The following is a 71,499-nucleotide window of genomic DNA, read 5'->3' as shown; positions in this document are numbered from 1 at the left end:
CATTACATGCAATGTTTTTGTCTGTCTTTCTTCTCATTAGGGAGCCTCTGACTGTTTCTTTGAAATGTGCCTCCGAATTGCAAAGGTCGCCTCTGACTATTTCAAATTAACTTTATAGACTTCACAGCCCCAGTGAAGAGAAGAAACACAGAGAATGAGAAAAGCGGTGAATAAAGAGAAAGAGAGGGGGAGGGAGAGGGGGAGGGTTGTGTCAAGGGATTTTAATTGACAGCTGTACAAATCCCCTAGATAGACAGCTTTCCCCTCAGATTAGGAATTAAGAGGAGCGACAGGAGGAAATCATAGCCAGAGCATTCCTGCACGCTGATGTCCTTTCCTGTCTTTCTCTTCCTGAGCATGTAAAAAGAGTGTGTGTTTTCTCCAGATAACACAGTCAGATCATTGCATTTCAATCTACTGGGATTTGCAGAGATGCCCTCATTGCACATGCAGCCATCTAAATTATGAGCAAATACTGCTGTATGCTAGATGAATTCTGACATGAACATGGGCAAACATTTAAACATACCATATACTGCAAACAATCATATTCTTAATGGGTATCTTTGTCTTTTCCAGTAAAAAGAGAATATTGTAGATTTTAACTCAAAAACAAAACAAAAATACTGTTTTGTTTTGTTTTTTCTTTTAGAAAAATCATATGCTTTAGTGAGTTACAAAAACTCACAATATGACTTTTACTATGTGTCACAGACAGTAAATAACACGATTGTACCAAATTGTGTTTGATAATAAAATTGGGCTTTGGTTGGTGGCAGATGTCGGACCCCTATGAGACTGACGGAAAGAGTGACGTGAGAGCCCTAGAGACGGGCCATGGGGATTTGGGACAGAACTCAAGAGGACGCCCCGCTCTGAGGACTCTCTTCTGTTTATAGAGATTGAGAATGATACAGCACAATGTCCCAGAACACACATATTTGTCTGTCAAGACAGTCATTTTCATGTCTTTATGAAAAATATTTAATTTATTAATAATAATTTAATGTTTATTAAAATTAATCATTTAAAAACAAAGGACGCTTTACATACAAAAGAACCCTTAATGTTGTCTAAAAAAGCTAGCATTTACACTAGAAAGCAGACTTGGGTCAACAATTAAAAATTATGAATAGACCTACATATTCTTTTTTTATTATTATTATTATTATTTTTTTTTTTATACAAAATACACATTTAAAAAATGAAATAAGCACATTTATATATATAAACACACTTATGGGGAATTATAGCAGTATATTATAGTAAAGCAGTAGCTTTTATACATTCGCTCCTTCCTGAAACATCATTTAAATGTTGGTAACAGCTCATATGTGCAGCGTGGGAGAGGCACGAAACATCTAGCCCATCTTCTGACGCTCCATTTGGCCATGCTTGTGTTCCATATCCAGAAATGCCATCCTGGAACACTGTAAACAAACAGGCGGAAAGAGCGCAAATCACTACCAGAATGAATGACAAATACAACATACTGCGATGTTGTTGATGAATACTGACTTTCAGTGCGTGTTGCAAGTCAGTGAGTCATCATTGTCCCAATATATAGTGGATTAAGGCCCTTGTTACTGTCCAAATTAGTGTTCATGATACATTATTCAAATCATGTAAGAGAAATGATGGTTTAGCTGGTTAGCATAGACAGTTAGCCTCTGTATGCTAACTGTATACTTATGTGGGAAACAATCTTTCTGTCAGAAAAAAACAGCCACTAAGCAGTTGTGATATGTTAAAGTAAATTGAAAGCATGAAATTGAATTTTTCTGTCTGCTATCTTCACAGCTCATTATAGCACTTCCAAAGCTGTATGAGCAATCCGTGAAAATGTTCTTGAGATGAATGGGAATGTTACAGTGAAAGTAAGAATCACATTCAAAACAAGAAAATGTACACAAATACTGAGTGACCCCTACTGGTCATTAATGAAAAATTAACAACAAGTTCATTGTCCGTCACTGGAGGTTGCCTAAATCTTCTTGAAAGAATAATAACAAAAGCACTAGGCCTGTTGTACTTCACTTCACATACATATCACTTCATATGCTGTTAAGAAAGTGAAAACTACACTTGTCTTTCCATTGGTCATGTTCATTAATTAAAAAATAAATAAATAAATAAATCCCATGGTGATGAATTAGAAAATTCACACTTTGTTTCTTGTCTTTTTCATTTCAGATTTTGTTAACTGCATCATGTGGATCAGATCTTCTCTGATCAGCTTTGGCACAAGATGGCGTCATTGCACATGAGTATGGGCAGATTACAGTGCATGTGAATTGGAAAGAATAACACAGACCAAGAACCCTGTGTCAACAAGTACTACTGAAATGCACAATGACACAGACATCTAACCTCTAATGTAGCCCACATCAAAGTGCGGGTGCTACAGTCTGATTCTGCACCAGGGTACTCAGCACAAACAGTCAATACAAATTCAAACTCTGCCCTCTAATGGCGTCATGTGGTACTAAGAATTATTACACTCATTATTATAGAATTTAAACCCATCAACCCATAAATAAAACAATTTTACATTTTAACTATCCATGGTGTCAAAAAAGTCGAAGTCTATTAAAGTTAGAGTCATTCTTCAGAAAATATACAAACTCTTAAAATTAATAGATCTGAAATTTCCATATTTTAAAATAAAAATGACTGCTTGTCTTTTTTCCACTAAATTACCCTTTTCTCTATAACTTTTGTTTAATGGCTTTTGATCAACTGGTGTTTTGATGATTTTACTTGAGTAGGAAGAAGAATGCATTGCTCTTTATTTAAAATATGTTTAATAGGCTATCCAGTAAAATGGAAACTTAAAGGGATAGTTCACCCAAAAAGTGTTTATCTGCTTACCCCCCGGGGCATCCAAGATGTAGGTGAATTTGTTCCTTCAGTAGAACACAAATGATGATTTTTAACTCCAACAGTTGCAGTCTGTCGGTCGTATAATGCATGGCAATGGTAACAAAATCTATGAGAGTAAAAAAAAAAAAAACATGCACAGACAAATCCAAATGAAACCCTGCAGCTCGCGACGACACATTGATGTCCTAAGACACGAAACGATCGGTTTGTGCGTGAAACTGAACAGAAGTGATCTCTCACGCGTATACATCACAGTTTGAACAATCAGTCTCTCTAAACCCCTCCTTTGCGTGAGCCTACACTGCTCTGATTGGTCAGATGGCCCAATCCTTTGTGATTGGTCTACTGTGCACACTGCGCACCCAATGCCATAACTGAATAACAGATATTAATTCGCAAGACTTTGTATATAATGTATGGACAGAAAAGATGGCATCGATTTTACTGTATCAGTTCGAGCCGAAGTCCGACGATGAAACGTCTGAAGTAGTCGATCAACCAGAAACTTATTCGCAATCATGGCTGGAGCAGGACGGTTCTCTATGGTAAGTGTCACCTTATTTTGAGTTATTTATAAGACTTGATATCAGCGTCACTGTTACACTTTATGTAGGTGCACCTGTGGGAACTGTATCAGAATGCCAAGCGAAGCTGAAAACCTCTAACATAACATAAATATTTAGGCCAGATGTGTACAGACTTTTTCGTCATAACTATTAACAAAGAAAAATGGCTATATCATTGTTTGACATTACAATGGGTGTACTTCAACTAGTTTGTGCGGACTATCGTGGACAGTGCGTGCATCTTAACATCCCTTTTACAATACCAACATGTCCTCCAATCAATACGCCTATATAGGTCGTTTATCACTTCCCTGAAATATGACCCATTGGAGCGTTTACTAAAGTTGCGCCCCTATCAACAACAGGGCATAACCTGATATTGCTGAGTTCAACATGTTCCTGGGTCAACATTTTTGTTGATCCTGGAACAACATTCAAATCAACCAATCAGATTTGAGGGACTTTTACAGATTATGTCAAGTTTAGGCTTAAAATCATGAATTGGTGCTTCTACTGTACATCAGTGTTATTCATCTATCATTTCCCTCTGATTTTTGGGATAACTTTTGGGTAGGGTTAGGTTTAGGGGTAGGAATAGGGTTAAGATTAAATTTTCAGACTAGAATGTTGTTCCAGGATCAACAAAATATGTTGACCCAGGAACGCACCTAACTCAGCAATATCAGGACGTGCCAACAACAGGACACTGTCATTTTAATGCATTGTTCCCTTTTATCTCCATCATATTTCAGGTTTCGCGTAGCTCAACTGGCAGAACATTGCAATATATAACAATATGCAATCATGTGATCATGCGATTGTGGGTTCGATGCATGTGCTCATAAAGTGTATATGCACTATAAATCACTAAGGGTAGGTTTAGGGTATGGGGTAGGTGTAGTTGTTAATAAAAAAAAAAATGAGTTGCTCACAGCAGGCACAATGATATTACGCAGCACCTCTCACAAATGTCTCCATGGTTGCAAGGCACGCTCCCTGTGCAAACAGGGGGTCACAGGCGCTGCGTAATATCATTGCGCCTGCTGCACCCATGGTACGGCAGCAAAGTTCCTAGATTATTACGCCAGAATGAGAGTATAGTTCCTAGCCATATCAGCCTACATAATCGCAACTTTTCATTTTCTGTCGGTCTTAGTACACGATGTAACTACAGAAGAGTCAAGTTTTAAATAGGAAAAATATTGAAACTCTTTGGTTATTTTTGAGCGAGATGCTAACGGTCTAATCAGATTCAATGAACTATGCTAAGCTATGCTAAAAGTTGTACAGCCAGACCCGGAGATCGGCTGAATGGATTCGAAAATGGTAAAACTCAACTGTTTAACTCTAGGGGAGTTGGAAAATGAGCCTATTTTCAAAAAAAGTGGAGTGTTCCTTTAAACTGTTGAAAAGTAGAGGGACACCACTTGCCACCACAAATGAAGAATGACTCTACTAGTATAAAGACTATAAATATTTGTAAAATAAGAGAGACACTGTTTAATCTGCACTTATTTATTCTTACATTTTTGTTCATAAATTGCAAAAACCGTTTATCCCAAACTAAACCAATAAACTATATGTCTAACCTGATTTACTCAAGTAGGAAATATTCCTGAATTAGTGGGGGGTTTTGAATCATCCCTGTGACTCAATTATTTTGAATCCAGAGAACAAATTCATTAACTGATACGTCCAGTGACCCTTTGTAATCAATTGTTGACAAGATTGTTGCTCCAGGATCAACAAAGCAATGATCCAGAAACATGTCTTACGTCAGTAAATCATGTTGCAAAGACTTTGTGGGACTTCGGGGAATGCCTTAAGAAAATCAGCTGACAATGTGTTGGCATTTTGCATCTACCAAGTGCTATATGTCTGTTGCTATATTAGTCATTATTCTTCACTTATGTAAGTATATATATAAGTCACCCACAGCACAGTGGGCTATACTTGTCAATTCTGCACGTAGCATGCCTTCCTTTTCAATTGGTCTAAACAAGAACACGTGAGAGATATAACTGCAGTTAAGATGAGATCCTAAATTAATAAGTTCTGTCAAAAAGAAACAATTCACACAAAAATCTTCATGTTTCCACACCAGTGTGCAGGCAAAGGAAGAATGTTTTTCTTGACCATGTGGTGCTATTTTTACCCGTCATGTTTTGTCTCTCCGTTCTGTCTTTAGCTGAGATATATCTCATTAATGAGGTGATGACAAAGAAGTGTCATGCATAGCTAAACTCAACGTTTGCTCATATGACAGGTCTTTACACTCCCAATCACAAGGCCTCACAGTCCAATCTGAGATAGGAACATGCAGTCTCAGCTCTTCTAGAGTAACAGGGTCAGGGGCGGTTCTAGACTGTTTTTAGGGGGGCTGTTGTCTCTAAAACTTTAATAACCTCTCTCAAAGATAGGGCCAGTATTGCCTCAAGAAAGTTCATAATTTTCATGTGTCTTTAAGTCTTATCAGTTTAGACATTTAAATGATTTTAAGCCATTCAAGCGCAAGACACATGAAAGTAACTTTATTCGGTGCTCACACGTTGTGTGGTAGATTGTTTCTGTGCGCGCACACAGAAAGCCGCCTCTCAGCAAGCACACGAATACATCAAAATGCCTGTCTTGATGAGTATTCACGTAAACACAGTCGGTTGTGTCTTAAAGGGGTGGTTCAATGTTTTTTTTTTCTAGGCTTGATTGTGTTTTTGGGGCGCAGTTTAACATGTCATAATGCTTTGTTTTTTTGAAAACGCTGTATTTTTCATATATTTTAGCTTTATTCTACACCTCTGTTTCCACTGTCATATGAACGGCTCGTTTGACTTCCTGCTTCTATGAAGCCACTCCCTCCGAAATACGCAATGTGCTCAGATTGGTTAGCGGGCCCAGTGTAATCCAGAGCCATGAAGTGTAATCTTCAGTGTAATCCAATCGCTGAAGCGTCCGGAAATACCACGCCCCTTACCATTTGTTACCGGTTACGTGGGCTTCGATTATATTGCTGTATCAAATTGAGCCCGAATCAGACCCAGATGAACAGCAATCGCAGCTTTTAAAGGACGTTTAAGAATGGTATTTCATTTTGTATTTGTGTCAAAGTGTTTAGATATGCTGTCACTGCTGTTTGTTAGCTTTTAGTATACAGTTTTATTCTGATTAAAGCTTTACTGTAGCCGAATACATGACTGAGTAGTGGCATTTTTGTAAAGGTAGCGTTTAATTTACGGCATGAACAACTGTTTGTCTATGAACATAGAAGTTTGTTGGTGTTTGTTGGAGAAGTATGCACTATAATACAGCTAACTGGCTAGCGAAGCAAAAACGAGTTGCTCTTTGTATATGTCCTTGATGCATCCAAAAAATAGCAACAGAACTATACGTTTAAAAGAAATGTACAAACAATAAAACGTACTTACAGTTTGAAGCCAATAAACAGCAGCTTCTGCTTTTAAAGTGGGAACTGCTCCATCTTTCAGTAAAAGCCTAGCTTTGTGCAAATCCAGCATTGAACTCGTTTAGATTCTGGAAGCTGTCTTCAGCATCGCATCCTGTGTAGAAAATATTAAAGATTAGGCTACAATGGGTTCTATTATCTTTTGACGCGCCGTGCCGCTCGCGTCCGGTGTACACAACTCTTCTGCTTTCATTATGCTGCATGACATGGCCTCGCCCACTTTGTTGCGTGTTCCCGGGGGCGTGTTTTGCAGGGTTTATAATGTCACCAACCCGGGAAGAAACTTGTTGTAGTCCAAACTGGTCGTTTTTGTAGGCAATAAACTGCCATAACTTTAAAAGACAATATCTCCGTTTGCATTGAACTTTCAGCACTGTAACTTTGCAGATACTGTTTATGCTCAAGCAGCAACATTACACACTAACTAAAGTTAAAAAAGTGAAATCGCATTGAATGACCCCTTTAAGTGAACAAAAACAGTTAGGTCTTAAAGTGAAAGCAGCCTTATACCTTCTTTTTTTCTATGTTAATAATGTTAATCAAACAACAACAAAAAAAGAGAGACTCACTCACTGTACTTAACTAAATAACTTATGTATCTGTATTCATAAAACAATTAGTTCCTGTCCTTAATTCTGATTGGTCAATAGCTGTATTTTATTCACGATAAAATATGGCTATGACCGCTTCACCCAACGGTTCTGTGTATCACTACACAACACCTTTACCAACCACTCTTAGCAATGTAAACTGTATGTTCTCAATTGATATTGTTCATTAAAGCTTACTGTATTATGTAGAAGAGTATTGTGAGAAAGAGATCGAGTGAGCAAGTTTATTACCTGCATTCAGATTTAGCATTTTCCTTCAGGTCAGTCCTATGTTCATAAAAAAAAATCAGTTTAAGTGTCTGATGTATTATCCTGTCCTTTTAACATTTAAGGGGTTTTCCCGTGACTGACAGCGCTAGTCAAAGCGTCTTGTTCCGTGTTCACAACAATTCAGTCTTTTCAACATAAAATTCTTTGCTGCTGACTGACACACTCATAAAGACAATATTTTCTGCCATCTAATGGTGTGAAAATGTAACTTCTGTTGCTGTTCATGGTCAGGGACTATTTTTAGTGGCTTTTAGTGAAAGTTTACTTCATGAAAGTTGCATTGATACATATTTCTGGCTTTAATATTTGTATTGTGTGGTAACCGTTTATAAAAGTACTCGAAGCTAGTGCTGTATCGTGAATAACTTCACGTTGTGCCTAACAACGCCCTTCAGCCGTGACTTATTCATGATACAGCACAGCCTCTTGTACCTTATTGCTTACATATTTACTTAATATAGTAATAGAGTTTTCACAAACACTGTAAAGTACTGTTTACTTAATTGGTATCTTTGTTCTCTTGTATTAATTTGTGCTATTGCTTGTAATTTGTTTATTTGTTATTATTTTATTATTGACTTTAATGTTTGAACTTTATATTAGTTAGGCTAGTTTTTGCTGTGGACTGACAAGACCAAAAGAAAAAATCTTAAGTGTTGAGCCCATTGAGTGTTGAGTCCATTTTTTTTTTAGCTAGTTAACAGTAATACTTGTTAATAATAATAATTATAATATGATAATAATTTGTTTGTTTGTCAGACACCTACCAATTTGAACTGTACTGCAGAAAGACTGGTATCATTATGTAATTTATAAAGTTTTTTTATTGAGTTGGTACCAATTTAAGTACCAGTAGGATACTTTTGATTTACTATAGTTGTGCCATTTTACAAAGAGGCACCACTTAGGTAATGGTCTCTTGCTACACATTCTCACTAAGGGCTAAGCTTCTCTTAAGGTCGAATCCTAGAACCGCCCCTGAACAGGGTTAATATCAGTCATGGACAGTTGCAGTCATAAAGGGATAGTCATTTACTCAAATCATTTACTCAACAGATGATATTTTGAAGACTGTTTGAATGAACTCAACTTGAATGTCCATGCAATGAGGACCAGGGTCAGAAATTAACGTGACAAAAAAGCTACTAAAATGAACTAAATGCCCCCCAAATTCAAGATAAGGGGCAAAACAAAGTTGTACTCTTGTACTCCAGTTATATCAGATCAGATGCACATGATTATCTTTTGCTTGAAATGTTATGAACAGCAGCTATGCTAATTATTCTCCATTTACTTTTCTGTTTCTAATACATTACAGTATTACATTATTTACAAACCAGTTATTTAGGAGTTGTCAGTGGTTCATAAGATCATTTAGAAAGTGTAAGTAAATGATTAATAAACTATTTAAATGTACATTTACACATCTTATTATTTAGACATATAGTAATAGTTACTCAGTGTGTTAATAAATGCTTTATTAACTTATGATCTTATAAACCACTGACAACTCCTAATTAACTGGTTTGTAAATAATGTAATAATTTAGAAATGATAAATTGATCATTAGGTAAAGTATAAAAATAAAATAATTAAACACATTATAGACATGCTAATAAATCAAGAATGAAGCATTTACAGCTGTATTTATAAACTGCTTACTAATGTCTATTAATGCTTTATAAATGATGAATTAACTAATTTACAAATGCTTAACTAATGATTAATAGCGTGAGTTATTATAGTGTTACCAACTATAAGTATGATGTTATGTTCATTTTAAGAAAATTTACAAGTATACTCCGCACTGAGGAGTCGTGCCAATTCACAACCCATGTAAAGATGATAATTCCATAAATAACTGCAATTGCAGTTTCAAACAGAGATGGTGACAAAGAGACAAAACTTACAGACTACAGCTTTAATTAAATAAATACAAGTATTAGACATAAAGACAACACAGATACATTTAATAAGATAATTACAAAAATTGTCTTTACAAAGGTTTAAACATGCCCCTGCAATCAATTCCAGGGGGCAAATGTTGCCCCTTAATGAAAAAGTAAATGTTTGACCCTGATGGAGACCAACAACATTGGACCTCACTGACTTTATTTGTATGGACAAAAACACCATTTTCTTCAAAATATCTTATTTTTTGTTCTGCAGAAGAAAGCAATTCATATAGGTTTTGGCACAACAAGATAGTGAAAAGGATAATAAATGATGACTGAATTTTCATTTTGCTGTCAACTAATCTTTCACATTCAACTAAGACCATTACACTTTACAGCGCAAGTGGAAGAATTGTAAAGAACTGGAAGAGAACATGAAATGAGACATGATGGCAAGAGAGAGAAGGGAATACTGTGACTCATGATGGTGGCCTGCGGTTGTCGCACTCTCTGGAGGATTTTCTCTGCTAAGCTGTGGTGAGATGCTAATATACAGAAAAGCCATTCTGAATACCTGAGCTCTCTCAAACTCACTGCTGTTACAAGCCAATGTTATCCATTCACCCAAATTTTATTTGCATGTTTGCTGGTCTTAGCTGGTCTCCAGAACAACTATTAAAACACCAAAACAGAAAAGCCTAACCTACTTGGGAAGGCTGGGAAACCAGCTAACAACAGCTAAACTATCTCATCTCAGTAATATTATAATATTATTAATTATTTTTTGTTAAATTTCAATAGATTTGAACTTAACGTTGAACTGTGATCTCACAACAAGGATATTTTTCATAAATGAACAGCAGGGGCAAGCTGGTTTTGAATGTTAATCAGTTTTTAAAATGTTTACATTTATACAGTTTATTAATTACAACATTTTTGGGCCAAATTGTTAGATATTTTGAATGTTACCTTATATATTTTTACTGCTACATGAACGGTTTTGTGTTTTACAGTGTACATTTTGCTAAAACTCTATAATAGGCTGTTAAATGGCAGGTTCTGTTGTGACAACTAGCTCCATATGCATACAATTATGCATCTTGGTTACTTCCACAATTGACCCTTCGCCAGGAGTTTGATTGACAGGTGATCTAACCAATCATAATGCCGAATCCGCCATTTTGTCCTTGAAAAATGGTGTGTATTAACATCTTTCCGTGATTGAAACAACATTCCTTATGATGTTCATTCATGTTTATTTGATGCTATAAATGAACTAGAAAGAAGAGATGATCGGTTCACGAGCCGCTCGAACTGAGACACTACAGCAATCTGTCACGACACATTAAACAGCCACAAAACTGTATTTATTGTTTAAATTTCTTTAAAAATGACAAAATTTGAAATTTGAGACATTGTTTCATATCAAAAGTATCTGTCTTGTCTGTCAACGTGTTGTCAGTGTCCTCTTTGCAATGTATTTTTCATTGCGTGAGAACATGAAGTGTGGCGAGAGATTGGCATGGCTTGTCGGACATAGCAACAGTAACTAAAGGGGGCGGGTCTTTGCGAACAGTCAATTTGAATTGAGGAATTAAAAAAGTAATTTTCAAATCAGTTCTGAATTGTGCACAACCTTACTATACACACTATCCCATCGTCATAGTTTATTTCTCAAACACACACAACCTTCACCCCATGTGACATGGTGTTTCCTGCCCTGCTCCAACCTGACAGCAGTGATGTCTGACAGCTTTCTGCCAGCAGCGCTCATCCATCTTTGACTCACACTGATAACTTTAGCATTCCAGATCCTTCTTCTACACACACACACACACACTTTAAAAATTAAACAGCATTTTTCCATTTAGAGGTGTTAGTGTGTGAATGAGACCTCGGGCAGTTTGCCCGCTTCTAGCTTAAAAGCTCAGTTTTGATGCTATGTGTGAATAAAGCTGCATGTGAACAAAGTCTTCTAATTTGGCTAGCAACACTATGTAAAAATTAAATTAAGTTAAATTAAATTTAAAAATAAGGAAAGAGTCCAGGGCTGCCAAACTCTAAAAAATAGCAAAAAAAAAAAAAAAATAAAATAAAATAAAAATTATTTACTGAATGGCATCTTACAGTAAGTCATACAAACAGACCAAAATTTGTCATTAATCATTAAAAATCTTCTCCTGAGCTGTTAACTTAATTTAGTAAGAGAGTTCAACTCGATAACTGAATTTTGTTCTTTTAAATAAACCTGGTGAACCGTTCACAAATTGTTGATCCAAAATCCAGTCACAAAGATTCTCAAATTAACAGCTCACTGGAGATTATTAGTGAATACCCTCTTAAATTTCTGTCCCTTAATCAAAGTTATGATATGATTTCAAACCAAGCGTGCCTCACAAGTCCTGAAAAGTCAGGCCAAAGCATCTCGATCACCCCCAGGTGGCTGGATGCAGTATAGGTCATAAACCCCGCTCTCTCCATGAAATGTAAAGGCAGGACACACCAAGCCGACGCCGGCGAACTAGTGGCGACGAAAGCAGACTGTGGGGTTGGCTCACGTCGGCAGCATCTGGGTCCAAATTTGCCCTGACACACCAAACCGACGCTCGACACCCGACGGCCAAGTAGCACGTCGGTTCTGCGCCCGCATAAGATGAAATGCCTTTCCGTACCAGCAGGTGGCACTAGCCGAACAGCCAATCAGAATGATCAGATGGCCCGATGAGCTCTGACGCCGATTCAACATGTCAAATCAGCCGAAAAAAGCCGCCAAAGACCAACTTCAGCCGAGGGTGCGGAACACACTGAGAAAACTCGTCTGCTGACGAACAAAAACTGCCCGCCGGCCGACTGTCGGCTTGGTGTGTTCCTGCCTTAATGGAGCAGGAGACAAACTAAACAGTCAAATTACACGTCAAATCATTGTTTTCTAAATAATTTTTTATCACACTGATATTACTTAAAGTGTTCGTTCTTGAAATAAGTTTGTTTTTAGTTATTTGATGCTATAAAAATGCGGGTTTGACGTCATGATTGACAGCTGAGATTGACAGCTTCTCTGAGTGAAGTAGTCACTGAAGCACCAACAGACTTTTTTCTGGATCTTCAGGAGGAGATTGGAGCTTTAACTTTAATTTCTACATTTCCAGAACTGTGTATTTCACGCCGACATAATGTGTTGTTCTGCTTTATTAACTGATTCTGCTTGAGTGTGGGCGGGACCTTGATATCGCGGCTCCACTTCGCGCTCACTACTGGGCTCCAAGTTCACTATGCGCAGACTCGAGACTCAAGATGTCAACGCCATAATGGCACACTGGCGGCTTCACTTACTACAATGGGAGAGAGTGAAGGTTCGTTGTCCATCTTTTTTTCCAGTCTATGTTTCGAACACAACTGTAGATGCTTTTTGTTGTTTTTTGTTGTTGTTGTTTTTTTGACAGCTCTAAAGTGTTGTTGTTTTTTGACAGCTCAAATTAACCATCTTTGTATGGAAAATATTTAATTATATGTGATTAAAAAAGAACAGTATTTAAAATTTTTGGGTGAACTATCCCTTTAAAGCAATATAACTGGAAAGAGGCATCCATACAACTAAACCACTTGTTTATAAGTGCTTTATTTGTAATTTGTGAATGTATATTAAACACCCTCTATTTCATATACCATCCTTCCATGTATTGTTGATGTACTGTATTGAATCACCATAGCATGGAGTCTTCCTCTGTCATTGTGTGTGAGAAGCATCTGTAGGCACTTGAGGGCAAACACAGTTTTAGCTCCATCCATCTACACTCACTCATTATGTAATGTGCTTTCAATATAGGTCAGGTCTGAAGCAGAGGAATGCAGAGCTGCTAGCTATAGTTTTAGCACTTTTTGTAATTGTTCACTGTTGCCCATGCAGTTTGAGAGTGTTGTTTAACTGTTTGTAACATGCAACTTTTTATGCAGTTTATAGTATGAATTGTATATTGTGCACAGTGTACAAATTTCCAAGAGGTCAAGGTTTGATTGGTTAGCATGAGCCAGTTAGCTTCTGCTACATGTCAGAATTACACCATTGTGATGAAAAAAGATTAATGAGATTCAAATTATATTTTCATGAGACCAAAGATATTTCATGTTTAACCACTACAGAGACATCAGAGCCAGCGGCAAACGTCAGAAGGACTAGCCGAGATATGGCTGTTCTCGGCGGGGTACATGAGCGCTGATTGCCTAGATCTCACAACTCCGAAAACGTTTGATAAAATTTTCACATAGGCGCTATCTTTATCAATAAACCACAGATTTGAGCTTTAAACCACACTGTAAAACTCAAAAAGTTCAGAATACTCAAAACATTTGAGGAAACTTATTACCTCGAAACATTTAAGTTAACTAACTTATTTTTTTTAAGTTAGTAGTAACTTAGTAGTAACTTAATTTTTTTGTGACAAGTGGGGCGGGGCCGAGAGCCATGGAAGTGGAGCAAGGCCAGTGTGGTGCACAGGTGTCTCTCATTAACAATCACATCACTGGCATTCCTTCGCTCCCACAGTTCTCAGCCTCACCCCACTCAAGTACATATAGTTAATTTACATAAACATCACATTCAGATCTTGGTTAAATGTTAGTTAGCAAAAAACACATGCTATTATAACTATCAAAGAGACTGTCAATATATACTTGCATGTATGTAATCAAACAACATACAGTATATGTGGTCTTAAAAGTTTTGCAGCCCATCCTCAACCTAACCACACGGTCTACTCTTCACCAGAATGGTAACCCTACAAAACTAACATAACAGAACCCCCTGTCAATCCCAACATAACACAACATTAAACACTACCTTATGTCTCCCTATGTTAATCTTATGCAAAAACACACAAAATAACACTTCATTTCAACATTTATACAGTCTGATGCAAAGCATGCTGGCAATTAGAAATCTGCTGCAACTCAACTCAATCATATTAAGTTCACCTTGCTACAATGAAATTTTGAGTTCACACAACTTTTTTTCTGTTAAGTACAATGAACTTTTATTATTATTTGAGTGAAACAAACTAATTTCATTTTAATTAATTTCACTGTTCAGTTTTACAGTGCACTTGTCACCATGACCAACTCTTCTAAATTAGCAAAACATTAATCACTACTAAATCTCCCTTACCATTAATCTTGCACAAAAAACATTATATAACACTTGATTTTAGCATTTACTTTTCCTTTCGAGTGCCATGGGCAAAGCATGGGCAAAACAGTTTAGTTTACTTGAAATATGTCAGTGCTGTGAACTCAAAAGTAAAAGAAAGTTTTAAATACTCATAACAGTTAATTTAACTGAACTAATTCGTTTAATTTAAGTTCGTCCTACTCAAACGAATTAAGTATTTTGAGTGTTAGGGTTTACAGTGCAGTACATTCTCGCCTGAAAAACTTTTTGTCCTTTACTATTGATGCTTGCTGGTTAGTGCAAGATGCATTATGGGATACCTGGCTGTCTCAAATCTGCACACCCTTGATGCGCACTTTTGCTGAGCAAGCTCCACAGCAGACTTCTTCCCGACAGTCAAAGTGCCATTATGTCATGAAAGTGCGGACTCGTAGGAAGGCTGCGAGTATTTAGGCTGCCATTTGGGACGAGGCCATTTATTTCATTCCTGAATCAATCAGCAGTTTGATTTAATCGAATGATGAATGACTCAATGACTTATTCATTTAGACATTTTCCATAACCTACTGGCAGTTTTAGTTTCTTTCAGTATGTTGAATACATTTACTTTTACATTTATTTCCTTTTATTATTTCCTTTTATGTTGCGATGGCCTCCATCATCCGTAAATAAAAGAAGTTTGGAACCACCAGGACTCTTCCTAGAGCGGGCCGCCTGGCCAAACTGAGTGATTGGGGGAGAAAGGGCCTTAGTCAGGGAGGTGACCAAGAACCTGATGGTCACTCTGACAGAGCTCCAGTGTTTATCTGTGGATAGAGGAGAACCTTCCAGAAGAATAACCATCTCTGCAGCACTCCACCAATCAGGCCTGTATGGTAGAGTGGCCAGACGGAAGCCACTTGACAGCCCACCTGGAGTTTGCCAAAAGGCACCTCAGACCATGAGAAACAAAATTCTCTGGTCTTATGAAACAAAGATTGAATTCTTTGGCCTGAATAGCAAACGTCATGTCTGGAGGAAAACAGGCACCCTCATCATCTGGCCAATACCACCCCTACAGTGAAGCATGGTGGTGGCAGCATCATGCTGTGGGGATGTTTTTCAGTGGCAGGAACTGGGAGACTAGTCAGTATGGAGGGAAAGATGAATGCAGCAATGTACAGAGACATCCTTGATGAAAACCTGCTCCAGAGCTCTCTGGACCTCAGACTGGGGTGAAGGTTCATCTTCCAACAGGACAACGACCCTAAGCACAGAGCCAAGATAACATATGAGTGGCTATGGGACAACTCTGTGAGTGTCCTTGAGTGGCCCAGCCAGAGCCCAGACTTGAACCCGATTGAACATCTCTGGAGAGATCTGAAAATGGCTGTGCACTGACACTCCACATCCAGCCTGATGGAGCTTGAGAGGTCCTGCAAAGAAAAATGGGAGAAACTGCCCAAAAATAGGTGTGCCAAGCTTGTAGCATCTTACTCAAAAAGACTTGAGGCTGTAATTGGTGCCAAAGGTGCTTCAACAAAATATTGAGCAAAGGCTGTGAATACTAATGTACATGTGATTTTTTTCATTTTTTATTTTTAATAAATTTGCAAAGACTTCAAGCAAACTTCTTTGGCACTGTCATTATGGGGTATTGTTTGTAGAATTTTGAGGAAAATAATGAGTTTAATCCATTTTGGAATAAGGCAGCAACATAACAAAATGTGGAAAAAGTGAAGCGCTATGAAAACTTTCCGGATATACTGTATTTAGCTGTAAAAAAAAATAATTTTCATCCACCATTTTATGTCATGAAGACATTCAAACAGATTAGACAGAACATAAAGCTGAGTGTCTTCTGAATAGAAATTATATGATAAGTTGTGTTTATAAGTATAATGTCATAGGGGAAGCATATATAAAGCAAAAAGAAGAGGACCCAAAATGGAACCCTGTGGAACACCCTAAGAGATTTGAGAACGAGATGAGAAACATTTCCCTAATACACTTCAGCACAGGTCCCTGAAACCCAGCTACATGATCAAGTCTTTGTAAAAGGATCTACTGTGTCAAATGCTGCTAGTTAGTCATTCATTTATGTGTAAGAATAATTTGCATTCAACTCAGAGATGCTGAAAAGTGACTGCTCAAATAAAAAATGCTTTCCTATTATCTCAATAGATGTATATGATGACGTTTTATAGCAGGTTTTAAACAAGCGAACTAAGCTGATGATCAGCTTGATGGTTAAAGTTACCCCAAAGCATACCTACAGTATAAAGTCTCATGTGTACAGCTTCCTTTGTGAGCACTGGCTCATGTGAGGTCATTTGTGTTGTTGGCCTCTATCTAAACACTTTCATCTGGCCTTCCCACCAGGCTAAAGTTACATCAGTAATTAGTCTCATCTCCTCTACCTGCCTTCAACAAACAGCTCAGTTTCACTTCCAGCAGGTCACGCACAAGTTTGACCTCTGTGTATGAGAGTACAAGGGCCGCATGCCACTGATCAAAAAGATACTAGTCCCTGTTCACTCTCCCTTTAGGTTTCAATTAAAGACATTGGAAGCCATTTGAACATGTAATGAAAGTATAGGTTTGAGAGAGAAAGGGCCTAAGTTTGTGTAAACTGTGATCAAGACAAAGACTGTAATGGATGCTGCTATGGATGGTTGGATAAAAAGTAATGCATCTAGTGGCTGCTTGTCTTTATCATTATGTTAAATTTTGGAAACTGGGTTTATCATCCATATGCAGTCAGTTATTGATATAAAGGTGAGATTGAATGATGCAGATTGCACAAGATATATACACAGGGAGCTCATAAGCTACCCTGTTGAAAAAAACAGCATATGCTGGTTAAGGTAGGTTTTGAAGCTGGTGTTGTCTATGCTTAGGACCAGCATGGACCAGCATGGATCAGCATTTGACCAGCACTGGACCAGAATAGGACCAGCATAAACCAGCTCAAACCAGCATACCAGCTTCAAAACCTACCTTACCAGCATATGCTGGTTTATAACAAGACACACCTGGAAACAATGAAGACTAATCAACAAGAAAACTACAAAGAACTAAATACATGGCACTCGGGACAGAAAGCAACATAAAAGTCCAAACACAACACAGGGAATATGCAACAGACTACCAAGGTGGAGTCCCTTGAAAACCAACACAGGAAAGTTGAGTTCTGAATGGCTCATTGTTGAGTCCAGTATGATACGACATTAACTCCCTCGGGTCAGTGGTCACGTTGGTGATACCACCTTGGTTTTTTTCTTACCAGCGTGAAAGAGACTCAAAATACTCTGTCAATGTTGCACATACAATTAAGAGTTATACACCATTTTAATCTGTGGAATATCTTCTTTTTATTTGTGTACACAGAGTAAAAACAAAATGTTGTGCTTTTTGCAAAATAAAGAAAACTAACATGATGTGTGATCTCTCATCTCCCTCTAAACAAAGTCCAATCTGATAGTTCTCAAAAAATGAACTGTAACTTAGTGAATACTAATCACAAAAAAATTAGACTTATGTCTAAAGAAATGTTGAAATGTTAGGTTTTAAATCGTGGAAGTCAAATCGAAAACAAAAATTCTGTGTTTATATAATCTGTATGAAAAATGACACAAGTCAGACGCCCGTGATTCAGCTCATTATCCGCTAATGCGGCCACGCCCACAGAGCCAGTGCTATTCAGATGCAAATTCTGAGGCAATACATGTATACATCGTCTCAATTGTGTATTTATTGTCTTGAAAAGTGTTTATTTGGATGTTAAAGCCATGGTTAGCGACCTCTGGAAGCCTTTGTTAGTTCCTGGAATGTCCTGTTCTTCTTTAGATTAATTTGTGGACTAAATGTGCACAGAGCGCCCTCCGGCTGCAAGTATGAATTGAAAACACAGTATCCAGCGCTCATAGTGATGACAATAAATATTAAATAAAAATTACTCCTCTGTATAGAAAATTGACATAAACATATGAGAATCCATCAATATTTCTCCAAATGTGCATGCTTTTAAGCTAAAAGGCTATATGAAATGCCATAGAGGTAACATAATTGTTCAGACACATTGCATCACAGAAATGCGTTATATTTTAAAGTATATAGCAGAATACCATTATTTTAGATTGTAATAATATTTCACAGTATTGCTGTTTTTTTCTGTATGTTTGATATACACCATGATGAGCTTGAGACATGATCACAGAGGGTTTTTTCACAGCCTACCTGACTGAAAGGCCTCATTATTATGCAAGTCATTACAGCTCAGTATGCGATTCTTTTGTCTTCTCAGGTGTAAATCACCCATTATTCGTGATGATTCACGTCTCCACGCATACTGTGTTTCTTGACAAAAAGTGTCTTACAAAAACTAAATCAATATATTGTTTTATATGAACACGTAGGCAGGATAATTTTTACATCATTTTGAAGCAAAAACTCTAGTCTACAACCTCCAATACCCAGAAGTCTTGTGAACACAGATTTATTTATTTATTTATTTTTTTGGCTTTATTTCAGTGACTTACGTTTTTTGTCAATAACCACGCATAAACGTTATTCCTTCAAAAACACAAACATGTTCATGCATGTTCCTCACATATTATTGTTTCCTAGTTTGTGCTGAATACAGTGTAATGACACTTTTTCCATTAATATGTTTATGAACATCTGAAAAAAGCACAAATGTCAGGGCATGTCAAAACTTCTCCAGGGCCCCAAAAATCCTCAGACCCCAGAGGGTTAAGTGTGATTTTTTTGGAAAGTGGGTTTAAAATGCTAAGTCCAAAAACTCACGGGTGTGGTTCTCAAAGGAACCTGGCGGAGAAGGATAAACTGAACCCCCGCTAGATCCATTTACGGTCAGTCAGTCAACAAAGCAAAAGCTCAAATCAAACAACATTTAGCCATGATGAAATAAAGGCTTTTTAAAAACTTTTTCTATAAGATTTGAGCGCCTTGGACCATTCTTAAAGGATTAGTTCACTTTCAAATAAAATTTTCCCGATAATTTACTCACCCCCATGTCATCGAAGATGTCATCCTTATTTCTTCAGTCGAAAAGAAATTAAGGTTTTTGATGAAAACATTCCAGGATTATTCTCCTTATAATGGACTTCAATGGCCTCCAAACGGTTGAAGGCCAAAATGACATTTTCAGTATTCTTTCAAAAAGCTTACGCTGTATGTCCTACGCCTTCCCTATTCTACTAACGGAATGAACGCAGCGCCAGTTCAATTTTTTCTGTAAGTAGAATAGGGAATGCGTAGAACATACAGCGTAAGCTTTTTGAAGAATACGAAAGTGCGGCTTTGGCGGAACCACTTTGTGTTTATAAAGCATATACATTTAAATTTTTTTCAAAAATGATCGATCGTTTCACTAGATAAGACCCTTATTCCTCGTCTGGTATCGTTTAAAGCCCTTTGAAGCTGCTCTGAAACTGTAATTTTGACCTTCAACATTGGAGTCCATTAAAGTCCACTGTAAGGAGAATAATCTTGGAATGTTTTCATCAAAAACCTTAATTTCTTTTCGACTGAAGAAAGAAAGACATGGACATCTTAGATGACATGGGGGTGAGTAAATAATCAGGAACATTTTATTTGAAAGTGGACTAATCCTTTAATTAAACAAATAATGGAACTAGCTCACAACACTGTACAATGAATCCACAAATAGTAATATGATAGTAAAAAAAAAAAAGGTGAGATTGTTGTGTCAATTATAGCAAGACCACCACAACCATACATGTTAAATTAAGCAATCTATGACTATTACCATTTTAAAAGTCATGTAATTTTTTTAGTCTTATTCACATTTATTGTGAGATTATCCATAGACAGATTCCTGGGAATAAAACAAGTCTGTCACACCTATATTATACTACCCAAGACTAAAATACAACATCCGAATGGAGAAATGCTTGTTCAAATGCTTGAAATGTTCCTTTGGTGTGTATATCTTATCTTCTCCCAAATACAATTTTCATGGACATTTGAGTGCTCGGAAGAGGTCAAAAGGTCAGAGGTCAGAATACTGTCTGTGAAACTGGGCCTTTATATATTATACAAAGCTGTTTCTTTATTTATTGTGTCCAATATCCTTATTTAAAACCTGATAATGTTGATAATGCTGTCGCATTAAGTCGAACTCAGCCTTTTTCCTTGCTCATGTCTTTGATTGTAAATCTCCAATGACACAAAAGGGACTACAAACTATCACAGGAAACTGAAAATACAAGTTACAACATAAAAGTCCAAACAAATAGAGAACATGTTCAAAGTCACAGTGTGAGATATAAATTCACATTTACCAAAAATAAATTTGAGATTGTGAGATGCGAGATGTGAAATTGCAATTGCTAGAACTAAAGTCAGAATTGCAAGAAATAAAACTGCAATTATGTAAATTAAAGTCACAATTGCGATATATAATTGTGATTACAAGAAACAGTTCTAACTACAAAACAAAGTTTTGAAATAAAATTGCAATTCCGAAAAATAAAACTGAAAATCCCTCAATTACTAGAAATAGTCACAATTATGAGATATGAAGTCACATTTACAAGAAAAAGAAATAGTCATAACTAAAAAACATAAATTAGTGTTTATGATAAATTAAGCATCATTTACCGCAATTAATTTACAAGAAAGTTAACTACAATTGTGAGATATAAAATCGCAATTATAAAACACTTTTTATTCTGTGGTGGAAAGAAATTAGATGGAATAAATGTGCATGAGAAGTCATTCCGAGCCCATCTAACTGGTCTATGTACAGCAGGGGTACCCAATCCTGTTCCTGGAGATCTACCTTCCTGCAAATTTCAGCTCCAAACCTGTTTAAAAACAATTGAACCAGCTAATTAAGATCTTCAGGAGCACTTGATAATTACAGACAGGTGAGTTGGATCAGGGTTGGATCTGAACTCTGCAGGAAGGTAGATCTCCCGGAACAGGATTGGGCACTCCTGATGTACAGCAATCATTCTCACAAATCATTGTTGATGTCAGAAATGGCAGACCTACTAACACTGTAGAACTTTCCAGATCTCCACTCTTCTTCAGGTGACATCAGAGTAAGTGTGCTAGAACTCACAGCTTGTCCCTCAGCAAATCCAGTGTGATAACCTAAGCATGGACCATGGAAAATGAAACCTGAGGAGTTACCTGAAGTAACTGAAAATGAAAATGAAAATGAAACCTGAAGACTACTCTGCAGAAAAATCCAGCATTGCTGGTCACCATGTATGTTTTGCATGCAGGGATCAACATAGGATGCTGGTTTGCAGGTGAGAGTGCTGATGGACCAGCTACACCAGCTCAATTTTGCTTGAGAACAGCATGACGCTGGTCCACCAGCTAGATTATACCAACTCTATCAGCAGTTTCCCTCTGTGTAGAGGTCTTTTTGGTGGACTTTATAATTGTCCGTGGATTTTAACTGCGCTTAAAAGTTGTGATTGGAACCATGTGTAAAAACACAAGTTTCAATGTTTAATGTTTTATCTTACAAGGTTGTGAACTAACATGTTCACTATCTAGCCCAGATGAGCTCTGATAACAGTATTTGGATACTGTAGTTTGAGATGAGTAGAGTTTCGCTGCTTGAATCAAAGCCAGCCTATTGGATCGATCAATCAATCAATCCAGCAGTTGTTGGCAGGTTGATTAGGCGAGGGGGAAGCATGGGGGACAAAGCCCATTCACCAGGGTTAGGTTTCACAAAGATCAGCTCACTGATTTCCACCCGAACAATGGAGAAATGGAAGAGCTCTCAATAATTGAACAGGCTGGTGGTGTTACGCAACAGGCCTTACGAGTGGGCTGCCAGAGGGAAGGGCAGCGAAGCGAAAGAGAGGCTGATCCAGGGGACGGGTGCCTGGGAATGTGTGGGAAGAAGGTCTGTGGAAAGATTTTAAATAAAAGTGTAAAATGCTGCTATATGGACACATCATGTCACCAAGGTCATTGTGGCGCTTTCTGTAACCCTGTGATTTCACAAGTAAAGACATCCGTGAATGTGCTCTCCTCCTGCTGTGCTTCCCCATGTGCGAACATATGTCGGCATAAAAGATGCTGTATTTTTAGTCCAGTCTACAATAACTCCCAGAATGCCTGTGGTAACGAGCATGGCAGCTTTTAGTCACTGCATTCACGTTAGGTTGTGCATCTCCGGTCGCTCGTTCTCCCCTGTAGGCGTGCAGGCCCCAGTTTCATCGTTCTGTGGCTGAATCACTAGCTCTTCACTCCCTCTCCTCTTTTCTGCCTACCTCTCCTTCTTTTTTTCGCTCTCATTTTTATTCTCTCTCTCTCTCACCCCCTCTCTTCAGGTCTGTATATTTTCCCTGCTTCTCTCCTCCCACGCCAACCTCACATACACTGAGCTTAAGACTCTGCCAAACTGTCCTGCTTCTTAAGCCATGTACATGCATACACACCTCAATGGAAAATTTACACCAGATCGCTTTTGAATACACTAGCTATTAAAGGTAGTAAAAATAATAATAACATTTGCCCTTTTCATTTGATGCTCAGATGTAATGAATAACTATATTATGGCATGGTAATGCCAGTAAAGTGAAGACAGGGCTTACAGTATTTTTGTGGACAATCAATCAATCAATCAGTCAATCAACCAATCAATCAATCAATCAATCAATTAGTCAGTCAGTCAGTTAGTCAGTCAGTAAATCAGTCAATCAGTCAATCAATCAATCAATCAATCAATCAGTCAGTCAGTCAGTCAGTCAGTAAATCAGTCAATCAATCAATCAATCAATCAATCAATCTTTGTTGAAAAGTGTAAGGTGTAATACCTGTATTGTGATGTAGAAACATGAAAAGATGAGTTCATCCAATACTACTTCGAAATTAGGGCATTTTTCACATTTTTGTTCCAAACCTCACTTGTTCACCAACTAATATTTCACCATTGACACATTTCTTCAAAGCTCTTTAGCACAGATTTTTCAAAAATAAATTCTTACCAATGGGCAATTACGCATAAATTAGATTGAATGTTTTTATGCCATTGTTGGTAAAATTTAAGAGCTATCTGCTATGTCAGAATTTACCCTTCGCCGAGCGTTTGATTGACAAGCGATCTAACCAATCATCCGCCATTTTGTCCGACAAAGCAGTCAGGAGTTTGAAAATTAACCTCTGTGGACTTGAACTTGAAAAACATTCCTTCTCATGTTCATTCATGTTTATTTGATTCTATAAATGAACTAGTAGGAAGAGATGATCGGTTTACGAGCCGCTTGAGGTGATGCACTACAGCAATCTGTCACGACACATTAAAGAGCCACAAAATGGTTTTTATTGTTTTAATTTCTTTAAAAAACTACAAAATTTGGAAGCTGGGACTTTGTTTAATATCATAAGTAACCTGCTCTGTCTTGTCTGTCGACGTGTTGTCAATGTCCTCTTTGCTCCGCAATGTATTTTTCACTGCGTGTGGCGTGACAGCGCCACGGCTTGTCGGACAAAGCAACAGTAACTAAGGGGGGGCGGGTCTTTGCGAAGGGTCAATTGTGAAGATCTAGAACAATCAAGATAGAAAATCACATGAACCAAATTTTTGAAAATACAGCATAATCCATTCTTATGTAATCTGTGTAACTGTGCTTGAAAATAAGACATTAAAGAACATATCATCAAATAATCTAAGAGGGCAGAAGACTTCAAGATGCCTTTCTGGATGGAAATCCAAAAATCCCTGAGACAGCATGGGAAGTTCCTTTTCTGGACTTGTTCTTCTGTGGGTTGTGGCATTCCTGTATAAATGATTTTGGAAACAACAAATATAAAACTCATTCCCTCTTGATTAATATTTGAATTCCATTATCCCTTAAATGCATGACTGTTTTGCCAATCATTCTTACATATTCTGGTCTTTATCGACCCGGATCTATATCTAACAGTGATGGATCTCTACCTGTCGCAATAATATAAAACTCCTCTGATATTAAAGTAACAATTACAGAAGAATAAAATAAAGCATATTTTGTTACCTTTTGGAGCTTGAAAGGGCTCAGTTTGAGCAGATGTTTTATCCCATCACCACTGTCCTTGTCAGAGCTCATTTCCCAGTAAATTCAGCAAATAATGGGCTAGTTTTATGTTTGAGGTCACGAATAGGAGCCCATTCTTGATCTCAAATGTATTCTCAAAACTATAAATTTCAACATCTTCAAAATCAATATTTCGATCGCTAACAGCTTCACCAGATCTATCCAGTAACAGTTACAGTCATATTTGATTGCGTTTAGTACTTGCTCTGCAGTAAATCGCTGAGCCATTTCATGTTTTTCTTATTCTTTCGTTTTCTGTCTGAATGAGTCGTCACTTCAGCATTGTGTTTCAGACATTGCCACCTTGTGGAATAAAGGTGAATTCCACTTATTCCGTCATCTAAGATTTAATTATTGTTGTGCAAAAAAAAATATATGTACACTCACACCTCGGGTCGTTTGTGACCCTATACAATTTTTACAAAAAATGAATACAAAAATGTGCATTCTTTAATAATTTTATGATGTTTTTTCTTTTTATATTCTTTATAATGAATTGATTGAGGAATACCAAGAAGGTTGATGTCTAACTTTAAAAACTGAACGAGGAGGAGGGTAGTGAATGACGTCCCGGGTCACTAAAGACCCGAGGTATGCATTTAAGGGTTAAACGAACCAATAACATGTATGTCTGTCTAATTACTAACATTATCTTTGGCTATCGTCGATACAAGAAATCATTGTCTATCGGCGCATTATCTATTGCGGCCCTAAATCCTGCCCTACATTTTTCTCATTCTAGAATCCTTTTCACTCAGGCCCCGTTTACAGTAGTGCATTTTCGTTTTAGAACGGCGTTTTAAAATGAAAACGATCCTTGTTTACACTGCCACTTCCACAGCATTTCAGAAATAATCTCTGTCTACACTACATGTAACGTGCTAACGTGGGCAGCCACGCCATCGTTTTCAAAAGTTTCTGTTTAGGTCTTCCGTTTAGGTTTTCAAACTAAAACGGGGTCTGCAGCGTTTTCAAAAGTCTCCATTTTCGAGGTTCGAAAAAAACACCTGCGTAAAACTTAAGCTAAACTTTAGCGCTTTAAAACGCAAACACACTAGTGTAAACGGGGGCTCAGATATACATCACAATAGACTATCGCAACATCCATTTCATACCGACTTTCAGACTTTTGTAATGCAACAGAAATAACAAGTCCTTGTTGAGGCATGATGAGGATTTGAATTATTTTTATTTATCAAAGTGAATCATTGAAGCTTCTCATTTATCCTAAAGTTTGAGTTGAAATGAATTTAGAAAAACATTCTTTAAAAACTGTAAAAAAAAAAAAAAAGTGACTTAAAATGGTCATAGTGTCATGTTATATAATACACCTTATCAGCACATAAATAGTCAAAGTATGCCAACCGCAAAATAACAATGAAATGATTTGATTATTTTATAACAATAAAAAATACAGAAAGAAAAAGCTTTTCCCAGCATTTGCATGATTCATGTCAGAGCAACGTAAACCCAGAGCTGCCTGCATGCATAATATCAAAGTGCTTTAGTTTCATTTATGGCATAACACTCATAGGACAAGCCCAACATGGAAACCAGGCCCTGTTTTTTAAAAGAAGCCATTTAATGCAGAAATGCTTTTGAATTCACTCATTTATCTCTACTGAAAAATTGAAAGTCTCATTGGTCACCAGCATAATAAAATGTTTTGCAATAATAACCAGCTGCATCACCGTCACAGCAGTCTAAGGACAGCAGTGCCAGGCCAAGGGTAGGTTTAGCGGTTGGGTGGGGTTTGCATTCATTAAGGTAGAGCGTATAGTTATACTGAAGGGTAGGGTTTGTGGTTGGTGCGGGATACGTGATCGTCGAGCACCACCCTAACTTCTGGTCAAACGCCGATGTCCTCAGACTGCTGTTTCGTGTGGTTCTGTGTTTCTACAGTTGATAGCAACATAGTGTCTGCCCAGATCCGGCCCACATCTGGTCCACGTGAGATCTACATGTACCAGATGTGAGCCAGATCTGGGCCACACTATTGGGTTGCACTAGCTAGACCAGCACTATACCAACTCTAACCAGCCTGGATCAGCATGGAAATCATGCTGCTCTATTTTTCAGCAGGGATATCAAACCCTTCCATCTTCAAAAGAAATCAAAATGATGCTAACAAAGTTGAAAGCCTGGATGATTATGTAAATACACATGATAAAGATTGAGAACCCTGGTTATCTTGTTCCTATTTTTTATCCATTCTGTATCGCATATGGTGGATTAAAATTTGATTTACTGTAACATAATATATTGACAACTTTCAATCATTGCCATTTTTGTTTCCATATTCATTATCTACATAAATTACATGAAAAACTCTTTTTGGTCCACTGTCTTGTATTTTATTTTATTCTTTAACGTTTCATATAAAAATGAGTGTTTTTTAAACTGCAGACATCTATATTCACATTAAATAAACCCCACTCTGGCATGTATTTCTTTTATACAGACTTCTTTGTAAAAATATAGCTTTCATCTCAGCTATTTAACTTGCTGGCAAAGCATCACAGTTGTGATGTTTAGTATTTAAGTGAATATAATAAATGCCCCAAAGAACGAATTAAAGGGTTGTAAAACACATATGCTGGTTAAGATGCCTAACACACATCCTTAACGTGGACAAATCAACACATCGTCTTTAGATTCTTTATTTTACCTTTCGTACTTTTATGTCATTCTCGTTACGAAACCATATAAATACATAAATTCTCATTAAAGTGCATTAGATTTTAAAAGACAACATGTACACTCAAATTAAAGGTATTCTTTTTAGACTGCAACTCACATTGATACAGATATTGGCAGTTTCTACCAATTACAGTCCCTGATGCAGACCTGTGCGTATTATACAGCACTATTAGCGCTTGTGCTTAGCATCACTCGGAATCGTCTAATTTCTATTAACAACAACAACTGTGTACTATTTCTAAACTTTGTTTGTAGTTATAGTTTTATGGAGTCTTATTTTAAATTGAAGTGTTTCACTTCTATTGCATACTCAACTCTCTAAACCCACAGGACAGGATCGTTTGACTGGATATGAAGTTGTGCATTCACAAGCTTACTATGCATGGCCACACTGAGGTAGATCCAAAGAAACCAATGAGCAAAACACAGCCATTACAAAAGAATACATGAAGATGAAAAACACAACGTTTCACACTTCTTTGAAAAGCAATGCCTGATCCAGCGAGATGTACCTAATTCTATTTTATGTACAAGGATGTTGAGGGACCATGTCCTGAAATTCAATCCCAGCAGCTCTGGAATATCCCTCGACATATCATGTATGATTAAGATTTGCAAATGTTTTACAGTAACTATTGCATGTAGAGACACTCTATATGACTGAAGGCACTATTAAATTATTTATTTAAATAATAATTATTAAATATGCAATCATAATGTATTAAATATTATATTCAATATAATAACTACAATTATTTAATATAGATAAATATATTGAATGATTAAGTATAGTATTGAATATGTACATTTAAAAAGCTTTAACAAATGAAGTCATACTTTTAAAAATGTAATACTGCCTGGAACAGATTTTAAATAGTTTGTTTTTAAAGATATTTAAGGAAGTTGTGCTTTTAATGGGCAGTGGTTGTAATTTAAGAGAGTCGTACTGTCGACTTGGCTATATGTGATGAAGTTCATGTATTAATTAAAGCAAGATACATAGTACCATATCAAACAGACCTCAACGTTTCAAAAAACATGCCATGATCTGCATAATTAATCAACATTCAGTTTGTAAATGGATTTAAGTAGCCTTAATGAGCAAATAAACAAGTAAAATAAATACATGATGAACATATGGTACAAAAACATAAATGTTCTACAAGCAAATCTAGTTTTTGTCACTGAATAACTAATAATATTTTGGGATAAGGTGCATTGTAAAATGTAAAGTCATTTATATACCCAAGTACTCTAACCATCCGACGAATAGTTATTCTGTCTTTTACTTGTTTAAAATTTGGTGTCCATAGGCATATTTTAGACTACCAATCTTCAAACAGAATCAAAGCAACTCTTGTGGACTTAAGATCAAACATATGCAATGAAATAATACATTATCAGAGGTCCAGGTTAAGCATTCTGATATATGAATAGACTACACTATGTACAGTCTTGTAATGGCCTAGAATGACACTGGAAATCTATACATCTGTGAGACGCTTCCCTTTATTTACACAGTTCTGATTCGCAACTGTGCAGTTCCCAGTTCGCAGGTTCGCCTCTCGAAAGTTATCAATGCTGTTATTGAGGTCATCATCAATCTCCATGTATTCGGACTTGCTGACGACCGACGAGCTGCGACGACTGGAGTTGGAGTCGGACGCGATGTTCGGGTTGCTCACTGTGAGGAGCTGTGCCTGTTCATCACCTTCGGTTTCTCTGTGATAGAAATAGTTAAAGTTGGACACAATCACAGGCACTGGAAGCGCGATCGTTAGCACTCCAGCAATGGCACATAGAGAGCCTACTATCTTGCCCCCGATCGTAACAGGGTACATGTCTCCATACCCTACGGTTGTCATCGAAACCACCGCCCACCAGAAGGCGTCTGGGATACTTGTGAAGAAGGAATCCTTCTCTTCGGCCTCGGCAAAATACACCGCGCTGGAAAACAAGATGACGCCGATAAAAAGAAAAAAGATGAGAAGTCCTAACTCACGCATGCTGGCTTTCAAAGTCTGGCCTAAGATCTGAAGCCCCTTGGAGTGTCTGGACAGCTTAAATATCCGAAACACCCGAACCAACCGGATAACCCTGAGAATGGCAAGAGACGTAGCCTGCTCTCCTCCACCCTTCAGCTCCTTTCCATCCTCGGGGTCCTCTGCCATCTCCGTTCCGAGCGTTATGAAATATGGAATGATGGACACTATGTCGATCGTGTTCATCATGTTTTTGAAGAAGGCAGGTTTGCTCGGGCAAGCGAAAAAACGGACTATCAACTCAAAAGAAAACCAGATGATGCAGAGTGTCTCCACAACAAAGAAGGGGTCGGTAAAAATATTTGGTTTGTAGTAGAACGTGCTGTTCCCTATCACCTGGAGCCGTCCATGTGGATCCTCTTTCAACTCTGGTAAAGTCTCCAAACAAAATATGACGATAGAAATGAGAATAACCATGACGGAGACAATCGCGATCCCTCTGGCAGGGCCTGAGCTCTCGGGATGCTCAAAAAGCAGCCAAATCTGTCTCTGAAACTCATTCTCCGGCAAGGGGCGCTCTTCCTCACGAATAAAGCCCTCATCCTCTCGAAATTTTTCCATGGCTTCTTCTCCAAGCTCATAAAACTTAATTTCCTCCGAGAACATATCCAAGGGTACATTGACGGGTCTTCTTAACCTTCCCCCTGACTGATAGTAGTAGAGGATTGCGTCAAAGCTGGGACGGTTTCTGTCAAAGAAGTACTCGTTCCTTAAAGGGTCAAAGTAGCGCATCCTTTTTTTGGGGTTGCCTAATAGGGTGTCGGGGAACTGGGCAAGCGTCTTGAGTTGTGTCTCAAAGCGCAGCCCTGAGATGTTGATGACCACCCGCTCGCAGCACTCGGGGGAATACTGCGAGTCCTGCGGTTGCCCCTGCAGAGTGGAGGACGTCTCGTCTATGTTATCTCCAGCAACCACCACAGTCATCCTGGAGATCAAACTCGCAGTACTGGATGGCAGTGGATGTTCAGGTGGGTTGAGTGCGCATCCAACGCCCTGCAGTTTGAATAGTCAGTGACCCAACAGGACATCCAGCATCATGTTCCACCAAATGTCGACCATCTCCATGTCCCATGGACCACTGCGCCTACTTCATGTCTTCACCTAGTCAGCCAGAAAATTAAGGGGAGTAATGAGATACCTCAGATACCATGACAGAATAGAAATATGTCCTATACCTAGATAGAAAATCCACAGGGATGCGATAAGAAATTTCTACTGGAACCAATCCTGAAGGATCCTAATGTATATTTTGAATCATATTCAAAAATAAAACCAAGGTTCTTTCAGAACACAAAGTTCCCAACAGGACCATCATGATTTGTCAGTATAAGATAAAAAAATATGTCAGTGAATTTCTTCAGTCCGCTAGCAAGATATTCCAGTACAATGCACGTACCGTTCTGGTTAAAACTGCACAATGATTTCTAATACGATTCTAAGGATCAATAAGATCTGATTGGGTGAAATGAATTTGAAATGGACTTGCTTGTCAAATAGATTTCCAAGTGTCCTGAATGCAAGTTTAACCCTATACAGAAACAGTCAGAACATATCTTCTTGTGAGACAGCTTTATCTAGTTAACATTATGCTCTTGGTATATCTGTTAAAACATAAATGTTACTGATTGAGATTCTGCTGTTTCTATATATATATTACTTCAAACATGCACATGCAATATGGTTCTTAGGTACCAAACACTATAATTAATAATTTATTTATTTTTTACTAGCTCCCAGCAAATATCAGGACACTATTTGCCAGTATGAACATTATGCATGTACAATGCAGATAATGAGAGTGATACCAAATGATGGTAATGGGATGTTATAAAATGACTGTCTTTGTACTTACGTGGGCAGTCAGATTGAGGAACAGTGCAGGAAAGATCTGCGCAAAACCTCCTATGTGTTATTAAAAATAGATCTCACATTACAGCCTCACATTCATACAGCAAGAATATTATACATCCACAATACACATCCTACTGCCGTCAGACAACGGCAAACTTGCAGTGCTCCTCAAACCCGTGCAGCAGAACAGTGGAGACACAAACAGAGAGAGAGAGGGAAGGAGGGAGGGTGAGAGAGCGAGAGTGAGTGGGTGAGTGAGTGAGTGGATGTGTAATGCGCAATGCAGACAGACTCCAGCATGTTGCCAAATGTCCTTTTCCACACATCTGATGGGACACACTACAGCTGAAGGAGAAATTCCTGTTTAAATGGTATTTGTTTCTATCATTAGTGTGTCTTTTTGTTCACAAATTACCATAAAAGCAGATTAACAAGTATCTACTAATAAATACCAATTTGCATGTAACCTTGAACCAGAATGCTACACCTTTGGTATTTTATTTAGAGTAAAAATGTTTTTTTGGATCATTTTTTGGAGCACTGAGCAGACTTAGTATATTTGAAGCATAAAATGTGGTAACATCTAAATTTAAAAAAAAAAAAAATGATTCAATCAAAATTATTATTTAATATGATTTAAGCAATCTGATGTCATTTGCATTCACCAACAAAGGTACATTTAAAGGTTGGATGAAGTAAAAACAACTGATCTTCCATTTTCAAACCTGTGACCTTGGCTTTGCTAGCAGCATGATCTACTTATTTTGCTCATAGTTACATACAAATTGATGCTTAATACTTAAATCAGACTGCGAATAATACACCTGAGAGATTGCTGTGATTTTTTTTGTATTCGATTACATTTAGATGCCTTTTCGTGTGAAAATGGAAAGCATTATCTGTTTGGTCAAAGCATCATTGAGATGTACAATGTGAAGACTGTAGCTCTGTGAATATCATCCAGTCCTCAGCAGCGCAATCGCTCTCAGTACGAGAGATCAACACAATTCTCCATGGCAACCAGGAGTTAGTAAAAGAGTGAGGAGAAGAGGAGGGAAAACAGGTTTACACACCACTACAGCACTAACAACAAACCTCACACTCATATACGGCGTAAAATGATTTGTTTGTCAGTACTTCCTCTTTTTTCATGGTTATATCCCAGTCTTCATCTTTAAAGTGTACATTAAATAATGTTGGGGGATGTCAACAACTTTAATTAATATGAAATTTCAATTCAGTTTCAATAGTTGAGTGAGTATAAGAGCAGTTATGTGACATTAAAATTCAGAGCAGCGAGGTTGTGAGGGAAAGACTTAACGTGTTTTTATGTATGGTCAATTAAATTATGTAGAGAATAAAATAATAATTACAGAAGAAAAATAATACAATCTTTAGATGAAAAAGAAATCTGTGTCGGACCACAATATAGACCTTATTCACAGTAGCGCCATCTTTGATTTATAATGGAATCAATGAAATGGCTGTAAGGGAGAGACATATCTCTTCAGTGGCTTGTACTGTTATTTAATGTGTTTTTGGATTGTCCTGCTGATGAAACACTTCAAAAATATCTTTCCAAGAAACTTCAGTAGACATAAATCTCCAGACAACGTGAGCTGTGGAAAATGATCCATGATTTAGGAGCTTTCTACAGCTTTCTACAGTGGATACCATCGAAAACTACAATGATTTATAGTACAGTTTAAATGGTATTATTATTATTATATAAGCATTTTTATTTTGCTTATGTAAATATGTTTAACTGTCATGAAAATACTGAATTTAATTTAGCTATATATATATATATATATATATATATATATATATATATATATATATCATAAAATATATTATATGTATGTATGTATATATATATATATATATATATATATATATATATATATATATCATATTTTGTTCAATATATTTTTTTATTTACACAGCAAAATCCCCAGAGTTAAATTAACTCTGCTCAGATTACATATGGTCCCTCTCTATATAGTGTTAAAGTAACACTGAAGCAGAGTTCAAGCTAATGAGATAATTAAGTGATTAAGTTATGATTGAACATTAGTGATGAACACCTGCTGTTAACAAGCAGAATCACTGAAGAGAAACACAATAACTACAATGGACTTCCAGCCACAGCCTTAGATGAAATCATCTGAAGATAAAAGACATTAAATCTCGCAAGATCTGATTAAACAACTCCACAAACAGCATATTATCCTATTAACTTTAACTCTGCTTCAGTGTTATTTTAACTCTATGTAGAGAGGGACGATATGTTCTCTGAGCAATTAATTTAACTCTGGAGATTTTGCTGTGTAGAATTTTGAGGTGATTTTATCTAAGCAATATTTCTACAATTTTTATGAGCAATGTTTCCAATAATTTTTTTAATTACTTTTTAGTAAATGCAATATATATATAGTATGTCATATATATATAGTATACATATATATATATATAAAAGTGTCATAAAATCCCCTCAAAATTCTAAATAAAAAAATATATTGAACAAAATATTATACATATATATATATATAGGGGATTTTATGACACTATATATATATATATATATATATATATATATATATATATATATATATATACAAAAAGAATTTGGGATAAAGGGATAGTTCACTCAAAAATGAAAATTATCCCATGATTTACTCACCCTCAAGCCATCCTAGATGTATATGACTATCTTCTTTCAGTAGAACACAATTGTAGATATTTTTAAAAATATCCTTAGTCCTCCAAGGTTTATAATGGTTGTGAATGGGCCGCGTTTTGAAGCCGAAAATAATGCATCCATCCATAAAAAAAGTAATCCAAATGACTCTAGGGGGTTAATAAAGGTCTTCTGAAGTGAAGCAATGCATTTTTGTTAGAAAAATATCCATATTTAAAACATATTTACGACCGTACACAGAATGCGCAAGTCATTTTGCGCCAAATGAACCCGTGACGTGATGTATGGCACAGGATGTAGGAGTATTGTTAGCAAACAAATAGGGCTGTGCAACAAACTCAAACTCAAACTCAAGAAATCCTCCAACTCTTTTAAAATTATCATTTTAGACTTAAAATCCATGACCGGTGATTTGTTTTGCTCTATCCTCTGCGCCTCCGCGTTTGTCATTGCATTGTGTGTCAGGTCAAAGGATACTCTTCTGCCGCAAATCGACTGCGTACAGTCATCCACCAGATACTAGTTATTTGAATTTATAAAGTTTTAAATATGAATATTATTCTTATAAAAACGCATTGCTTCGCTTCAGAAGACCTTTATTAAGCCCCTGGAGTTGTATGGATTACTTTTTTTTGGATGGATGCATTCCCAGACACATCTGGTACATGCGGATTACATGCGGACCAGATGTGGGCCAGATCTGGGCTGACACTGTGTTGCTGTCAGGGTTATTTTTTACTTCAAAACACGCCCCCCCCCCCATTCACAACCATTAAAAACCTTGGCGGACTAAGGATATTTTTAAATATATCTCTGATTGTGTTCGTCTGAAAGATGATAGTCATATACACCTAGGATGGCTTGAGGGTGAGTAAATCATGGGATAATTTTCATTTTTGGGTGAACTATCCCTTTAAATTTGACCTAGTCATGTTCTTTCTGCTGCTTTGGAGCAGTTTGTATTGTGAAAAACACTACAGAAAATAATGCTTGGAATTTAATTCAAGGTCAGACTGCATTAAAGAGCTCCTCACCACAAAACTCATTCCTCTGTTATCTGGCCATGACGTGCTTTCTTCAAGAATCCCCCTCCCCCCCCAAAAAAGAGCAATTATTCAAGCTGCAGCTTTGTGTAAAACCAATGGAACGTAAATTGAATGTAGAATCAGGAATACTCTCACGATCGAATGAAACAAATTCCTCAGAGTATTTCTCGTGTGGAAACCTGCTGATGTGGACTCTCTGCTTTTTGCCTAGCAACAGTCACTAGTGTACTACACGTCTCTGACAGCCCTGTTCCTCATTTCATTTCAAGGATCCTCCGCAGAGCTCATTTCATTTTCAAAGGGTGATCACATTTACGTGAACGTTCTTGAGGAATCGCGATTATGGGTCCAGTACATTAATGCCCACAGATCCCCTCACATGAATAAGATCTACGAGCAGGATTTAGCTTCTCCGTGTTCATTTCAGCAGAAGGACAGCTGAGGAGAGGTGCAGTCTTACAGTATGAATGTAGCACCCCTCCTCCACTCTCATTCATGAATGCACCGGACCGTTATATAACACTTGTGCTCTATTTAAAAGAGCCGTAGCAATGAAGATGGGCAGGAGACTCACGCGGTGCCCTTCAAGACAAACGCCGGAGCCCTAGGGGCTGTTGGGTCAGACCGTTAGGTGCTATTATTAGCTGTGTGTCACACCACAACCAATGGAAATGGAGTAGAACTGACAGATGTATGTGTGTATGTGTGTGTGTGTGTGTATTCATTGGTAATGTGCATTTGTGTGTGTGTGTGTGTGTGTGTATGTGTGATGATTGCATCATGAAGCGCACATCGGCCAGATTTACTGCACTGCACCATTCTGCATTAAATACACAAGACAAATCATTTATCTCATTTTCTATAATGTATTCAAATTAGTTTGTGTCCCAGAGACTGCTCAGCTGAGCGTACACATTTGACTTTACAAGAGAATGTCATTATGTCGTCATTGGGGTTATTTTTAGTTCCCATGTCTGCTGGGTTCCCATGGGAGTCCTGTTAACACAAAAATGTAAATGTAAAATTATCACATTTGATCAGATTTCTTTCTTTTCACATTTCTTTCTTTTCTTTTATTTATTTGTTTCTTTTTTTAGTAATAAATAGGGGCTTTCGCACCGGAGGAACCTTTTCATAGTTCCTAGAACTATTGGCTGAAGTACTCAGATTTTGCCGTGTTCGCACCGCAGGAACAAGGAATGATTTTAGTTCTAGGAACTCCTTTTGGGGGAACTAAATTAGCTCCTACTTCAGAGTAGGGTCTAAACCAGCACTATAGGAACTATCAGTGACGTGAGTGTATGTTGATTGGTCAAACGCATGTCAAACACCGGCACCCGGCATTTTTAAAAAGCAGACTGTCCTCCAAAAAAACCCTATAGGTCATTTTTCAAGCACCTTATTACGACCTATATTAACGTTTTAAAGTCATGCGTGTAAAAACGCATCAAAATGCGTGTTCATTTAAATGCATTGTGTGGACTTTTTACACCATTTGTCCTATTTCCATTTAGCAAAACGTATTTTTTATTAACAACTACAACCACCCCACCCCTAAACCTACCCTTAGTGATTTATAGCGCATATACACTTTATGAGCACATGCGTTCCCTGGGATCAAACCCACGATCGCATGATCACATGATTGCATATTGTTGTATATTCCAATGCTCTGCCAATTGAGCTATGCGAAACCTAAAATACTGTATGACGCAGATTAAAGGGAACAATCCCGTACGAGCCCCCAGTTTGTTACGACCCCTGGCTCAAGGGGAAGCAACAAAGACAAGGGACACATGCAAACCAAATATTAAGCTCAAGAAGATGTTTATTTACTACTAAATTAAGGTAACATTAAATAATAGAATGAAAACAATTAAAGGGAAACACAGTGTTTCTGTGTCCATCAGTAATGTCAGTGTGTAAGGCAGAGTGCATGGTTGAAAGAGTAATACAATGTTGAAGCATAAATGCGGAAAACAAATCAAACAAAACATAAAGTCCAAAACAAAACAAAACAAAACAAAGTCCAAAGCCAAAGTTCCAAAGTCCCCAAAGTTCCTCCTTGGCTCAATTGGAGATCTCTTTTAAAAGGAGCGCCTGAAGCACTGATCACAGGTGTATCCAATAGACTGCTAATTTGTGGGAACAGGTACCAAGCAGCAATACCCAAGACCATCAGCAGAGGTCGTCACAGACCTGTTGTCGATAGAGGTGCAACTTTAGCAAACACTCCAATGGGTCGTATTTCAGGGAAGTGACAAACGACCTATATAGGTTGGAGAACATGTTGTTAAAAAGCCGTGTACATATTTACTTATTTACTTCATGAACATGTAAAATTGCAATAACGGCATTTACCTGTTGTCTGCAGGGTTGTGTTCTTTTCTCCACCTCGATATGTAATACTGAAAGTTGTCATAGGAGATTTTGTCTCTTAGGCCCACTTTTTGCTCTTTCAGTCTCGTAAATTATGCGTTTACATTCCATCTCTGTTATCACGAAACCCACGACACACAACTGATCGCGGCATCTTCCATCCACCGGTTTTTAGCGTTTGTAAATGCCGAGCTTAAAGACGCCACTGTCGGCAGCTTCAGAGTTCCTATTCCAGGTGCAAATGCAACCAGGAACATGGCCTGGTGGAAATAGTTCCTAGAACTATTCAGTCTGAAAGCCCCTTATGTTTGTTAAATAATACTGACCAGCTGGACATAGCAACTGGCTCAACAATGGCATCAATATGGGGCAAGATTATCTGTTTTTCAACCAATTGCAGATGGGGAATGATCGGGAAACCTGTTTGAAAACAGTTATTATTGGTTGTGTAGTTCCATTTGGTTATGAAAGTGACACCAGTTTCCTTTTTTCTTTCTCAGGAACTGTAGCATTTGAAGGATTCATTTTGTTCTGGACCCATTGAGCACCTTTTGCACCCCTGTGGACTGTATGGTGCCTTCTGGGTTTCTTCATTGTCGTTCTCAGGTGGGAAGGACATTTAAAGTATATGTTAAAATGCATCAAATATTTTCACTTGAAAATAAATCTATCACAGCAAAAATCCAAGCATTTGATTTGTGATCAGCAATGGAGTCATCAAACACCTAAGTGTCAATGCAAGATTCTGTATTTGAGTTTCTATAAATCAATCGAATATCAAGTCTTTTATAGTCAGTAATTCATGTTGACAGTAACTCTGGGTCTATATTTTGTTGAGTCTGCTGCAACAAGTGCATTGTGTCCAATTATCAAGATGGATGCATGAACAAACTTTCTATACAATCTAATCAATATTCATATTTGTACATATAGTGTCCATGTATGTAGGCCTGAACAAATTTTATTTCACATATCAAAATATGGACAGCACCTTAAATGCCTTAAATTCTGGCCTCTTTATAAAGACTAGTTGCAAGTTTAAACTTAAAAAAAGAAGAAGCTAACATTACATTTATTTGTACACTTCCCGGCCAAAAAAAAAAAAAAAAAGGATTTTAATAGGCAAATACTTAAGAATCTATGAATGAATCATTATTACAGTGATTATTATGTTTCTAGCATGTTATATGTTTGGCAACGGTTCTTTTAACCCTTAAAGATGGAGTGTGTAGCTTTTCATTTCTTGTAGGAAGACACATCTTGACCATTCCAGGAAGACAATGTCAAGATTCACCAGGGTTAGAATTGTGAAAGATATGTGCCAATTCATGTGTGAAAATGATTCTTCATGAACCGTTCTGAGTCCTTACCTTAATTTCACTGAAAGTCTTTGGGATGTGTTGGAGGAGACTTTACAGAGTGCTCACCTCTTGCATTGTCAATACAAGATCTTGACCAAAAACTGATGCATCTCTTGATGGAAATAACATCATAACATTAATTTCCATTGAGAGGTTCATCATTTTTCGGTCAAGATCTTGTATATAAAAACAAAAAAAGTTCACAGGACATCACTTTTGCCTCTACTGTACATACTGTACATGCATAGCACATACATACCTACATACATGCATACATAAATCAAAGAAATGTTATGGTACAAACTGAATATGAAATATTTATGATTGTCAAGAGATATAGCAAATTAGTGGCAAAAAGCATGTGAATATCTAAGAAATTCACACATTTTTAAATATTTCTCTACAATTGTCAGCTGTTGCAAAAAGAAGCCATTTAAAGGATTAGTTCACTTTCAAATAAACTTTTCCTAATAATTTCCTCACCCCCATGTCATCCAAGATGTCCATGTCCTTCTTTCTTCAGTTGAAAAGAAATTAAGGTTTTTGATGAAAACATTCCAGGATTTTTCTCCATATAGTGGACTTCAATGGACTCCAAACAGTTGAAGGTCAAAATGACAGTTTCAGTGCAGCTTAGATAGGAGCCTTATTCCTCGTCTGGTATCATTTAAAGCCATTTGAAACTGCACTGAAACTGTAATTTTGACCTTCAACCATTTGGAGTCCATTGAAGTCCACTATAAGGAGAATAATCCTGGAGTGTTTTCATCAAAAACCTTAATTTCTTTTCGACTGAAGAAAGAAGGACATGGACATCTTGGATGACATGGGGGTGAGTAAATTATCAGGAAAATTTTATTTGAAAGTAAACTAATCCTTTAAGTAGTTATTCTTAGATTTATATGCCATAAGAATGTTTTGTACATGTTGTTGTAATGACAAATTCAAGTCCTAAACGTAGGAGATCAGACAGAAATAGTATTCAAAGGGATTTATTGCATACATTCTGTATGTTTATGATTCAAATATATATATATAACCTCATGTATACAACATACTCTCTATAACAACATCTTTAGCAAAATTACTGTATGCCATACATTTACATCATTAACTAGACATTTAATTCATCACCCTGCTGGGCAAGAAGACTAGACAGAAGACACTACTGGACATTTAGCAGACTCCTGATTGAAACTCACTTAAGGTCTCTGACATATTTTACATGATAAAAAGCCTAATGATTCATTACAGAAGCAGGAAGAACATGACAGCAGACAATAGTTAGTACAGGAACTACTCATACACATCATACTGGACATATCAGACACAATTGTACAGTGTTAACAGAGTGCTGAGGCTCTTCAGATTGACACAAACACATATGCGGTATGAAAACACACAGGAGTGGATGATCTGACAAGTTTGAAGCTCGACATTGTGTCCTAAAAAGATGTGACATATCATACATTTGTTCTGCATCATGCAGGGTAGCCCCGCCCACAGTGAAATTTCATTGGTTCAAAATCCTGCTTTCACGTAAGCATCAACTATGTTCTGATTGGTTATGACTGTCGAATCGTGAAGCATTGTTGCTTTCAGAAAATATGAGGACTGAAAATATATTAAGTTGCCACTGGTTTGTTATCGAGCTCTGATTTTTGATTTAACTAGATCTGTTTATTACGGAAGAGGATTAGGGCCAAGCAATAATAAAAATAAAACCATTTTGAGATTAAAGTTGTTAAATTTAGAGAAAAAACTCGTTAAATTTCGAGAAAAAAGTCAAAATAAAATGTTGAGAATAAACTCATTAAATTACGAGAAAAAACTCGTTAAATTTCAAGAAAAAAGTCGAGTTAAAATGTTGAGAATAAACTCGTTAAATTACGAGAAAAAACTCGTTGAATTTCATGAAAAAAGTTGAGATAACATGTTGAGAATAAAGTCATTAAATTACGAGAAAAAAGTAGTTAAATTACGAGAACAAATTTGTTAAATTATGAGAAAAATGTCATTAAATTTCGAGAAAAAAGTCGATGAAATGTTGAGAATAAACTAATATAAATGTTGAGAATAAACTAATTCGGAATTTAACAAATTTTTTCTCATAATGTAATGACTTTATTCTCAACATTTTATCTCGACTTTTTTCTCGAAATTTAACGGCATTTTTTGTTCTCATAATTTAACAACTTTTTTTCTCGTAATTTAATGACTTTATTCTCATAATTTAATGAATTTGTTCTCGTAATTTAACAACTTTTTCTGGTAATTTAATGACTTTATTCTCAACATTTTATCTCGACTTTTCTCGAAATTTAATGCGTTTTTTTCTCGTAATTTAACGAGTTTATTCTCAACATTTTATCTCGACTTTTTTCTCGAAATTTAACTAGTTTTTTTCTCGTAATTTAACGAGTTTATTCTCAACATTTTATCTCTCCTTTTTACTTGAAATTTAACGAGTTTTTTCTTGAAATTTAACAACTTTAATCTCGAGATGGTTTTATTTTTTTATTATTGCTTGGCCCTAATCCTCTTCCGTAGTTTATTGTCATTTGGGTTTAAGCTAATATATTTCTATTGCCATTTTAGATTCTAAGCTCCTGAAAACTAAATATACGTCAAGTTTATTGATTTAAAGGAGTTCAATACAAGAATTTGTGGCATGAAAAAATACACTAGGTTACATGAAATATTTACAATGGATGTGAATGGGAACAATTTTTGGAGGATTTAAAATAGTAATCAACATTATGCCAACATTAAGTGCTGTCGATTGAGTTTAACTTGCACTGAACCGGGAAGTCATTGTACTGGCATTGCTGAAAAGTTGAAACATGGGAATCAACCTTATAAACACAGGATGTTGCATGAGCGTATATGAAGAATATTACAATCCCAGGAAGACTTTGAGTGCAATACATTCATATCACAGAAGGAATCAATGACATCATCTTCTCAATATACATGGTTAGTAATTTCAGTTTTAATCACTGATGATATGATACGTGATATAAGGCACTAGTAAAGAAAGATACTTACATGAACAACCACATAACATCATGTGCAAAGCAACAATATCAGTCATTGTATTCATACGATTTATCATGCATTATTGCTTTCTATGAACAAATAACAGACGAAAATGGTACTAAACTGTGCAACACTTTGCCCATATATTTATTTCTCACAATATATATTCAGCTTATGTAATGGAGTGCTAATATGTTTCCCTGCTTTGCATATATACCACTTCATATAGGATGTCGTATATAAATAAGGTGGTATTAAAGGAACATGTCAGAAATATGTTTCTTGCTTTGCACACTTAATTAGGCAACACGTGTGAGTACATGCAGTCGACAGTCAGCAGAGATATGACGGAACATCTATGTACATAAGTAGCATAGAAAACACATGTGCGGATATCAGAGATGTGTAGGGAATGATGTGAGCTTTATGAACGGAGTGTCACGTTTGAAGAATCATGCCGTGATGTGATATGCTGAAGTTTACTAAACCCTGCAGCCTGTGTAAATATGTGACGCTCTACAAAACTGACAAAACATCAATGTCAACAGCATCCATAACCACAGGATAGAAGACACCGGGGTAATTGTGATATTGATATTGATATTGAGATTTTTTGACATAAGAAACATGTGATTTAACACAAGATGTCCATGTTGAAGTCTGAAGCAAAAGATATTAAAGAGTTAGTTCACCCAAAAATGAAATTTCTGTCATTAATTACTGACTTTCACTCAAATTAAGATATTTTTGATGAAATCTGAGAGCTCTGTGTGACTCCTCCATAGACAGTGATATAACCACCCCTTTCAAGGTCCAGAAAGCTACTAAAGACATCATTAAAATAGTCAACGTGACTGCAGTGGTTCAACCTTAATGTTATGAAGCTACGACAATACTTTTTGTGCACAAAAACAAACAAAAAAAACCTTTATTCAACAATTTCTTCTCTTCTGTGTCTGTTTACATTCAGCACTTCCAGGTTCTACGTCAGAACGCAGAATCATTATTGGCCAGCTCCTGCGTCAGCATCACACGCATGCGTCGTGCTGCTCACGTGAACAGCGTCGGCCAATAATGACTCTGCATTCTGACGTAGAACCTGGAAGCGCTGAATGTAAACAGCGTACATTCTTGTTTTGTTTTTGCATACAAAATGTATTCTCGTCTCTTCATAAAATTTATGTTGAACCACTGCAGTCACATCGACTATTTTAACGATATCTTTAGTACCTTTCTGGACCTTGAAAGTGGTGGTTAATTTGCTGTCTATGAAGGAGTCAGACAGCTCTCGGATTTCATCAAAAATATCTTAATTTGTGTACCGAAGATGAACGAAGGTTTTACGGGCTTGGAACGACATGAGGGTGAGTAATTAATGACAGAATTTTCATTTTTGGGTGAACTGACCCTTTAACCCACTTTAAAATAACAGCACTTCTTAATAATTAAAAGTTAACTCTTTCATTATATCCACTTTATTTTCCAATGCGGAAGCTATTTCCTGTGAATGTCCAAGACTTACAGTTCATTAGTCACAATAGATTGCTGAAGGGATGATGTATTTTTGTAGGCCAAAACCCAAGGCCTTCCATCATCTTGAAGTCAATGGATTTTGCCAAAACATAATATAGTTACAAATTTGTATTAAACTTATCTAGTCTGTATTTACAGCCTCATTGTATTTATAATCACACTCTTGTAAACTATTCTAACCCAAACTTTCAGGGAAAATATTTTTTAAATAAAGACTGAAAGAGTTGTCGGAAGTCATGTGACTGCGGTGCAGTTCGTTTATAGCCTACGTTTGTATTTAGACTTGTTAATTTGTGAAGATTATCATGATGAACAAATCATGTAAGAATCACAAATTTTGTTGGTCGCAGGCCCTATTTTCTGCAGTAATCCAAAAACTAATGGAAAAATCCTTTTGGGATTGTGTCAAGGAAACGGGGCTGAAACTAAAGTATGGGTTGGCCTACAAAAATACGCCATCACTGCAGCGCTCTACAGATAAATAATAACTAGTAGAATAATAAAGTACAGTAAATGGTAAAATAATTTCAGAAACAAACCAGTGTGTTTACGATAACAATGATTAAAATAATATGGAAACAAATGCCAGTTTGCAATATCAATATACAGGCTAAAATAACTGAAAGCGACTGACCCTGGAAGCCTCGACGCATTCAAGTTAAAAATGGTCATGCCTGCTCTCGTGTTAAAAATAAGGTGGTTACTAATTCTGTTATTCGAAAAGGAGTTAAATAATTTTTACTAAACAGTATTTATTAGCTGATGAGTTCAACACTAGTCAACTAGATAATACTGCATGTCCCAAGAAACCAGGGTAACACTTTAGAATACCGTTCCATCATTAATAAATAACTCTCTCTCATTATTCATTTCAGTCATATCCGACTCTTAGTGATTCTATGATTATCTCTCACCATACGTGATAGACTGTCCATGAATTCTCTTGGCAATGTTTTTTCCGGGGTTGGTTGCCAGGTCTTTCCCCAACCCTCCCCATTACATGGCTTGTGACTCACACACACGCATTCACACCTACAGCCAATTTGGCATGTTCAATCCAACTAACTTGCATCTCTTTGGACTGTGTGTGGGAAACCACACTGATACGGGTAGAACTTCACACTGAAAGGACTCCTGGCTCAGACGGGACTCGAACAGACCTTCTTGCCATGAGGCGACAGTGCTACCCACTGAGCCACCGCGCTGCCCGATAAAGAACTACTATTAACTAACAAGAAACTAATTAATGAAGTAATAGCGCTCAGTTGAATGTGGTAGATCACTATTAGCTAATCAATAACTACTATTTTTCTGATACCTCCCAGAGAACTACTAAGAACTACTACACAGCAAAATCCCCAGAGTTAAATCAATTCTGCTCAGAGAACATATCCTCTCTACATAGAGTTAAAATAACACTGAAGCAGAGTTAAAGTTAATAGGATAATATGCTGTTTGTGGAGTTGTTTAATCAGATCTTGAGAGATTGAATGTCTTTTATCTTCAGATGATTTAATCTAAGGCTGTGGCTGGAAGTCCTTTGTAGTTATTGTGTTTCTCTTCAGTGATTATGCTTGTTAATAGCAGGTGTTCATCACTAATGTTGAATCATAACTTAATCACTTAATTATCTCATTAACTTTAACTCTGCTTCAGTGTTACTTTAACACTATATAGAGAGGGACCATATGTACTCTGAGCAGAGTTGATTTAACTCTGGGAACTTTGCTGTGTATATACAGGTTCATAATTTTTGCGAATAATGCATGTTGTATAATTCTAAAGTTTAGATCATGGTAACCCACTAGTTTACTATAGGTGTTACCAAATTTTTATCAAATACCTTACAAAAAACGCAAAAGCTTACAATGACCTCAGTCATTACTAGAGAGCTCTCATGTTTTTCACTTTAGAATACTGATCCAAATAATTAATAATTCCTTCTGAAGGATTTGGTAATACTTGGGTCATTAGTGGGTTACCATGATCTTCACTTTAGAATTAATTATACATTATGCATTATTCACAATAATTATGAATCTGTATATAGTAGTTCTTAATAGTCCTCTGAGAGGTATGAACAAATAGTAGTTATTGATTAGCTAATAGTGAACTACCACATTCGACTAAGTGTTATTACTAATTCATTCGAGTTTCTTTTTAGTTAATAGTAGTTACTAGAATGTTATTAGTGCGTTACTCATTTGTTCATGTGTAGTTATTCATTAATGACGAAACAGTATTCTAAAGTGTTACCGAAATCAGTTAAACAGGCCTACCTCAAACTCTTTTATTTTTTTCTTACAATGATCACAGCAGTGAGAGAATGATCTTTTTTAGAGAGAGTATTAGAGAGTCACTCTGGCTTATTTGTGACTGTATCACAGTTGTTTCTGGTGTCTTCTACCCTGGGGTCTCTTATCATATAGATCATTACAGTAATGATAAAATGAATGTGTTAGTAAGTAAATGTTTGTATCACAGCTCAATATCAGGTCTAGTCACTGGGCGGCAGCCAACACGAGAACCAGCATGTTTAAAACACATGAATAAAGCTGTTTTGCGCATTTTATATTGATATATTATGTCTCTTTATGCCAAATATGAAATGAGGGACCAAACATAATATTGATTTATAATTCACAAATGAATTGCTCAAATTTTGTCAAATTGATTCACAAAGGGGAAAAACATTTAGTAAAATTATGTGTTGGTGATGTTGGCATCATTTGACACAATTTATTTAATTGAAAATTGCTGTATTGTAAAAATTTATATAAAATGTATTGTACTACAAACATGAAATTCTGAGAACCATTTTGAGTGATTAAACTAAAATAAACTGTCCACAAAAATGAATCCATTCCGGTCATTACTGCTCTGTTTGTCCTATTTTTATCCAAAAGTAATGTCCAATTTAGATGCAGAGAACAGATGATACATGTTAATTAAAACTAGCTTGCAAATGAAATGAAAGAGTGAAAATAATGGCAGTGTAAAGAAATCATTATGAAGCATCCTGAAGTTTCCACATGGAAAACCTCAAAGCATTAATAAAGCTTTCAGATGCAGAGAGACGAGCGAAATGATGTCCTGGATACTGGACATTCATTTGACATGATGCAGACATTCATACTGTATGTATGTGAAGTCAGAATTTCAGGAGTTAAATGCAGTACATCTGTGTTTGTGAACAGATGTGAGTTGAATAATTATTCATTTAAATAGGGACATTATGTTTATATACATTTCGCCTAGGGAAATATAATATCATACAATCAGTATCATCATCAGCATATACATGTCACATTGCAACTTCCCATATTTTACCTAATACAATTTAACTTCATAGTCCTACACATCGCTATTATCAGAAAACAGGCTTAATACATTTCAATCACTTAATTCTGTTGTGGGCATGAATTTTTACTTGCCATCTTTACACTATTATTCAGTGTCATATTTCTACTTGACTTCTAGCATTGAGATATTGTATAAAACCAGGATGGACGAAGCCAGAAAAACACACTGCCAACAGTAATAAGGGGAAATACAACATACTGATTGCTCGAGTTGTTTCCAGAAATAAGGCTTGTGATCTGCTTGACGTAACTCAACACAGCGAGGTAAACGCACAGTAAAACAGCCAATCAGGACAGTGAGGTAGATGCTTTCAGTGATGGGTGATTCTGAAACTATATCAATAATCATAAAAGAAATAAAGACACAAACCCTTAGCAACCTTTGTGCTTCAGTGTTTGTACTGCATAAAATGCTTGGAGGAGGAAAGGTGCCATAATCATGACAGAATTTCTACATGTCTACACATTTCCTTTTCACTTTTTAATTAAACCGAGTGAAAAAAGAAAGAAAATTGAAAATGATTTAGCAAAATTTTAAAAAGCTAGAAAAATAACCTGTCACCAGTTTAACCGATTCCATTTTTATATAAAACCTATAATACTTTAAAAAAATAGATATTTAACAATGTTAACCTCAACAGTCAAGTAATTTGTTGTCATTTATAGTTGTTCCCACTGACTACTGAGTTTGTTGACCAAAAAAATAAAAATAATAATAATAATAAAAAAAATAAAAATATAAATTAACAAAATAATCAAGATTTATTCCATGCCCAACTTTCTATGCATGCCATAAAATGTTTTGGTATAGCACATGATCTGCAATGTTTAAACATGACATACTGCTGGTCTGAAGACATATATGTATACATGTTCACGTGTACACACTCACACACACCTGTCCCAGTAGCATGTTGTTGTTTCGGGGGCAAATAAACATCAGGAAGCATCTCACAAATTGTTTGTGCATGTATGATTTCAAGTAAATTGTTTCTACCTCAATGCGCTTCAAAGTATCTTCTTTATCTTCACCACGATATCAAGTTTTCCATGTTTCCTCATTGTTAATTTCCACATTACACAACATGATTCCTTTTGAGGCATTGTACATAATTCCTTAGATAGGAACAAATGAATGCTGTTTAAATGCAAACATGTGAAGTTTGTTTTGTCCCATATAGTGCTGCTCTGGTGAAGGTTCATATTGTCTTTAATGATATTGTGCTGCTTATATATGCAGATCTGCAGGATGGAAAGTCCATATTCATGACTGTACCTGTAAATCAAAAGAGAAGAGAACTCTTATCCATAATACAGTACATTGACAGAACCACATTTATTTTACATTTACTAAAGAAATCCATTATTTCGTTGTCTTTATGAAAGTTGTTTATGACAGTACTATTCTTACATTTAAAATATTTTAAAAGATGTTACTTTATTTTAGCATGACTTGAACACCAAGAAGCCAGGACCAGAACTATTCATTTTAAAATACATAATTTAAACAGTCTTTGTAGAAAGTGTTCTTGCACCAAATTGTAGAGGAAATGAAAACAGTTAATACATTAAGACAGGGTTTTCCAAAGGGGAATTCACATAGTGTAAAAAATACAAGTTAACACTTTATTAATTTATTAATTTCAATGGTCGAAATAAAAATGAAACTCATCAATCCTACATTAAATGTAGTTTTATATTATTTTATCTTTTTTTTTATTTCAATCAGGATTCACATGAAATAATTGAAAAAAAAGGAAGTTGGGAAGCAGTAACACCACAGACAGTAATGTCATGACAGTAACATTACACTCAGCAATGGCATTACTGACAATACTGACGGTAATGGCACCAATAGTAACACCAGAAGAGTAATAACACCTACAGTAAAACCTTAAATATCAACATTACTACTGACTGCAATACCCTCAAGAGTATCACCACCATTAACAGAAAAATCACCATCACTAACAGCATCGACAGTAGCCACTGACAGTAACACCACCGACATTAAAACCACTGACAGTAACACCATCGACAGTAACACCATTGGCAGTAAAACCACTGACAGTAACACCATCGACAGTAAAAACCACTGAGAGTAACACCACTAACAGTACGACCACTGACAGTAACACCATTGATGGTAAAAACCACTGACAGTAACATCATCGACAATAAAACCACTGACAGTAACACCATCGACAATAAAACCACTGACAGTAACACCATCGACAATAAAACCACTGACAGTAACACCATTGATGGTAAAAACCACTGACAGTAACACCATTGATGGTAAAAACCACTGACAGTAACACCATCAACAATAAAACCACTGACAGTAAAACCATTGATGGTAAAAACCACTGACAGTAACACCATCGACAATAAAACCACTGACAGTAACACCATTGATGGTAAAAACCACTTACAGTAACACCATTGACATTAAAACCAATGACAGTAAAAACCACTGACAGTAACACCATTGACATTAAAACCAATGACAGTAACACCATTGACAGTAAAAACCACTTACTGTAACACCATTGACATTAAAACCAATGACAGTGACACCACTGACAGTAACAACATTGAGATTAAAACCAATGACAGTAACACCATTGACATTAAAACCAATGACAGTAACACCATTGACAGTAACACCATCAACAATAAAACCAATGACAGTAACACCATTGATGGTAAAAACACCAGTAACTGACAGTAACACCATCAACAATAAAACCACTGACAGTAAGACCATTGATGGTAAAAACCACTGACAGTAACACCATCGACAATAAAACCACTGTAACACCATTGACATGCAGTAAAACCACTGACAGTAACACCATCGACAGTAAAAACACTGAGAGTAACACCACTAACAGTACGACCACTGACAGTAACACCATTGATGGTAAAAACCACTGACAGTAACACATCACAATAAAACCACTGACAGTAACACCATCGACAATAAAACCACTGACAGTAACACCATCGACAATAAAACCACTGACAGTAAAAATGGTAAAAACCACTGACAGTACAGTAACACCATTGAGATTAAAACCACTGACAGTAACACCATCAACAATAAAACCACTGACAGTAAGACCATTGATGGTAAAAACCACTGACAGTAACACCATCGACAATAAAACCACTGACAGTAACACCATTGATGGTAAAAACCACTGACAGTACACCATTGACGTAACACCATTGACATTAAAACCAATGACAGTTAAAACCAATTAAAACCAATGACAGTGACAGACAGACAGTAAAAACCACTGACAGTAACACCATTGACATTAAAACCAATGACAGTAACACCATTGACAGTAAAAACCACTTACACCATGTAACACCATTGACATTAAAACCAATGACAGTGACACCACTGACAGTAACAACATTGAGATTAAAACCAATGACAGTAACACGATTGACAGTAACACCATTGACATTAAAACCAATGACAGTAACACCATCGACAGTAACACCATCAACAATAAAACCAATGACAGTAACACCATTGATGGTAAAAACCACTTACAGTAACACCATTGAGATTAAAACCATTGACAGTAACACCATTGACATTAAAACCAATGACAGTAACACCACTGACAGTAACACCATTGACAGATTAAAACCAATGACAGTACACCACCATTGACAGTAACACCATTGACAGTAAAACCAATGACAGTGACACCACTGACAGTAACACCATCAACAATAAAACCAATACCAGTTACACCATTGACATTAAAACCAATGACAGTGACACCACTGACAGTAACACCATTGAGATTAAAACCAATGACAGTAACACCATTGACATTAAAACCAATGACAGTAACACCATCGACAGTAACACCATTGAGATTAAAACCAATGACAGTAACACCATTGACAGTAACACCATTGACAGTAAAACCAATGACAGTGACACCACTGACAGTAACACCATTGAGATTAAAACCAATGACAGTACCACCATTGACAGTAACACCATTGACAGTAAAACCAATGACAGTGACACCACTGACAGTAACACCATCAACAATAAAACCAATACCAGTTACACCATTGACATTAAAACCAATGACAGTGACACCACTGACAGTAACACCATTGAGATTAAAACCAATGACAGTAACACCATTGACAGTAAAACCAATGACAGTGACACCACTGACAGTAACACCATTGACATTAAAACCAATGACAGTAACACCATCGACAGTAACACCATTGACAGTACAACCAATGACAGTAACACCATCGACAGTAACACCATTGACAGTAAAACCAATGACAGTGACACCACTGACAGTAACACCATTGACATTAAAACCAATGACAGTAACACCATCGACAGTAACACCATTGACAGTAAAACCAATGACAGTGACACCACTGACAGTAACACCATCAACAATAAAACCAATGACAGTAACACCATTGATGGTAAAAACCACTTACAGTAACACCATTGAGATTAAAACCATTGACAGTAACACCACTGACATTAAAACCAATGACAGTGACACCACTGACAGTAACACCATTGACATTAAAACCAATGACAGTAACACCATCGACAGTAACACCATTGACAGTAAAACCAATGACAGTGACACCACTGACAGTAACACCATCAACAATAAAACCAATGACAGTAACACCATTGATGGTAAAAACCACTTACAGTAACACCATTGACATTAAAACCAATGACATTAAAACCAATGACATTAAAACCACTGACAGTAACACCATTGACAGTAAAACCAACAACAGTAATGGCACTGACAGTAACACTACTACTGCACACTTAACAACACCATTCAAATTGGCCATTTAAAAAAATCTATTATTTAAAGGTGCTCTAAGTGATGTCACGCGTTTTTAGGCCAAAACATTTTTTGTCACATACAGCAAACATCTCCTCACTATCCGCTAGCTGTCTGTACCCTGAACACACTGTAAAAAAACACAGTCTCTGTAGTCGCCACAAGCTCCGAAAACGGCAATAAAAACAATCTGGTGCAGCCTGGACCACAAAACATAATAAACATGCTCCAGCCAATAACCGACAAGAATGATTTTAAATGCGCGTTCATGACTGTTTCAGGAAGCACGGAGGGAAAGGGGAGGAGGAGGAGGAGGAGGAGGGAGGGTCTAGCTAGCCTCTGTTTTGTTTGACAACACTTTGAACGTCAACAGGAAGTTACTCCACCCAGGATCACTTAGAGAACCTTTAAGACCAAAACGTAACATGTAGATGTTACTCAGTGATGGGTCAGTATCTACCAAAGAGGTCTGTCATACCTGAAGAAAGCTACCCACTAGCATTCTCATTCATCTTAACTTCAAGTCTTTTGTGACTAATTGTGACTTGTGGGCGCTAAGTTATGGCTCTTTTAATCAAATTACCTGAGCCATTAATGCTATGTGGATAATGGCTCTGAGCCGCAGAAATGTCATGACACTGATTGGCTGATGGCATCAAAAGAGCATGCAATCTTAAACATTTCCATCCTTTTGATGCTTTTATATTGCAGTAACATCATTGAATTAATTTCTGGCAAAGATACTACATTATACAACACATCTTTTGGCTATATTTATTGCTTTATTAACTGTGAAAATGTCTGATTATATAGCACTGACATATTTCCATTCTCCTAAAAAAATAAATATTTAAAAGATTATTTATATTATTAAACATTAAATATGTATACTGAAATTATTAAATATTAGCATTATTAAATATTCATTATAAGATCATACATATCATAGTCATAATTATTTGTCATAATTAAAAAATGTGTAGCAATTGTAGAATGATCCAGCTATATTAGCCTTTCTTCCATGTTCTGTATAAAATCACATGTATCACAAATCTTTCTTAACCTGAGTATCTAGATGGGAAACTCTCAAATACTAGAGTATAGCAGAATGTTGAGTTTGATAGTGTGTCATTTCTCATGCCCTTGAGAGTGCAAATCTGAACCCATATGTTCTCTCATCATTTTAGGATCTCAACTCCTGTATCACTAAATTTCTATACCCATGAGAAATGTACATCTTCTGGAATGATTTTTTTAGAATGTCCTGTCCACAATAATGGTTCTCAGGAACATCTAATTGTAAATCTCCAAAATTTGACTATTTGAAATGTATGATGAATACACAAAAAAATAAAAAATAAAATAATATTAAAAAATCAGCAGTCAATCGGGAATAGCTTAAGAACTTAGGCCCAGTTTAATAGACAAGGCTTAGCCAGTGGCAGGTTGCATAAACTGCTTAGACTAGTCTTACAAGTTAGTCATGTTATTTTTTTTCTTCAAGATGAGTCATAATTTTAAAATTAAAGTCAGTTACATAAAATGGTAGATTGGTCTAATTTGAATCTGAAAAGTAACTGATTAGCCCTAACTAACTGCTAGTTGGTCAGACTAGTTCTTAAGCCACAGGGGCTGTTTCTCAATTCCAAGAATGCAGAGAACGGACTTGCCTTCTCATGGAGTCCTGTCTTGCCAGGTGACCTTGAAAGAATAAACTCGGAAGGATGCGAGGACACAGAACGCATCATTTGAGAATTGAGACGTGCTGGGATCTTGTTGCTCAACTGACCGTCCCAGCATCTTATAAGTGGCTAATGCACAATAAATACAACATAACATCACAAACAAATGTCATGACCTAGCTATTAAAAGATTTCTTTCATATTATTATAGACATTGTTTTCATATAATTTTAGATCTTTTTATTTCACCGCGTGTATTTATGAAAATGAGTAGCCTTTGTGTTACATGCTTTATCAATGTTAAGATTATTTTTTATATTCCAATAAAAATACTGCAGGCTTTCTTCAGATTATCACTTTATTTAAATTAAGCAAAACAAACGGATATGCGAGCTTGTAGCGGGAATCTCATAAGTGAGAACGAGAACTTTAAAGCTTGCAGGCTTCCGTATGTCGACCGCCCGCAGCGTCTTCTGGGTTTTTTAATGGTTCGATTCTCTCAAGTCTGCATTCAATGCATCCTCGATATCAAGAATACATCCAGGTACTTTCATGCATCCTCTGTTCTTGCGTTCTTGAGTATTGGAACTGAACTTCGACGGTTGATGATGACGTAGAGCGAGAACACAAGGATGCAAGATCGCTGAAGAACGCATATTGAGAAACAGCCAGGCTGTGTCCAAAATCACCCCTATATCCCTTAAATAGGGCACTATTTGAGGGGACAGCCATTTGAGTGGTGTCTGAAATCATAGTGGACGTTATCGAGTGCACTTAATCAATCCCACAATGCATCGCAATAACAAGTGTACAACTGATGTATGCTGAATATCAATTGTATACCCATACAATACATCAGCTGAATACCCATAATGCACTGTGAGAGTCAGGCGGCAAATGAATTCCTGTGACTGATCAGAAGATGGCGCCTGCAAGTTGAATCATCCATCCATCCATTTTCCAAACCACTGGTTCAATATGGGTACAGTGTAATATCATACACATACATTCATTTTTAACTGATTATTAAATTGTTTAATTACGGTTTATACATGCTAGTTTCCATGACAGAGTTCAAGATAAATCTTTTCGCCTTACTAGTGGTTAAGTAGCTTTTATAAATGTGCCTTAGCAAAAAAAACATTACCGACTGTGACTACAGTCGTTCTACCTTAATATTATAAAGCGACAAAAATACTTTTGTGTGCCAAAAAACAAAATAGCGACTTTTCAACAATCTCTAGTGATGGCCGATTTCAAAACACTGCTTCAGAGCTTTACTAATCGAATCAGTGGTTCGGAGCGCCAAAGTCATGTGATTTCAGCAGTTTGATGCGCGATCCGAATCACTTATTCAAAACAAAAGATTCAAAAAGCACTGAAGCAGTGTTTTGAAATCGACCATCACTAGATATTGTTGAAAAGTCGTTATTTTGGCGCACAAACGTTTTCTCGTCACTTTATAATATTAAGGTAGAACCACTATAGTCATTGAACTGATTTAAATACGTTTTGAGTACCTTTTTGGATCTTGAGAAGTTCAGTGACATTGCTGGCAATAGAGACCTCACTGAGCCATCAGATTTCATCAAAAATATCTTAATTTGTGCTCCGAAGATGAACGAAGGTCTTAGGGACTTAGGGAAGGTCTTAGAACGACATGAGGGTGAGTAATAAATGACATTATTTTCATTTTTGGGTGAAATAACCCTTTAACTACGACTTTTCCCTCAATAAACTCCTAATTTACTGCTAATTAGTTAGTAAGATAGTTAAGTTTAGGTATTGGGTAGGATTGAGAATGTAGAATAAGGTCATGCAGAATAATAATCGAGTAATATGCAAGCTAATAAGCAACTAGTTAAAAGACCCTAAAATAAAGTGTTACCAACTTCTGGCAGACCGCCTTCTGTATTCAAGTTACAATAAAAAAAAAAAAAAGGAACTTTTCCGTAAGTTGAATAGGGAAGGCGTAGGACGTAGCATAAGCTTTTTGAACTGCGAGAGGCACTGAGCTATCTTCCTAAGTTGAATACGGAAGGCGGTCTGGCAAAAGCTAGATATTTTACTTCATAACTTGTTAAATATGGATTTTTTTTTTTTACACAAATGCATCGTATGTTTATGATAGATGGATGTGGATGGAGGCACTTTCTTCAGGTCATATTCGTTGGTCTCGCTCACTGCCATTATAAAGCTCGGACGCATCAGGATATTTATAAATATATCTCAGATTGTGTTCGTCAGAAAGAAGAAAGGCATATACACCTAGGATGGCTTGAGGGTGAGTAAAGCTTGGGGTCATTTTCATTTTAAAGTGAACTAATCCTTTAACCCTTGTCTGTGAAACTGGGCATACAAGTTTGAGTTAGAGGTTCAGAGGAAACCCTGTCTTAGAAATATCAACACTGTGCTGCTGTGCAACCATGTAAATATCAGCCAGAGCTAAAGCCATGCTGTTTCATTTGCACTGCAACAACAACTGCAGTGAGCCACAAAGTCACGCTGACCTATTCAACACCTGTGAGCTGTAACACAAGCCAATAGCACGAGTGCCACACATGACAACAGCATTACACAGTCATTCTTATTGTGTCTTGCTCACCATATTTTCCAGCAGAAAAAAAAATCCTGTTCCAGTCAGTGTGTATTCAGATCCTTAGAATATTAAGCAACTGAGTCTCGTCTGTAAGGGCAGGTAACATTCATCCAAAACAAAGACCTCTATATAAACTCAATTGATAATAAATTGCAAATGTGTTCAATATAACAAATATATATATTTAATTTCTAGACCATTTTAATTCATTGGCATATCTGTTCTTCATATGTGGAGTAACATATCAAATTAATGAAAGTATCTAAATCCTTTAATTGAATTTAATTGATGTTTGTTTGTTTTTTCCTTAATGCAATTCCTCCACAAATTGTAATATTCTAAAACAGAATTTGGTGGCAAGAAATACTACATTAAGGCAATTCTAAGATGTGTGTGTCATGTGTACTTGTCAATCAACATTAGAGCGCCACCCTCAGGCTGAATAAAGCAACCGCTGCCAAAAGTGTTTCTGCATGTTCAGCGATTAGAATATTACAGAAAGTTAATCATAAACTACCACTAAGACCCAGAATCTACCCTACCTAAATTTACAGTCAGGAGCTACTGGTATTAAGGTCTAATATTTCTGGGCCAAGAGGACGTATATGAGAGTCACATGATGGCCACTGATCAACTGTAAGTGCCAAAGGTTCCTGGATTATGAAAGTATCCACAGCTTGAAATAACATGACCTTTGCTGAAGTTAATGTGACAGTCAAGAGAGTTTGTGTGTGTAAAATCTATAAGCAGAACACACAATACAAGATGGCATGGTGGGTTTCTCTACGTCACTCTTATTTCTGTCTTATTTCCATGCGAGCAGACCAGCATTCTGTCATAAAACATTAAACACATATGAACAATGCAACACAGCAATGTTAAAGTGGGTCAGGAAATACCTCCACTCTCCTCATGTAACCTGACACAGCCGGTTCAACAGCTGCGGTGGAATGACATTACGTTCTTAAAAATATATATTTTAAAAAGATCTATTTAGGAATTCAAGCACACTTAATATGTAGTAATCAACATTATTTATGCATTGCACTTCTCTCAGTAATTAAATAATATCTCCATTTAATTTAAAAATGAATTTGCATATTTAGGAGAAAGACTCTTTCACAATATCTATCTATGAAACTAGTTTGTGTGGGAGTTGGATTGATACATGAGAACACATTTGTTTTTCCCCAATGAATCTTATCTATGATAACTAGATAACTACGTATCAGAAAGATTACAGACATTTACGCAATATTGGACGCAATATTATATTATAGTAGTTAGAATTTATAAATAATGTGGAAAAAATAACTAAAATCGAAAATCCTGCCTGAAATCAGTAGAATTTATTGTACACTGACTGTATTGTTTATGTATTGACTTTATTTTTTATATGAGATTATATTCACCAGCAAACACTGAATCTGAATCGTTCCTTGAACTGTATGCTTTAGTTTAAGGTCAATTATTACACAAAGGATATTGACAAAAGATATAAAAACAAGCACATACCGCCCCCTAGTGTGGACAAAGAACACATACAGAAAGTCTGCAGAATCATTTGTTTTGTAGTTATACTGTAGATCTAGAATGAAAACCCTAGCTTTGTTATCTGCATAAGCTTTTTTTAACAGCTAGGCTATATTTATAGACCTGTGTCATATTGATGTGTAATTTGAGTCATGTGCTTCTTGCTTCCTACATGAATACAGGAAATAATAGTTTAGGATGTGATATTATAGCGTATAAAAGACGTCTTTCAGAACTACCCTGCAAACCATTACATGAAAAAGTTTTTTGGTAACACTTTACAATAAGGTTCATTAGTTAACTACATTAGTTAACATGAACTAATAATGAACTGCACTTCTACAGCATTTATTGTTAATCTTAATTTCAACATTTACTAATACATTCTTAAAATCTTGTTAACATTAGTTATTGCACTGTGAACTAACATGAACAATAAACAACTGTATTTTCATTAACGTTAAAGAATTAGTAAATACAGTAACAAATGTATCGCTCATGGTTAGTTTGTGTTAGTTAATACTTTAACTAATGAACCTTATTGTAAAGTGTTACCAGTTTTTTTAAGTTGCTTTTTGCCAAATTCACATTTACACACTGCAAAAAAAATGCTTTTCTTACTCAGTTTTTGTCTTGTTTCTAGTCCAAATACCTAAAAATTCTTATATCATTAGCATTTCCTAGACAAGTAAAAATGATTGTCTTGTTTTCAGAAAAAAATAAGTGAGATTTTCCTTAAAGCAAGCAAAATAATCTTGTTTTTTTTTTTGTTTTTTGCTTTTTTTCTTACCCCATTTTGCTTGTTTTAAGGAAAAACTCACTTAATTTTGACTTATTTTTCTGAAAACAAGACAATTATTTTGACTTGTCTAGAAAATGCTAATGATATAAGAATTTTTAGATATTTGGACTAGAAACAAGACAAATCTCTAAGAAAAGCATTTTTTACAGTGCAGATCCAAATATTACAATTCTAGACCTCACTTTATTATGAATGAAACTGAGCAATATCTGTATCAATTACATTGTCTAAAAACAAAATATTATCTGTTTTAAGTTATTTTTTGTTTTTAGTGACATGTAATTCTCAAAATCTATTAATATTTCCAGTTTATATAATTGGCTAAATAATGACAAGCCTAAAAGTATTGCATTCATATTTATTATAAATATTATACACTATTATAAATATTTCTCAGAAATGGCTAATTCTAATATGGACAAAGTTATGTTTTGATGGATGTTTAGTGTTACATACCTCATCCTGTCTGAACTCTTCTTGTTAATGTGAAAATCCATTTAAAGGAGCGGAACTTCACGTGGTGTGAATCTTTCCATTTTCAGTTAGTCCATTATTGACATTGCAAGAGTTGATAATCCAGCCAATAGGCGGGCGACTTTTTCTTCCTCACAGTGACGTCATAATGAATCCTTTTTGTGCTGAATTCGTGATCCCCTCTTGATGCTGTTGCAGAGCAGAAATGTAGATGTTTCTCCATTTTGTGGGATGTGGGCTATCGTGTTACACTGTATTCACATGAAACATTGGATGAGCCTCTGTAGCCTCGTTTCTTTCAACTAGGCCTAATAAGAAGGTAAACTGCCTATCTGAGGGTTGATAATTGACTTAATTAATGATAGAATGTTCCTTTTTTATATATATAATAAAAGCACCAGAAACCATCTTTCACGTGAGTAAATTAAGGAAACAATAATAGCACAATAATGTCTCCAGAACCGTCTGGAAAGTTGCTATGGAAACACATTTAGTCTCTTAAAGGCTGCAGTTACCAACTCTGCCCGCTAGATAACGCTATTGTATTGTAAAAAAAAAAAAAAAAAAAAAAAAAGAAAAAGAAAGAAAAGAAAAGAAAAAAGACCTCGTGTCCAGAATTGAGCGCACATTGTTTGAAATCGAGCTTCTGCTAATTCATTCCACGCGCATCTGTTGATAATATGAAGAAATAAAGAAGCTTACAACAAATGTTGCTAATCTATCCCTGCAGTGCTTCTACATAGTGCGAATAAAGTTATCAAGTAATTTTAAGATGCCATAACCTTTCAATGCTAACTGATATTATTATGACACCACCTGAAAAAATGCAGTATGCTCTTTATAATGCTTAATAATCTCAAATCTGGTTTCAATATAATCACGGAGATATGTATTGCTCAGATTTCAAAATTACGCATAGCCAGTAAAAAAAAAAAAAAATGTAAAAATAATAACAATGCCATTATTAAATAAGTTGGGGTAAGTCGTTTTCCAAATGACCTTGCAGTTCTGTCCTCTTTAGGAAAAAAAACAACAACAACAAGATATATATTTTGGTCCTACTATTTCTCTCCAAATACGCAAACTGTAGCCTATATGTAAACTTCTTTACTGTCTGTCAGCGAATTTGTTTTTGGAAAAACTAACCGAAATTTGAGTATACTAATAAAGTGCTACACATTTAATTGAGCTTGCTTATATATAATAGCATACGTTATGTATTTTTTTATTTTTTTTTAATAATCTTGCGTCTAGTCTACGTCTCGCGCGCGCGCGCTTCGATGATCGACGATCACAACAATGGAAGACAGTTTAGAAAACAGTAAAATCCACTGTCGTAGTTTCCAAATGAAGTGTTCCTCGCAGATTATTAGACATCTACTCAAGCCGGCGCGAGGGGGTGAGGATGTACTCGTGCGCTTCTTTGGGTGAATAACTGCTGGCTTTCTACATTCATACATCAGTAAGCTTCCCTGCGTATGCTTTATGTGGGCTGCAGTTGGTGTACTTGACCGAATCTCCATCTTCGGAATCCAAATAGTCTGATTTGGAAAGGGACGCTTTGCTTTCACTCCTTTTAAATTCACCAAACGTGGTTTGCTGCTGACCGCACGTTACGTGCGTGTACTGCATCTGCTCCTCGTGCTCGGTCTCCCTGTGGTAGAAGTAATTGAAATTGGACACGATGACGGGCACTGGAAGAGCAATGGTGAGAACACCAGCAATGGCACACAAAGAGCCCACTATTTTGCCACCAATTGTGACTGGGCACATGTCCCCGTAGCCTACAGTTGTCATGGAAACCACTGCCCACCAAAAGGCATCGGGGATGCTGCTGAACCCCGAGTCGGGGTCGTCCGTCTCGGCGAAATACACGGCGCTGGAGAACAATATAACTCCAATAAAAAGGAAGAATATGAGGAGACCCAGTTCCCGCATGCTCGCTTGAAGTGTCTTGCCTAGAATCTGAAGCCCCTTTGAGTGTCTAGAAAGCTTAAATATGCGGAACACCCGCACCAAGCGAATGACCCTCAGGATGGCCAGAGACATCGCCTGCTGGCCGTTGCCCTGATGCTCGGCCAACTCCAGACCCAAGGTGATGAAGTAGGGAATAATGGCCACGATGTCGATTGTGTTCATGATATTCTTAAAGAAAGCGGGCTTACTTGGGCACGCGAGAAACCTCACGAGCAGTTCAAAGGAGAACCATATTATACAAAGGGTCTCCACAATAAAAAACGGGTCTGTGAAGGGATTGGGCTTCTTTAAACTAGCAGTTCCATTGAAAGCGAGGTGCTCCTCATACATTTTCCCGTCCTCCCTAAACTCAGGTAAAGTCTCCAAGCAGAATATGACAATGGATATCAAAATGACGAGCACTGAGACTATTGCGATGCCCCTTGCGGGTCCAGAGCTCTCAGGGTACTCGAACAGCAGCCAGACCTGCCTCTGGAACTCGTTTTCTGGCAAAGGTCGCTCTTCCTCCTTGATGAAGCCCTCGTCCTCTTTAAAATTCTCAATGACCTCTTCTCCCAACTCGTAGAATTTGATCTCCTCCATAAAGATGTCCACAGGAACATTGACGGGTCTCCTCAGCCTCCCTCCAGACTGATAGTAGTAGAGGATGGCATCAAAACTCGGTCGGTTCCTGTCAAAAAAGTACTCGTTCCTTAGAGGGTCGAAGAAGCGCATTCGTTTCCTGGGGTCACCGAGTAAGGTGGCAGGGAATTGCGCGAGGGTTTTCAATTGGGTTTCGAAGCGCAGTCCGGAGATGTTGATAACCACCCGCTCGCAGCACTCCTGGTCTGCCCGTTCAGGGTCGTAAACATCTTGGGACAGGGCTGCCAATGCCACAGTCTCTTCGAGGTTCTCCCCGGGCACCACAGTCATGTTTGTCCCCTCAAAAGGGCGAGTCGTTTTCGCGCCCCGGTCCTCGCGCTGTTGGTGGAAAACGGTCAGAGCACTTGTAGAGCGGCGCGTGTCGCGTCACTTCGCGCGCATTTTCCTCACAGAGTTTTTTCCTCATTCCCTCCCCAAGCGGAGACTGGCAGTCTGGACGATTGGCTGTCACATTCACAGCATTTTAAGCAGCAATGCCCTCCCTCACTCCCTCTCTCGCTCCGAGCTCTATGGCAAGCCGGAGTAGCATTTATTCCTTTAAACAAATTAGTATTTATTAAGGAGTCCAATAGAGACAACGATAGGCTATGTCACTTTCATTAGGAACTATTCAAGATGTGTATGAATGAATGTTTTTTGCAATATTTCTAGCTGAATAGGCCTATTAATGTCTGTTGACTTTTACTTCACTAAATCGATACTTTGGAAAAACAACTAATATTTTTATTTTTTACAGAAAAATACTGTAAAATGTTAATTGGTTATATGTAATTTACCTTACCATATATGGTGAAAAACTGTAAATAGTTTAACACCACATTATATGTATATAGTTTTACTGCAAAATAATGTTACATTTATGGTTTTTGCAAGTAAAAACTATGAATTACCATATAATTTATGGTTAAAAAAAACACAGTATAAGGACATTCCCTAGAAGTTCCTGCATCACACATCAGGTATGATTACATTTTTTCATAAATATTTTTGTGTCTTCTTATTTTTGTTATAAGTAATGTACACTAGTATGTTTTGTGTTACATTTTCTGTTCTTTAGGTAATATTTATTGCATTATTTTAAGGCCCTGATGATGTTTTGTCTTTGTATGACCCTGTGCACAAGTATTGAACATGTTTTGTGAACAGGCCGTTTATGATGAACTCTGAATTAATCATGTGGCTTTCTATTGTGCCACCTGTATTATTGTGATGGTTATAGGTATATTTTAAAGGTGGTAAAGAGGATGTTTTGTTTTATACATTTTTGCAATATTACTTGAAACTGCCATTGTGAGAGACGTGCGCGGATTGGCCCTCTGGCTTGTCAATTACTGCCATGACGTTCCTTGTGAGAGACGCGCGGCTGCTCGCTCTAGTAACTTTCCACACTCTACAGGCGCTGCATGCAAAGTTTTTGTCAGGAGACAGGAGTAACAACTGCAGATTATGAGTCACCTGCGGTGAGTCCGACATAATGAATCCACTAAGTGTGTGCGCGGCTTAACGATTGTAAGGCCGATTATGAATGTAAATTGATACTTATGACTGATCGCGCTCAAACGCGTCCAGTCAGAGCCAGTTGCGTTTAGTCTGCAATTACAGTCAGTGTTCAAATTCCATGTGAAAGTATATAAATCTGCTTCAGGAGCAGGACACTATCGCTGTATGTTGAGCACAGTCAGAATGTTTTAGCTAGTCGTAAAATGTGTGCCCGGCTTAATAACACAGCGAATGCTGGTGGTAAACAAACACTCGTGCACGAGTTTTGGGAGGCGTTCACTTGAAATGAGCTGGAGGAGGGGGATTGTTCTTCCGCATGCGCTCATTTCAAAAACTCAGTCGACGAAAACATCCTCTGTACCACCTTTAAGGTTAAATGGCATGTTTTGGTATAACCTAGTTAAAGTATTAACATTATATCACTTAAAGTTGCAGTCCGTAACTGTTTTTGGTTAAAAATGATCCAAAATCAATTTTTGAGCAAGTACATAACCAGCCAGTGTTCAAAACTATCTCCTTATCTTAGCCTGATTCACAACGGTAAACTTGTAATAATGTTTTAAAATAAGAGCGACTGGTGGATTTCCGCAGGAAATTCGAGCATGCAGCAGTTCGTCTTTGCGTCATTACGTCACGTCCGTAAACAGAAAAAAGGAGTCCAGGCAAGTCGGTTTTATCATGTGAGGATGCTACTGGTAGCGGATCATTTATAGTCTGTTCTCACAGCAGCTAAAATAATTAAACATCAGTCTGACACTGACAATCATCAGTGACAACTGGAGATTCACCCGTAGTCAAAAATCAAAAGACTTTGGACTGTGGAGTGGCTACAGGAATTGAAATCTACAGGTAACACTAATATACACTAAATACACATAGCGTGCGTCTCTTTCGGCTCCCTAGTTCAGTAGTCAGGGCACTGATCAGGGAATCGGCCACATTCATTTACATGATATACTGATTTGCGACCTAGGGAGCTAGGGAGCTGATTGAGACGCAGGGATAGTCACGCAATGCTGATGTTGTTAACATTAAAAATTTGAGAACAAAGTATAACAGTAATAATAATTTGCACGGTTAGGCATGATCCGAGCTAAGCGATCGTTAGATGTAATCATCATTAGCAGCACGATTTATTATAGCCTAATGCTTTTTTCCTCAGTTGGTCAGAACAAAAGTGGCAGAAATGTTACTTACTTGTTCAGCTGATATTTTCCAGTGAAAATTCTTATATTGGTCATACTTTCAAGACGTAGAATCTGTGATTCTGAAGTACAGTATCCACACCGGTGCAGTGATTGACAGCAAGCCGTGCCGATGCACAACGCACGTACAGATAACTGTTCCGCATATGACTGCAATCGCATGTTTCAAACAAAGATGGCGACAAAGAGGAAAAATGGCAGACTGCAGCTTTAATGAAATATGGTTATAAGCTGTAAAATATACAGGCATCCTGTAAAACTAGAAATACTGTCTAATGTGATCTCATGAGTATTCGTATGTATTTTTATTTAAAGTGTGGTTCTACCACATTTACATTTACTTACATTTGCATAGACACTGAAAAGTACAATGACAGCATCTAAAGCATATTATTTACATATGAACAACTTTACAGATGTACAAATGTGTAAGAATACTTATTTATGAACATTAAAAAATGTGGCATTAATATTTTCATTCTGCTGTATTCAACAGTCATATCAATGATGTTATGTTTTCAGTCACATTTATTAAACGCAATTTACTCATTTATTTAATATGAAATTATAACATTTCACTCTTTTCTGTGACTTCTCATTTTGAAGGATTACATAATGTTAGACAATACTACACTACACTTTAAAACTTTAAGATAAATAACATTTCTGTAATATTTTAACCATTATTTCCCATGTAATACTAAATGTACATGCTTTATATAATCAAATGATCGCCTTCCAAGTGCTTCCGCCAAAACCGCACTTTCGTATTCTTCAAAGAGCTTATGCTGTATGTCCTACACCTGTATTGAAGAATACGGAAATATGGTTTTGGCGGAAGCACTTGGAAGGCGATCATTTGTTTCTATAAAGCATATACATTTACATTTTTTTCGAAAATGATTGATTGTTTTGCTAGATAAGACCCTTATTCCTCGTCTGGTATCATTTAAAGCCTTTGAAGCTGCACTGAAACTATAATTTTGACCTTCAACCGTTTGGAGGCCATTGAAGTCCACTATAAGGAGAATAATCCTGGAATGTTTTCATCAAAAACCTTAATTTCTTTTCGACCAAAGAAAGAAAGACATGAACATCTTGGATGACATGGGGGTGAGGAAATTATCAGGAAAATTTTATATGAAAGTGAACTAATCCTTCAATCAATAATGGCAAGATTGTCACATGAAAATAATCTAATAACAGCTGCACACGAACAGCAGTATGTTTACAGTATGTCTTTTTGGTAAACAGATATCATTAATATAAATCAGGTAAACAACCATTTAACTAAGAATTTAGATGCAAACACATTGTGTACAGAATCAGAATGAAACAAAGCAATTTTTGCATTATTATATTAAACTAATGAGATACTGTTAATCAAAAAGTATCTAACAGATAGATAGATAGATAGATTTCATTTTAAGGACTAAATGCAAAAATGGCTTGCCATAGAGAACTGTCTATGAATGTACACATTTAGAATTAATATGAGAATGCACATCCAAATCCAGCTGATGTTTAGAAATAATATTGTTTGCACAACTTAAACAGACCATCCATAATCTTTAGTGCCAACATAAAGTTGGTTTGGAGCTGGTTGTAATTTTCTTGGTATTTTATTGTTACGTATATACATAAGTTGATGGAGCACAAATCACAGTGTTTCATTGCATTTGAAGTTCTTCTCATTCCTGGTTTGTGCTTCATTTTAAACGGTATTTACACCACTCATCTTATGATGTCATTGTTTAAATACTCCAAACTATAAAAATGCTTACAGCTATTATGCAAGTATCTGAAAAGCTCTAAAATGCTTCAACACAACATTCACTGGTGGGTGGAGTTGTGGGCCAAGTTGAAAAGAATGACATGGAGACCTAAAATAGAAATAGATTTCTTTTCCCATGGAGTAAATCCGGCAGCAGTACAGGGGGAGAAAAAACTACACAAGGGTCATACCCTTTGTTAAAAAGACATTTGCATAGTTCATAGACACTTGTGTGGTATACTGCACACAGGTTCATGGCTGAGTGACACTGCAGGTTAATTGGAATTATCTTAAAATAGACAGAAATTATATTTTAATAATATTCGATCAACTTTTTCCATTTTCACATTTTAGGAAAAGGTCAAGCTGGAAGAGAATTTCTCCCTTTCCACATACACAACAGTGTTTCGTCCTCCATTCCTGACCTTGTATTATGCTTTCTAATATGTGCTTGGTAAACGGTAGTTATTCATCCTTTGCTTTACTACAGATTCCCCATTCAATCCATGACCTAATGTTTAATTAGACTCATTAAGTGTGTTAATGACCTTCACACTTTTGACTAGCTTCACTCACCCTAGAAATATGCTAATACTTTATAGCATCATTGCGTTCACATCCTATCCTGAAAAACATCTGGATGTGATGTCTGTAAGCTGTTTTCAGTTTCTTTTTTTCTGCATTTTTCATAATTGGAGACCGAAAGATCAGAGGAATGGCAATTCTGTGGTTTAATTGACCCTTTGATATTTTTGCATATTTTCCCCACCTGTTTTGTAATTTAATGAAATCATTTCCCACCATATGTATCACCCCTGCTGTGAGTCCCAGCAATCATTCCTCAAGAAACACACACCTCAGGTTTCCAGCATCCTGCAGACTCTATCAAGGTGACTTCCGCTCCATCAGAGAGCAACTGCCGCAGTGATTCATGCGTCTTTGAGAGGACGTGTTTTTGTGCTGCCCTGGAACAGATCAGAAGAAGGTTTTCCTATAGATACTCTGTCATTTTGTCCGGGGATGCATTAAGGAATTGCACAGGTCACTGCCGGTGTCCTGGATCACTGAGGAAGATTAAATTTACAGACTCCGCCTACATAACATGAGACTTGCTGATTGGCTGAAAATGAAGAAGGGTGTCACTCATTGTGAGTGTGTGTGGGACAAATACAGTATCACTCTGTGGCATTGATTATACACTTTATTTTGATTGTCCCCTTTAGACATTCTGTTGAACTTTGCACCTACATGTCAACTAACTTTCATTAGATTATTAGTATATATACTAATAATCTAATGAAAGTTAATGTTAATCTAATGAAAGAGGTGCATTTTATTCTTCAACAAAATCTTTGGCTCGTAAAGAACCTTTAAAGGGGCTTAACAGGTTCTTTGTATGGCGGTGGTGCTATATAGCACCTTAACCATCCCAAAGAACCGGTGAAGAACCGCTGAAGAACTATACAGGGGCTTAACAGGTTCTGTATACTGTAGTGGTGCTATATAGCACCTCAGTAATCTCAAAGAACCGGTGAAGAACTGCTGAAGAACCACTGAAGAACCACTGAAGCACCATGATTTGGTGCTATACAGCACTTATAGTGGTTCCCCTATGATTACGAGCCAAAGAACCACTTTTAGTATTAGTGATAGAGTATTAGTAGACTGGTAGGGTAGGGTTAGGGTTAGTAGAATAAGTTGACACGTTATAGTAGACAATAAGTTGATAAATTATAGTAGAATAAATTTGTACTTATATTTATTTCAACAGGTTCTCCAACCAATACACCTATATAGGTCGTTTGTCACTTCCCTGAAATATGACCCATAGGAGCATTTGCTAAAGTTGTGCCCCATTGATAAAAGGACACTTTTATTTGAATGCATTGTTCCCTTTTATCTGCGTCACGTTTCAGGTTTTGCGTAGCTCAATCAGTAGAGCATTGCAATAACAATATGCAATCATGTGATCATGCGATCATGGGTTCGATTCCAGTGAACGCATGTGCTCATAAAGCATATATGCATTATAAATCTCTAAGGGTAGGTTTAGGGTGGGGTGGGTGAGTTTTGCTAAATGGAAATAGGAGAAATGGTGTAAAAAGTCCACACATTGCATTTAAATGAACACGCATTTTGATTGGTAACGACAGTCATACGTCATTTCACTCTAAAATGTGCAGTTTTATCACACAGCACAATGCCACAGATGTTGCAAGTTTTGAGGGAGTGTGCAATTGGCACGCTGACTGCAGGAATGTCCACCAGAGCTGTTACCCGTGAATTGAATGTTCATTTCTCTACCATAAGCCAATCTCCAAAGGTGTTTCAGAGAATTTGTCAGTACATCCAACCGGCCTAACAACCGCAGACCACGTGTAACCACACCAGCCCAGGACCTCCACATCCAGCATCTTCACCTCCAAGATCATCTGAGACCAGCCACCCGGACAGCTGCTCCAACAATCGGTTTGACCAAAGAATTTCTGCACAAACTGTCAGAAACTGTCTCAGGGAAGCTCATCTGCATGCTCGTCGTCCTCATCGGGGTCTCGACCTGACTGCAGTTCATCGTAGTACCGACTTGAGTGGGCAAATGCTCACATTCGATGGCGTCTGGCACTTTGGAGAGGTGTTCTCTTCACGGATGAATCCCGGTTTTCACTGTACAGGGCAGATGGCAGACAGCATATATGGCGTTGTGTGGGTGAGCGGTTTGCTGATGTCAACATTGTGGATCGAGTGGCCCATGGTGGCGGTGGGGTTATGGTATGGGCAGGCATATGTTATGGACAACGAACACAGGTGCATTTTCTTGATGGCATTTTGAATACCGTGACGAGATCCTGAGGCCCATTGGTGTGCCCTTCATCCACGACCATCACCTCATGTTGCAGCATGATAATGCATGGCCCCATGTTGCAAGGATCTGTACACAATTCCTGGAAGCTGAAAACATCCAAGTTCTTACATGGCCGGCATACTTACCAGACATGTCACCCATTGAGCACATTTGGAATGCTCTGGATCGGCGTATATGAGAGCGCCATACACTATACACTGACTGGTGCTTGGACCCCCCCCCCCCCCCAATACAGTAAAACTGCACATTTTAGAGTGGCCTTTTATTGTGGCCAGCCTAAGGCACACCTGTGCAATAATCATACTGTCTAATCAGCATCTTGACATGCCACACCTGTGAGGTGGATGGATTTTCTCGGCAAAGGAGAAGTGCTCACTAACACAGATTTAGACAGATTTGTGAACAATATTTTAAAGAAATGTGCTTTATTAAAAGGTATACATGTATGATCAGTTTATTATGATGTAACCCATTACATTCACCATAATAAGAGTCATGTGTGCAATAGATCTATACATGATGCAGAGACCATCCATACACAGTTTGTACAAGACAAGCAGTCTGCATTATGGTAGCCTATGTGCCCACTTACTCATGTTGAAGAAACATGCTTAATAGCAGTGAGGTTGTTGTCAGTGATTGCCGTCAGTACACATATACTGTAATTAAACAGTCATATTGGTTGGAAAAAAATGCTAACTTTATTTCCAAATACCCAAAGTATGCATACAGTGTCAGTATAATGCACTTTTTTTGTTCATCTAGCTAAAATAAAAAAGCATTTGAAATTTGAAAGGTTGGAATACACTACATGACTTTTGCCCAGATTTGCAGTCTGGAAGAGTCGTTGCCAATTGCAGAACATCAGAGCCAGCCTGAAGATTTCATAGAAAATTGTGTAGTGTATAATGGGCACTGACTGAATTTTTTACCATCAGACTATGATTCTATCGAGTCAGGGGATATCAAGCATGTTTAATATTTTGAGCCAAGTTTAGAACACATTGTTTTTATTTGACATGTATCTACAAGCAACGAGGCGCAAAATGATGTATGACAGTCTTTTAAAATTTGTTCATATTTTAAAAGTTGTGGAGTGAATTCCAACTCTAATTGGGCCTAATATTTAAGCACTAGATACAACAGAATCACTATTGGCATATTGTGAAATGCTCATTATAACCATTACTTACTGAACCTCAAAGCCTCAGGCTGCTGCCTAGTGTATATTTGCATAAAGTTCAGCATTCCTAAACTTTTTGACACTTGCTTTGCAGTCAATCTACTTTTCCACATTCCTCTTTTTACAGATATGATTATTTGACCTAATGAGCTGCTCGTAGCCTCTCTTAATGACTTCCATCCACTCAAAGTCATTTAATTAGTGTGTAATTATCTTTTGCTACCTCACAGGAATTTGAACGCAGCTAACTTTGTCAGCAGTTTGAAGAGTTCTACTTGCTCTGTGGTGAAAGTGACATTTAGGGAAAGGCCAAATGAACTCTCACTGTCTCTTGTCACTTTTTGATCTGAAATCTGTAACACTAGTAGTTTAGTTTTGCAGTGTCCAGATATGGAATCTTTTTTTTTTTTTCTTCTTCTTCTTTTTTTTTTTGATTACATTTTATTGTTCTGTGGAAGTCTATTTTTACATCAGTGGAAAAAAAAAAAAATTAGAAAAACAAATGAGACAGTATTTGCATTGTTATTTGCATTGTAGCATTGTTGTCACACTCATTCAGTTGTGTTTATTCTTAGTTTCATTTTCATGGACTTTCAGTGTTTTCATCAGTCACATGTGTTCCTTTGTTTGAGTTTCCCGCCGCTCATCAGTTTCCATGCACACTAATCTTCATCACAGCTGTTCATCATTTAGTTAATCACTATGTGTATTTAAGTTCCTAACTTTCACTCAGTGTTTATCCAGTCTTGTTTACGTTAGCACTTGTTTGTATTCATGCCTGTTGGATTGTCATTAAACACTGCATTAGAACTGATCTTCATCATCTGTCTGTATGAACCTTGCTAACAGAAGACCAGACCAATATGGATTATGCAGCTCTATTTTCTGCTGTGTCGTCTTGCCGTCACCTGCCCCTACGACGATGAGGCACTCAAATCGTTGTTCTGGATTTGGGCCAACTACCACCATCCTGTAAACCTCCCAGACACCTCAGGACTTGACTGGAGGGAAGCCATCATCAGGTGTCTGGAGAGCATCTGTCCCCGATCCAGGACACAGCTTGACAGGTGGTGGACAGAGCTCACCACCTTCGACCGCAGAGAATTCATGTGAGCCCCCTGCAGATGGAGAGCTGCCACCTGCCACAATGCTTCAGCCAGAGCCTGAGGAGAAGAGGACAGAGCTGACCCTCGCCCCAGAAGTGGAGCTCAATTGTGAGTCTGACTAAGGGTGTGAGCCCACGACACCAGTGGACGAGGGACTAGTGAGTATGGACAATGTGGACTGGCTGATAAACTTCAGTGAGGAGCAGGCCACTCCCACCTTATCCTACCCCTTACCTTCATCATCGCTTTTTCTAGACAGCACCATGAACTCTGACTTATTTACATCGACCTGAATGGACTGTGTAATATTTACCGTTATTTTGTCAAGATTTCTGTTGCCGCCATC

The 71,499-nt window shown here is 37.0% G+C and overlaps 2 protein-coding genes across 3 annotated transcripts; both read right to left on the bottom strand.

Annotated features, from left to right (window-relative positions):
* Window positions 1-25,454: 25,454 nt before the first annotated feature.
* Window positions 25,455-59,434, bottom strand: kcna1b (potassium voltage-gated channel, shaker-related subfamily, member 1b). 2 transcript variants are annotated; one of them, XM_048154985.1, is made up of 2 exons: window positions 58,886-59,434; window positions 25,455-30,765 (listed from the first exon to the last, which is right to left on the bottom strand). In XM_048154985.1, the coding sequence occupies exon 2, from the start codon at window positions 30,586-30,588 to the stop codon at window positions 29,107-29,109; it is 1,482 nt and encodes a 493-aa protein (XP_048010942.1). In that variant the 5' UTR covers window positions 30,589-30,765; window positions 58,886-59,434; the 3' UTR covers window positions 25,455-29,106. The 2 variants fall into 2 exon arrangements, with proteins under 2 accessions (XP_048010942.1, XP_048010941.1); XM_048154984.1 differs by lacking the exon at window positions 58,886-59,434 and adding an exon at window positions 31,517-33,204.
* A 144-nt stretch (window positions 59,435-59,578) lies between these two features.
* Window positions 59,579-62,086, bottom strand: LOC125244759 (shaker-related potassium channel tsha2). The gene has a single exon (XM_048154990.1). The coding sequence runs from the start codon at window positions 61,790-61,792 to the stop codon at window positions 60,356-60,358; it is 1,437 nt and encodes a 478-aa protein (XP_048010947.1). The 5' UTR covers window positions 61,793-62,086; the 3' UTR covers window positions 59,579-60,355.
* Window positions 62,087-71,499: the final 9,413 nt, after the last annotated feature.

Source organism: Megalobrama amblycephala, linkage group LG14 (assembly GCF_018812025.1).
Source record: "Megalobrama amblycephala isolate DHTTF-2021 linkage group LG14, ASM1881202v1, whole genome shotgun sequence".
In the NCBI taxonomy this organism is placed as follows: Eukaryota; Metazoa; Chordata; class Actinopteri; order Cypriniformes; family Xenocyprididae; genus Megalobrama; species Megalobrama amblycephala.
Note: the sequence above shows the minus strand (reverse complement) of the source record. Positions and strands in the feature narration are given on the sequence as shown.

Coding starts and splice junctions, on each gene's coding strand:
- kcna1b (XM_048154985.1), bottom strand. CDS start 30,588: ATGACTGTGGTGGTTGCTGGAGATAACATAGACGAGACGTCCTCCACT.
- LOC125244759 (XM_048154990.1), bottom strand. CDS start 61,792: ATGACTGTGGTGCCCGGGGAGAACCTCGAAGAGACTGTGGCATTGGCA.